Source organism: Papaver somniferum, chromosome 5, assembly GCF_003573695.1.
Source record: "Papaver somniferum cultivar HN1 chromosome 5, ASM357369v1, whole genome shotgun sequence".
Taxonomy (NCBI): domain Eukaryota; kingdom Viridiplantae; phylum Streptophyta; class Magnoliopsida; order Ranunculales; family Papaveraceae; genus Papaver; species Papaver somniferum.
In genome coordinates this window covers 142,926,885-142,998,973 of record NC_039362.1, presented here as the reverse complement: position 1 = coordinate 142,998,973, position 72,089 = coordinate 142,926,885, and the positions used below count along the sequence as shown (strand labels likewise).

The window sequence follows — 72,089 nt, the reverse complement described above, 5'->3', positions numbered from 1 at the left end:
CAAACTTCTGAGTTTTTTATTAAAACATGCTAAGGTTTTGAGCAATGTTCGTCTGTCATTCCGTGCTAGTACTTGCTCGCCGGATGGAGTGAGACAAATGGAACTATTTTTAGAGAAGGTTAGAGCATTTCCAAAAACATCTTCAAGTGTGAAAATAGTATGTCTTCCTAGCCTTCACAGTACGTGACGATGTACTTGAATAATCAAAAGACAAGAATTTCATTGCTAGATCTAGTAGTTTGAGGTTTATTCCTTTTTTTTTCCTTCTTCTATGAAACAGAACGATTGAAATAAATGGGCTAAATTGTGTTTGGAAGGCACATTTAGGGGTATATTTTTAGGGGTGTGCATAAAATCTGGAACCGCGGATTTCATCCGCAACCATCCACAAAATTGCGGGTGAAAACCAATCCGCAAGAGTCTATGGGCCGGACACGGATGAGTTTTCAAATCCGCAAGGTTTAGCGGTTTGGTTGCGGTTGGTTTTGTGAATCCGCGGATTCACCCGCACCGAAGGATAATAAGGGAACTTAATAAAACTACTAAGTATAAAGTCCAGTTAAATAAAGCCCGGCAAAAATTCCTAGCATAGTATGTCCAAAGATTCTTCCTCGGAATGAATTTGAGGTTTTTTTGATTGTTTTGTATGAAAGCTGATTTGTTAGAGGAGTAAGACATATTCAAGGATTGCCTTGCAGAGGACAATGTACAAAGAACAATTGCAGGACTCTAAAGGGTAAAAGAGTTGCAATTGCTGGAAAGAAGAAGGCACCACGTTAGTTGTTTGAATTTGGTTTTGTTGTTTACATGTTATAATTCTAGCTTTTCCCAACTGTGTAAGAAAAAAACATGGTTTGCAATGGATGAGGTCTTTTTGATTGTTTTGTATGAAAGCCCAGATGCCTTGTGTATTTCAAGAGATCCATCATCAACTTTTCTTGCAGGGTCTGGAAGATACCATCTCTATATATCCTATGCCTGTCCTTGGGCTAGTAGATGCCTTGCGTATTTGATGATTATATTGACATATGTGTATGGGTTTGTGGTCAGTCAGTTAAACCTGTATGGGGAAGAACAAAGGACACGGATGAACATATGGGTTGGGTGTTACTTGCTCTGTACTTTTATGATTTTGCTAGCATGTCCAAAAATTTCCTCACCGGTTTTGTTTGTTTATTTTTTTTTTCTTTTGATTAAATCCGCGGTTAATCCGCATCCGGTCCGTATTACCCGCTGATCCGCGGATGTGAAATCCGTGGGTGATTGGGCCGGTCACGGTTTAATTTTCCAAATCCGTAATTTTGACGATTTGGTTGCGGGTGACCCCTAATCCGCAACCGTCCGTCCGTTGCACACCCCTAGGTATATTATTGCCCACTACCACGGATTGCAAATAGTTCACGAAACATACCACGAGCTTTCCAATATACCCGAACCGGATACTATCTAATTAACCAATGACGGATGTATCCCAAATATTGTCGCACTTATGTTGTGTTTGGATGTGCCATATAAATAGGAAAAGCATACTCCGGATACCATACAATTTCTCTCTCTTGAGAAATGCAGCGAGTATCTCCCTGCGTAGCCTTCAAACCCTATTTCATTTGGTGCAAAATATACCCATAATAGTGCTTTCTCCATCAAATCATTAAACGTGAGCTAAATTCAATCCCGTCCTTCACCGTTACTCGGATGATTTCAATGAATTTGAGTGTTTTCCTAACTTTTGCTTTTATTGTGTCCAGGGTTTTGGGCTTTCGGCGCTGGTAAAAGCTTCATAACTGGTAAATTCTTCTTCATTAAACTTATTGATACTCCGTAAAGTGGTTCCATGGGTTTCTGATAGTTATTTCAATTCTGAAAATAATAAATAACTACATAGTCATGTTGGTGATATTCAAAATCATATGCATCGTGCTTATACTTAATTATTAGTTTATTTTACAATGGAGACCCAATTAGGACAGGTAATTAAGGTTTTATCGCTGAATTTAATTTGTAAAGACATGGTTTAGTTGAACATCTTGAAAAAGATAACTGTTTCTCCTTTCAGATACTGACCTTATAAAACCATATATCTTAAATACATATTTTTAGTCCTTTGACACCTTTGGGATTAAGAATCAGTGGATGTAGAATTCTTTGCAAACTTAAGTATGTGTAGTTCTTCTTTCTCGAAACCCACTGAAATTATAAACCTGATTTGTTATATATCGGCAGTTGAGTGAATTTCTGTGATGGTAAATTGATTGTTTGTCCATGGTGTTAGGGAAAGATGTCTGCTACCACAACTGGGGGTTCAGCGGATACTGACCTCCAAGATGATGTCAATTCCAAAGAATCTTTAGAGACGGCTTTTGCATATGTTGAATCGTCGGAATGTAATTCATCAGGAACTGAACCATAGTATGTTTGTTCCATTCGTTCCCATAAAGTCTTTTCTTTCAGAGTGTTGTTTAGAGATAAGTTTTCAAGAGAGAAGATCCGTTAGTTGGTAATATGTTCTCCCCATAGTGCTCTATGATACTACCAAAGGCAACCGGTAATGAATTACCTAATAACACCACCATCTATCACTTGGTAAATTTTGTAGATGGTGAGGTTTTCCATTTGGAGATGCAGTAATTTTTAATAGTAATGTAGATGATTGTAAGATGAACATATTACCAAAATTTAGTTTTAGTCTTTTAGATTCATTAGTGATGAGTGCCAAATATTGTATATATTTATCCCTTTTTGTTGGCATTTAACTCATCTTTTGCGCATTAATTCTACATTTTATCCCATATTCTGTATTTTCATTGTTTTCAAGAATAAATATTTTTCTTACTTAATTTGCATTTTTAGGTAATAAATAAAGTTTGGATGAATTGCGGAGCGGAAAAGAGCAGAAAAGTAGTGAAAAGCCGGAAGAAATTACGCAAGGAAGCCGCAAAGAATGGTGCGCACAAGACCAAAAAGCTAGGAATGGGCTCAAGAAGGAAGAATTGTTCTTAAAGAAGATATGGGCTTGGCATACCCAAGGCCCAAAACCCTCACCCAAACCCATTTTCTATATCCAAGCCCGTCTCGGATTTCAGCCGTCAGATCGAAGCATTTCAGCATCCTACGGTCGCTCCTATGCCTGTGCATCAAATCCCGATGATTCCGCTAAACACTACAACACCTAACCTAATCTCGCACCGTAGACTTCGTTGTATTTTACATCCTACGGTCGCTACAAGCTGCTTCTTCCTTATCCGTCCGATCCACCTACCATCTCCATATCCAGCGGCTTCAGCTCGTGGTACACACATCTTGATACACCCGCCTAACACACTAATACTCGAACCCTATGACCTAGCCAAACAGTTCCCTACCCTAACCCATATCGACCTCCACCTTCGTCTTCCTCTCCCCCTCTCTGCAACAGAAACACCCATTCCACCACCATCACCTCCACCTGCTACTTCCATCATCCATCACTCCTGTCACCACCATCACCTCCACCATCTCCATCATTACCCGACACGACCCATCCCCCTAATTTGAAGCGCTTTAACCTCTCTCACCAACTGACCTAGGTGAGGGTTGATAAAACACCTCAAATTAGGGAGCAATTGCATCAATAGGCGCATGGATAAGAACCGAGAGAGGCAGAGAAGACATGGGGCGACGTCAATTCAAAGTTTTGGTGAGTGAATTTTGATTTCTATTTCACAACAGAAAACCCTAATTTTATAAATTGAAGATTTTTGGGAATTGTTGATTGTAACTAGAAATAGCAGAGTGGGTGAAGATAATTGAGTAAAATCAGAGCTGTTAGGTGAGTCAATTTTGTATTTTCACCAAACCCTAATTGGACTGATGTGGTCCTGATTTTTGGGGATTTTGTTTAGTGATATAAATAGGGGGTGATGTAGAGGGTTAGAGGGGGATGATCTCTGGACTAGCCAGAAAAACATTTTGTTCTGTTTTATGTCACAATTAAAATTTCAGTTCATCTCATGACAGTTGATAGTGAATGTTATATGATGTTTTGATTTTTATCTTGAATGTTGATTATTGTGTTTAATTTATCATATATTATGAATGTTATTGTTATTATCATGTGTAGTATGAGCTAATTAGCAACAAGCTAAGGCTTTGATAAAGCCTTGGTGCACTGTCAAATGGTAAATTGCTAGGATAGGATGCCATATGCTTGTTTTTCTTGTGCATTGGGAAGAAAGCAGTGCTATGATTGCTTGTGATTGATTGTGCTGTCAAAAGACAGTCAATACTAGGGGTATTTCTGTTAGCAAGCTGTTTTTCTTTCCTTTCTATTGTATGCATAGGACTCAACTCAACCTAGGAATATGCTATTTGATTAGAACACAAGGTGGAATCTAAGCCTTAGCTTAGCCACAATTCCTTTCTTCAGTTACATTCCTTTACTGTTTTTATTCACTGCTTAGTTATTCACTGCTTTTATTCACTGCTTTTATTCACTGCTTAGTTACATTCCTTTACTGTTTTGCTTAGTTCTTGTATTTTGAAGCCTATTGTGCACTGAAGTCAGTGCACAAACTCACCTCTGCCCTTGGCTTCCAAGCCTTGGTTCTTAGCTGTTTTCTTTGCTGCTTTGCTTTACCTTGCTGCTTTGGTTCTTTACTTCTGCCACTTTGTATGCCATATTGCTTTATCTTGCTCACTGTCTTCATTGTAGCTTAGGTTTCTCTTATAGTGCTCCCACTCCCTGTGGACTTTCCCCTGCTTTCCTTCTATTCTATAAACTTGGCCTTGTATACTTGCAAGTTTCTGTGTGTTTTCCATTTCCACACCAAGTTTTTGGCGCCGCTGCCGGGGAGTGGTGTTGCCACTGCTGAGTTCCATTAGCATCTCTGCCTTGCAATCATTGCAGGCCTGCTTCACTATCATTGCAACCCTCTGCTTGCAATCATTGCAGCAGATCATTGCATACTTGCCTGCAATCATTGCACTGCAATGATTGCACTGTGATCATTGCAGGGTTGGCCTGATTATCTTTGCACTCTGTGATCATTGCAGGTACCACCTTGGCTGTGTTGCTGCTGCTGGTGCCTTCTCTGCCAAGCTGTGTTGTGCTGTTGCTGCCAAGCCAAAGCCTGCTGCTGCCAAAGCCTGCTGCTGCCAACTGGGCTGCCAACTGAAGCTGTCAACTGGGCTCGCCTATTTCTGTTTCTGCCGGGCTTGTGCACGCTCTGCTGCTGGGCTCTGTTCCAACCTTTGTTGCTGGGCTTGAACCAACTGAGCTGGGCTTATTAACCTCAATTTCGCTGGGCTTGCAACTTCTGCTCCTGGGCTTGCCTTTTCTGCTGGGCTTCGCTGCAGATTCTGCTGGGCCTGTTTTGCTGAGTCACTTCAACTGTTGCTGGGCTTGAGCGTGAGCTGCTTAGGACGATCCTAAAGCCCAACTGGGCTGTGCAACTAAAAGGGGACTAAAAACCTATTTTTGGGCTTCCCTCCAAAAACCAAGTAAGCCTAACCCATGAGTTAACCCACTTGGGCCTCATTTAAATTCAAATTCGGGCTTGTAATAATTAATTTAATTATTTATTTGGGATTGTAATAATTTTTATTTATTTTCTTTTTCTTTTTTTTTATATTTGGGACTGTAATTATTTTTTTTGTTTTTTTTTTTGTTTTTTTTTTTTTTTTTTTTTTTTTTTTTTTATGGGCTTGTAATTATTATTATTGTTTTTATTTTCTTTTATGAGTTGTGCTAATTTATGCTAGGTTTAGTTCAAAATTTTCCAAAGCCCAATTTTAAACCAAAAACAAAATCCCTTGTTAGTCCAACACCCATTCAAAACCAAATCTTCATAACCCTTGTGGGCCAAATTGTTTCCGATTGCTCTGTCTGACCAACATGTTAGTTAAGGTACCTACTAGGACATGATTGTGACCTACAGAGACCAACAAACAGACTTGTTAGAATTAACCCAGACGAACCTATCGAAATTCTAAGTTCTGAGGGAGACAGTCCAGATCAACCAGAAACAATGGGAGAACCCCGTACCCTCAAGGATTATATGTACCCAACTAGAGCCAGTCAACCTTCTTGTATTGTGCTACCCGAGGCTAATGGCCATTATGAGCTGAAATCAAGCACAATACAGATGCTTCCTATTTTTAGAGGTGTTGAGAATGAAAACCCGTACCACCACGTGAGAGAATTCGAGGAAATTTGTGGAACTCTGCGTTTCACTCAAATGTCCGACGAAACCCTAAAGTTAAGGCTTTTTCCTTTCTCCCTGAAAGATAAGGCAAAGGCCTGGCTCTATGCTTTACAGCCTCAATCCATCATGACATGGGATGACCTCATAAAGGAGTTTTTCAAAAAGTTTTTCCCGAACCACAAGACTGCGACAATTCGTCAAAGTCTGAATAGCTTTGTGCAATTAGAAGGTGAGACCTTAGCTAGATACTGGAGAGATTCAATGAATTATTGCTCCAATGTCCCCATCATGGTTTTGAAAAATGGAGACTTGTGCAAATTTTGTATGAAGGTCTAGATGTGTCCACCCGAACAACGGTTGAGTCGATGTGTAATGGTCTATTCGTAGACAAAACTGCTGATGCGTCTTGGGACTTCTTGATTGAAGTAGCTGAAAAGACGCAACAGTGGGAATCCATCCGTGAACCAGAAAGACTACATCCGAAGCAAAGGCTTTTAGGATTGAAGCGGATTTCGAGGGAAGAGCAAACATGGCATCAATAGTTAGGAGATTAGAAGAGTTAGAACTACATAAAAATTCAAAACCTTCCACCACTACTCTCCGAGAACATGTCGCTTCGTCTGTTTGTGCTGCTTGTAACGACCCCAACCATCAATTCCAAAATTGTCCCGATTTGCTTGCAGTCCAGGAATCTAGGCTTGAACAGGCACATGCCATGTTTCAAAAACCAGAGCATAACCCTTATTCACAGACCTACAATCCAGGATGGAGAAACCACCCTAACTTTTCATGGTCAAAAGGACCCACTCAGGGAGGACCATCTCAACCCAATCAGAGCTATCAAAACAATCAGGGATATCAGAACAATCAAGGTTATCAACACCCGAGAAACCCTCAACAACAATCAAACTCTCAACAACAATCATATCCTCAACACAATACCGACAAGAGATTATCCACCCTAGAGGAAATGTTCCAGAGTTTGATGCAAAGTCAGAAAAATCTAGATCAAAAGATGGATCAAATGTGTGAGAGAGAAAAGGGTAAACTTCCGAGCCAACCCCAACAAAATCCAAAGAGGATATTTCAAACAGGCACAACATCCTGCACTGAAACCTCACCCGATCAATCCATGCCATTACCACCCTCCGAAGTGGTAAAGTCATCGAGAACAACGTGGGCGAACCTAATGAATCTGATACAAATTCCACGCTGTCTCCACAACCCCAGAAAACCAAAGAACTGAGCAAGTTGGAAAATCTGACAATTCTACTGCTGTGAATGTCCCTTTGCCAACTCATTCTCCTGTTGCCCCATTTCCTCAAAGATTGATCTATCAACAGAAAAGTACCCATTACAATGAGATGTTAGATCTGTTCAAGAGAGTCAACATCAACATTCCTTTTCTTGAAGCAATCAAGCAAATCCCTGCTTATGCCAAATTCCTCAAAGACTTGTGTACTCAAAAGCGCAAGCTCAATGTGCAAAAACGTGCTTTCTTAGCTGAGCAGGTGAGTTCCATCATTCTGAACAAAACTCCACCCAAGTTTAGGGATCCAGGATGTCCAACAATTTCTTGCACTATAGGAGAACACACGGTCAATAAAGCGTTATTAGACCTAGGTGCAAGTGTTAACCTACTGCCATATTCTGTTTATGAGCAGTTAGGTCTTGGGGAGTTGAAACCAACATCTATCACTCTACAACTGGCAGACCGATCTGTCAAGATTCCTCGTGGAGTGGTCGAAGACGTTTTGATCAAGGTTGACAAATTCTATTTTCCCGTAGACTTCATTGTCTTAGACACTCAACCTGTACAAAACCCAGACTGTCACATTCCTGTCATCTTAGGACGTCCTTTCTTGGCTACGTCCAACGCGATCATTAATTGTCGAATGGAGTGTTAAACTGTCTTTTGGTAACATGACGGTAGAATTGAATGTGTTCGATATTAGTCAACAACCTGTGAATCTTGATGATGATGATGTGCATGAAGTTAATATGATTGAAGGATTAATGCAAGATTCGTTGACTAACATTCTATCCGTCGACCCCTTTCAAGCATGTATGGAGAACTTTAACCCAGATTCCTATGATGATGCATACTGTAGTGACGTCCTATCTCTGCTCGAATCTGTACCTCAAATGGACGTCACTGAAAGGAAATATGAAGTGGAACCACCCTTACTCTCTGATTCCAAGCTATTCCATCCATTGTTGAGCCACCCAAGCTTGAATTGAAAACATTGCCTAGTACGTTGAAGTACGCATTCCTAGGTTCTTCTGATACTTTACCCGTCATTATTTCATCATGTTTAGACACGGAACAGGAAAGTAAGCTTTTAGAAGTACTTAAGGAACACAAAGAGGCCTTAGGATGGACCATCTCAGATCTCAAAGGAATTAGTCCCACCATTTGCATGCACCACATTAACCTTGAAGAGAATGCCAAACCATCGAGGGAAATGCAAAGGAGACTTAATCCTAACATGAGAGATGTAGTCAAAGGAGAGATCCTGAAACTACTTGATGCGGGTATCATATACCCAATTCCCGATAGCAAATGGGTTAGTCCCATTCAAGTTGTGCCTAAGAAGTCAGGCATTACTGTAGTTCAGAACGACAAGAATGAATTAGTCCCTACTCGTACAACCACAGGATGGCGAGTATGCATCGACTACAGGAAGTTGAACACAGTAACAAGGAAGGATCACTTCCCGCTCCCTTTCATTGACCAAATGCTAGAACGTGTGTCTGGACACAGTCACTACTGTTTTCTAGATGGCTTTTCCGGTTATAACCAAATTCACATTGCTCCAGAAGATCAGGAAAAAACTACATTCACGTGTCCATTTGGGACGTTTGCTTATAGACGTATGCCCTTCGGGTTGTGTAATGCACCTGCTACTTTTCAGCGTTGCATGATGAGCATTTTTTCTGACATGATAGATAGTTTTCTCGAGATCTTTATGGATGATTTCTCTGTTTTTGGTTCCTCGTTTGACGAATGTTTGAAGCATCTTGCCCTCGTGATATCCAGATGTAAAGAAAAGAACCTTGTTCTAAATTGGGAAAAATGCCATTTTATGGTGAATTCAGGAATAGTTCTAGGACACATCATCTCAGAAAAAGGAATTGAAAGTGGATAAAGCTAAAGTTGACCTCATTCAACATCTACCACAACCTGCTCTGTGAAGGAGATCAGATCATTTCTAGGTCATGCTGGTTTTTACCGGCGATTCATCAAAGATTTCAGCAAAATCTCCAGACCTCTGTGCAGTCTTCTCTCCAAAGATGTTGCCTTCAATTTCGATGCTGCTTGTGTGAAGGCATGGGAGGAATTAAAAACCCTTCTCACCACCGCTCCTATAGTCCGACCACCCGATTGGAAGCTTCCGTTCGAACTTATGTGTGATGCCTCTGATTATGCTGTTGGTGCTGTTTTAGGACAGCGAGTTGATAGACTACCATATGTGATATACTATGCTAAAAACCCTTAATGATGCCCAACTCAATTATTCAACTACCGAGAAGGAATTGCTTGCCGTCGTTTTCGCATTAGACAAGTTTAGATCTTATCTGATAGGGTCTAAGATCATCATATACACAGACCATGCGGCTTTGAAGTATCTTCTTTCCAAGAAGGATGCTAAAGCTCGCCTTATTCGATGGATACTCTTATTACAGGAATTCGATCTCGAAATCCGTGATAAGAAAGGTTGTGAGAATGTGGTTGCTGATCATTTGTCTAGATTAACTTTAGAGTCTATTGATGAATTGAGCTGATTAGAGAATCATTCCCAGATGAACAGCTGATGTCTATCTCAGACCTTCCTTGGTTTGCTGATATTGTTAACTACCTCGCTACAGGTAGGATGCCCTCACGTTGGTCGAGACAAGACCGCTCTAAATTCCTGGCTGAAGTTAAACATTTCCTTTGGGATGACCCATATTTGTTTAAGTACTGCCCAGACCAAATCATTAGGAGATGTGTCCCCAACACTGAACAGAAAGATGTGATATCTTTCTGTCATGACCAAGCATGTGGAGGCCATTTCAGTGCCAAGAAAACCGCTGCAAAGATCTTGCAGTGTGGATTCTATTGGCCATCATTGTTCAAGGATTGCCATGATTATTGTGTTGCTTGTGAACGCTGTCAAAAGCTAGGAAGCATTTCGAGGAGAAACATGATGCCATTGAACCCCATTTTGATTGTGGAGATTTTTGATGTTTGGGGGATAGACTTCATGGGTCCATTTCCCATGTCTGACAGCAAGTTGTACATCCTAGTCGCAGTTGATTACGTTTCTAAGTGGGTAGAAGCCATAGCAACCAGAACAAATGACCACAAGGTGGTACTTTCATTTCTAAAGGAAAACATATTTGCACGTTTTGGTACCCCTAGAGCTATCATCAGTGACGGCGGTTCACATTTTCGTAACAAGTACTTTGAGTCTTTAGTACGCAAGTATGGCATAACTCACAAGGTTGCTACTCCGTACCACCCTCAGAGAGTGGACAAGTAGAAGTTCTAATAGGGAAATTAAGCACATTCTGAGAAGACGGTAACCCGTCCAGGAAAGATTGGTCATTGAGATTGAATGATGCTTTGTGGGCCTATAGAACAGCTTATAAGACACCAATTGGCATGTCCCCCTATCGTCTAGTGTATGGAAAGCCGTGCCATCTACCTGTGGAATTAGAACATCGTGCTACTGGGCAATCAAAGAGCTGAACTTTTCTCTGGACGAAGCTGGAATTCAAAGGAAACTTCAACTCAACGAGTTGGAAGAATTGAGAAATGAGGCTTATGATAGTGCCAAGTTATAAGCAGAAGATGAAGTTTCATGACAAGCGTATTCTACGCAAATCCTTCACTCCTGGTCAGAAAGTCTTGCTGTATGACTCCCGATTACATCTTTTTCCAGGAAAACTGCGTTCCAGATGGAAGGGTCCGTACCTAGTACGCACAGTTTTTCCTCATGGAGCTGTAGAGCTGGAGGATGTCTCCAACAAGAACGTTTTCAAAGTCAACGGGCAGAGATTAAAGCCATTCCTTGAGCCATTTCCACCCGACATTGAAACAACCAACCTGGAGGACCCAGTCTATGTGGACTAAACTGGTCCACTCTTTCCCTAAATAACCAAAAAGTTTTCCAAATCTTTCCCTAAAAACCAAAATTTTCTTTTCCCATCAAAACCAAATGTCTCCCAACAAAACCAAATTTTTCCAAAAAGTCCAATCCCATTAAAAACCAAATTTTCTTGTAGATAATGTGTTAGTTAAATTTCCTTTTGTATATATTTGTGCTCATCCATTGTGACTCCTAATATGATGGATTTTTGCCTTGAATAACGGAGCTTTCGCCGTACAATCGGGTATTCTCTCTCCTTTTACTCTACTCAGCATGTTCCTCTTCATATATTGTTTTATAATTCTTTCCATATTTTGAAACATTGAGGACAATGTTTAGTTTAGGTTTGGGGGTATAGAGTAGATACCATGATAATATGCTATAATTGAAAACGAACTCCTTCTTCTTTTGAAAAAATTGAAAAATTAAAAAAAAAAATTAAAAAAAAATGAAAAATCATAAAAATGGAGCTCATTTACCTTGAAATGTTGACTCTTGTGCAAATATGTAATTATTAGGAGTCTTAGTCTAGATATTTAGGCACCCTGATTCTAGCACAATTCACATAGTGATAAGAAATTTGCACGCGCACGATCTACCAATACATGTATGGCCTCGATCTTCAAGGTGTTTGATAGGAAGTTACGATTGCCAATCACTTTAGAATACTGAACGAAACTTGACTAGCTTGTTCTTTGGTTGGTTGGGATAGAAGGTGGAGGTTACATTAAGAAAGACAACCATCGAATTTAACTGGGTGCATCAAAAAGGGCTACCTCTTGCAAAGTGTCATGTAATTTTTGTTTCTTTTGTTATGTATCAAAAGTGTTTCCTTTCAAAAAAAAAAAAAAAAAAAAAAAAAAAAAAAAAAAATCAAGTATTTATCAATTCCATCTCTCTTGTTCCAAAAATAAAAGAGAGTAGTCAATGTAAATAAGAGTCATGTAAATAGTCATTTTGTTGTTTCATTGTAATAAGCAAGGAGGGTGTATGCCATTGATGTACAACGCGAGTAATTGTGAAATACCTCCAACTCATTCACAATTCTCGTAAAGTCCGGACAGCTAGCTAGATTTCGACCTTGGTTCTTAGCCTGAGAAACTATCTCTTGGTGATTAGTAGTCATAACTTCAGATCTTTCTTTACACATGTGTAGATACACTTTACACTCTTATCACATGTTTTTTTGTTATCAGTGCTAGGATTGTGCCTTGATAGCTAGATTGACATCTCCATTTTGCTGTGAGCTTAAACTGTTTGCACATGTCACATTTGATGGAATCTGAGCTTATATTTTGACCTAGAACTTTGTAGGTACGTTCTAAGCAAACCTTCACGAGACTTCAACTCGTCCACTAGGGACACTTAGTGGTTTAAAAGGCTTAGTGCATACGCTAAATGCATTCGAGAGACCAGCGACAGTGGTATAGTTAGGATTTCCTTAGTTTTGTTTTACTTGAGGACAAGTAAAATTCAGGTTTGGGGGTATTTGATGAGTGCCAAATATTGTATATATTATCCCTTTTTGTTGGCATTTAACTCATCTTTTGCGCATTAATTCTACATTTTATCCCATATTCTGTATTTTCATTGTTTTCAAGAATAAATATTTTTCTTACTTAATTTTGCATTTTTAGGTAATAAATAAAGTTTGGATGAATTGCGGAGCGGAAAAGAGCAGAAAAGTAGTGAAAAGCCGGAGAAATTACGCAAGGAAGCCGCAAAGAATGGTGCACAAGACCAAAAGCTAGAATGGGCAAGAAGGAAGAATTGTTCTTAAAAAGATATGGGCTTGGCATACCCAAGGCCCAAAACCCTCACCCAAACCCATTTTCTATATCCAAGCCCGTCTCGGATTTCAGCCGTCAGATCGAAGCATTTCAGCATCCTACGGTCGCTCCTATGCATGTGCATCAAATCCCGATGATTCCGCTAAACACTACAACACCTAACCTAATCTCGCACCGTAGACTTCGTTGTATTTTACATCCTACGGTCGCTACAAGCTGCTTCTTCCTTATCCGTCCGATCCACCTACCATCTCCATATCCAGCGGCTTCAGCTCGTGGTACACACATCTTGATACACCCGCCTAACACACTAATACTCGAACCCTATGACCTAGCCAAACAGCTCCCTACCCTAACCCATATCGACATCCACCTTCGTCTTCCTCTCCCCCTCTCTGCAACAGAAACACCCATTCCACCACCATCACCTCCACCTGCTACTTCCATCATCCATCACTCCTGTCACCACCATCACCTCCACCATCTCCATCATTACCCGACACGACCCATCCCCCTAATTTGAAGCGCTTTAACCTCTCTCACCAACTGACCTAGGTGAGGGTTGATAAAACACCTCAAATTAGGGAGCAATTGCATCAATAGGCGCATGGATAAGAACCGAGAGAGGCAGAGAAGACATGGGGCGACGTCAATTCAAAGTTTTGGTGAGTGAATTTTGATTTCTATTTCACAACAGAAAACCCTAATTTTATAAATTGAAGATTTTTGGGAATTGTTGATTGTAACTAGAAATAGCAGAGTGGGTGAAGATAATTGAGTAAAATCAGAGCTGTTAGGTGAGTCAATTTTGTATTTTCACCAAACCCTAATTGGACTGATGTGGTCCTGATTTTTGGGGATTTTGTTTAGTGATATAAATAGGGGGTGATGTAGAGGGTTAGAGGGGGATGATCTCTGGACTAGCCAGAAAAACATTTTGTTCTGTTTTATGTCACAATTAAAATTTCAGTTCATCTCATGACAGTTGATAGTGAATGTTATATGATGTTTTGATTTTTATCTTGAATGTTGATTATTGTGTTTAATTTATCATATATTATGAATGTTATTGTTATTATCATGTGTAGTATGAGCTAATTAGCAACAAGCTAAGGCTTTGATAAAGCCTTGGTGCACTGTCAAATGGTAAATTGCTAGGATATGATGCCATATGCTTGTTTTTCTTGTGCATTGGGAAGAAAGCAGTGCTATGATTGCTTGTGATTGATTGTGCTGTCAAAAGACAGTCAATACTAGGGGTATTTCTGTTAGCAAGATGTTTTTCTTTCCTTTCTATTGTATGCATAGGACTCAACTCAACCTAGGAATATGCTATTTGATTAGAACACAAGGTGGAATCTAAGCCTTAGCTTAGCCACAATTCCTTTCTTCAGTTACATTCCTTTACTGTTTTTATTCACTGCTTAGTTATTCACTGCTTTTATTCACTGCTTAGTTACATTCCTTTACTGTTTTGCTTAGTTCTTGTATTTTGAAGCCTATTGTGCACTGAAGTCAGTGCACAAACTCACCTCTGCCCTTGGCTTCCAAGCCTTGGTTCTTAGATGTTTTCTTTGCTGCTTTGCTTTACCTTGCTGCTTTGGTTCTTTACTTCTGCCACTTTGTATGCCATATTGCTTTATCTTGCTCACTGTCTTCATTGTAGCTTAGGTTTCTCTTATAGTGCTCCCACTCCCTGTGGACTTTCCCCTGCTTTCCTTCTATTCTATAAACTTGGCCTTGTATACTTGCAAGTTTCTGTGTGTTTTCCATTTCCACACCAATTAGCATTTGCGTTTTATGTCTACATTGGTGTTGAAATTGTTAAATGGTTTGAGAATAACCTTGTCAGAGAATCCTCCTCCCTTCAAAATATTGTAGTTGCTGCATATCCTTGGAAGAAACTGACTTGTAGCATGTCATGTGTATAGCAAGTTTGTTCATCCACAGAAGTATCGGGATAACTACCTGAATCTTATGTCCACGATCAAGGGTCGTTTGAGCGAAAAGGCTTACACAGTCTTTGCTTCAAAGGACTTAACCTTGATATGTATGAAAATCATTTTTTATTTTCTAATCGAGTTATTATTTTATATAGTTGTTGGGATATAATAATGTGTAAGATAAATTTTTGGAATATACTATTTTATAATATTAATATTATCCAATTTATTATTTAAGCACTAAGGACCCGAGTCGGGAGTCGGAAGCAGAAAATTCTATTATTTTAGCGAGAGAATTATATTAAAATAGAAAATTCGGGTCCGACACTCCAACTTATATGGGCGGAAAAGGAAAGTATCTTATTAAGCAAATACCTCTTTTCTTATGTTACCCCTTACTTTTTGAGAAAAACTACTATATAAATTTTAATAATTATCTAAACCTGTGGATTAATATGAAAATGTTGTGCTAACTAGGTGTTGCACTTGCGAATTTCATTCATAACAGGTGCAAACAAGATATTGCATCTACACAGACAGTGCAAAAAGTGCATTTCACCATAAAGGCGAAAATAATCACTAGTTTATGTACCCACTATGGGTATGCCAAACTGCCAAACTCATTCATATGCGTAGTGATAGAGATTCCATCGATCGATGGTCTTTCCATCCAGCGATGGTCAGACTATCTCCGAGTAATTATATATATATATATATCATTTTCTCCTACCTTTTCAGTTTTCTAATACTAGATTTTTATATATTTTTATGGAACTTTCTAGACACACCAAAGTATTGTAATTCGTTTTGTCCCGAAGGGAATCACACGGACCTAACCTTGCGTGCTTAGCATAGAGATATGGAAAGGGTGGCTGTGGGCCCTATCATCCTCTCACAAGGTACAGAAGCTTGGTGCTTTGTTTCGGTGTGTGTCAATCATTTCCGTATTTTCATATCTAAAAAGGGTCTCACTTAATAAATTATAATACTCCACACAGATACAAATATATATTCGAGACTAGAGAGTAAAAACTTTTATTAGCCAAGAAGCAGAAAAACTTTTATTATCACATAACACAGGTCGAGATTCGAGACTAGACAGTAAAAACTAGGGGAAGACAAACTTTTTTTCTTAATTATGGACCAGTATAAGCATGTGGTAGAGTGAGACAAGATAGAAAAACATATGTCTCGTTTGGTCTTGTCACGTTATCGTCTTGTCTTATCGTCTTGTCTAGAGAGTATAGATTCTGTAGACCAGCTAAACTCTAGATACCTAACCAAAGGTAATGAGACGTAATCACTAAACTCAGCAGCTACGACTGAAATCACTGACCTTACTAGGTTACTATTTATCAGAAAAGAAGTTATCTCTTAGGGAAATGTTTTCCTTTTTTTTTTTACTCTCTCCGTCTCTCGTTCCTATCTACCCTATGTTATCTCCATGCCTACGATTACAATCACTAGCAATTATTATTTCTTGCTCGGTAATTACTGAACAGTTTAAATTATTGGCATTATTAAAAATTGTTTCAGAGTTGGTGTAAACTCTAGACTTTCTGAAGCTCTATAGGAAATAGAGGCTCAATTTTCCTCCAACGATTATACACCCACCGAAGAATTGCACCGCATAGTGTACTTCGGGGGAATTCTACGGTCTCGGGAGGCGGGAGTGACTCTAAACACTGGGAGTGGGGCATAAGAGGGACCCACCCCTCTCTCACACGGTGCACCCTGCGGTACAAAATCACGGTAGGTTAATCATTATTGATTTTCCTTAGCATGTGAGCAACAAAGTAAAAACCCATTTTCCAGTCTCCCCCCACTCCTTCTTACAAATCCATTTGAAAAGACGTTTGCTTATCACTCAGCCCTTTTTTAATAACTAGTCTCGAGTCTCAAACCTATCTACTTCAGGAGTAGAGTTCAGGAAAGAAAAGCAGACATCTCTTCTTGTCTCGAGAGTATACACCATACACCCACTAAACTCTAGAGTTAGGCGTTAATGATATGTAACTAGGGCCAGGCAGACATCAGAGATTTACGATCTACGATTCTACATTTTTCCTGTCTAATTCTATAGATCTGATTCCCAGTCCGATCAGTGTTTTACCTAAAATACATGTGAGAAATAGAATTCTTCCCTCGCACTAGAAGTGCAAGATACAACCTAACACTGATGAAAGTGAAAGATAAGTGAAAACACAAAATTTTCAAGTGAGCACTGACGTGAAAGGAATAACTTCCACTTATCCCAAGTGTATTTACCATCACATAATATAAAATAAGGTATGATAATAATAATAATAAAAATCTCAGCCCGGAGACCCTCCCCCAATCCGCTTCTGATCCCTTGGCTAGGTTACCCATGAGCCTCGCTGGTAGGCTAGCACATCAACCTGTTCAATTAATGTAGTGGTATGTCGTTGGAGAGCTTAGCTTGTTAGGCTTCCAACTAGTTAATGTAATACTCTTTATCCAATAATTATAAAAATATATAATAATAATAATAATGAAAAATTAGTAAAACAGTTATTATACTTCCCTGGGTATCATCAAGAGTAGTTTAATTAATTAATGTAACTTATTACTGGGAGTAGGTTAAGGCTCTTAAGGGTAGTTAGTGGAGGTGAAAACATAACGTTTCACTCCAAATACATGTCAGAAAAGTAATTATATACTCAAAATTTATTCAATATAAAGTAGGTGAAAATATAGTTTTGCAACTGAAACATTGGTGTGTATGATAGAAACCACGCATAGGGCACATGGCAAAAGCTTAAAAGGGATTGTTTCTCTCGTAGTACATATATATAGTACACAATGTCTAAAACTGGCATGCCAAACAGAGCCTTACAGTTCTGCATCTTGCAAAAAGTATGTTTTCCAAAAAATTGAGGAGGAAGGTGGAGAAAAAGGAAAAACCTAGAGTATGTTTGTTATTATATTTTGTTTCAAGCTTCTTATCAACTTTGATTCACGTTATTGTTGTGATATTGGATTGTTATCATACTTGGGTTTCTTTGCCTTCTTCTTTTTAGTAACGGCAATGATATACTAGGATTTTTTTCTTTACCTTGTTTTGTCATTTGCTCCTAAGTCCTACCTTTATAAGAATCAAAGAAAAAGAAGAGAGAATGGGAAAAAGAGGTAGAGTACAGCTGAAGAGGATAGAAAACAAGATCGATAGACAAGTTACTTTCTCAAAGAGAAAGCCTGGTTTGATTAAGAAAGCTAATAAAATTTCTGTTTTACATGATGCTGAAGTTGCTCCGATTTTTTTTTCACCGAAAGGAGAACTATTTGAATACCCTACCGATGCTTGTTACCTACTCGGTACTCTATCTACTTATTTCCTCGATCTATCCTATTTATCCCAAGTATGCAATGTTAATAGATAGAGAAAAGTAGTACTGTAATGTTATGTTTTCTTCATGATCTAATGCGATAATTTAAATTATGTATCGAAATTTTGTATAAATAATTGATCAGTTAAACGATATAAAGATTACCACACATGGCTTTAACTTTTAAGCTGATCATCACAAAACAAAAAGAAGATGAGTCTTTATTTGAGTGTTTATATTGTTACTGGGTTTATGTTTGGAGATCTAGTGATAATTCATTCTCGAGTTGCTCATTCCAGTGATACTGATGAGGATCTCCCTGAAGAGTCCAAAGATGATGAGGATTCGTCATCAGGAGATAGTGAAACATCCCCTGCGTCGTCAGGCAGCAGCTGCAGCGAACGATATGAAGAAGATGAAGAAGACTGGAGTTACAATGAGGAAGACTAATTAGGTTCTCCTTTGGGGTATGGAGGGAAGCCGAATTTTCATACTTTGCACAAAGTTTGAATATGATTAGAAAGTTTTTCCCCAAATGGATACCTCTATGCTTACTCCTTCTCTTTTGAATCTTGCTGTTGATGTTGGTAAACAGTTTCTTGGTGGTGTTCTCTTTTCGGCCGGCTTTGGTAAGTGAACTTTTTGTTTCTTTTTGTGGGTAGCAGGTGTTGGAATTGTTTTTTGTGAAGATGATAGTGGTAGGTATATGTTTATTTTGGTCAGTGATAGTTTGGTCTTGAGATCTTTGATTGTAAGTATGGTTTCTGTGTGAAATGGTAGTATTTGTGGAGACAATGTTGAGGTTGTTGTTTTGGGAATCCAGTGGTGTCTGTAAATGTGGTTTTCTGGGGATGGAGATGAGAATGAGTCCTGGTACTTTGGTTTGTAAAAATGATGAACAAGGTGTTGTTGTGTGTTGAACTTTCTTTGTTTTGATTAGTGTTGTTAATGTTCTTTCTTTCCTGAGAGTAATTGGTACCGAAATATTGGATGAAATTGCACAATTTGATATTGATATTGATGAGAAAAATTAGAAAGTTGGTGATAGTAAGGCGATTGCTAGGATGAAATTGAAAATGCATCAGAGAATTAGACTTGAATGACGTCACGATGATGAAGCAGAGCTCTCTCCAACAGCAGAATTCAGTTTTAGATATGATGTTGTTGTTCTACAAGTTTTCCACACATAATTTACTCCAATGTTAAGAAAAGGTTATATAACTGAATCGTATCAGGAGAAAATAGAATCGAGGAAGAAGTAAATAAAATCGAAAAAGAATTATCAGCACATTTTCTATATTCCATAATCAGATATCAGTTCTTGGATTATAATTGCAAGGTCACATCATTGGTTCGTCCATTTCCATGTCTCCTTGCTCGGATCATTCCAGAAGTGGTTTAAGAGGATGTTTTTTAAAATACTAATGGAAATATTACCAGATGAAAAAAATATTTGAGTTTCTGGATGCGTATGGTTGTTGCACGAGCCGCGAAAAATAATAACAAGAAGCTCCACAAGAAATCTACATATAACATAGATATTTTACAACAATATGCAACTTACTACATTAAGTCGCCCATCCAACTGGTGTTAGCATGAACCAGCCCGCGAGTATGTGCCGAGTTCTTCCTTTGCTTTGAGAGATCAGAACTTGAGTCAAGATGCAAGAAAAGACGACAGGTGATTAATATTCCAATATAGAAAAATTAGCCAGCATGAGTGACGCATTTTTAGAACAGACGTGGGTTGCATATGTTAAGTTAATAATCCTTCATTGTTAACCAGCTGACTCTTTCTTATCAATTACATTAGTTTTCGGATTTTAGACGTTGTTCGAATTCATAAGCTTGCAATGGATACACACAATCAACAAGCTACAGTCAGGAGGGGCCCAGAGAAATAAAATTATCAGTATGCATATCGAGGGATTGGCAGGACGGCAGGTCAGTATAAATGGAAGAAAAAGAAACTCTTAATCGTGCTCATCACGATTGCATGTAGAAAAAATTAAATTACGACATCCATTATGAGACTAGCCCGTGCATTAATGCATGGGCATAAAAATCCGTGTTTCAATTATATAACAAAATATAATGCGGAAAAGAAATAACACAGACATCAGAATTTTGTTAACGAGAAAATCGCAAATGCAGAGAAATCCCGGGACCTAGTCCAGATCTAACATCAAACTGTATTAAGTCGCAACAGACACTAGCCTACTACCAATTAACTTCGGACTAGATTATAGTTGAACCCTAATCAATCTCACACTGATTCAAGGTACAGTTACGATCCTTACGTCTCTGATCCCAGCAGGATACTATGCACTTGATTCCCTTAGTTGATCTCACCCACAACCAAGAGTTGCTACGACCCAAAGTCGAAGACTTGATAGACAAATTTGTCTCATACAGAAAAGTATATAGGATTGAATAAATCTATCTCCCACAGAAATACGCAAGAGTTTTTGTTCCGTCTTTTAATAAATCAAAGTGAACAGGAACCAATTGATAAACCGGACTTATATTCCTGAAGAACATCCTAGTATTATCAATCACCTCATAATAAACTTAATCGACTAGCAAAACAAGTTATTGTGGAATCACAAACGATGAGACGAAGGTGTTTGTGGTTACTTTTCTATCTTGGCTATCAGAAATATAAAATCTCGAGCCAAATATTTCAATTGTACTCAACACGATAGAAACAGCAAGATCAAATCACGCAACTACAAAGATAATAGTTGGGTCTGGCTTCACAATCCCAATGAAGTCTTCAAGTCGTTAACCTACAGGGTCTCGAAAAGAAACCTAAGGTTAAAGGAGAATCGACTCTAGTTATGCAACTAGTAACACACATGAGGTGTGGGGATTAGGTTTCCCAGTTGCTAGAGTTCTTCTTTATATAGTTTTCAAATCAGGGTTTGCAATCCAAGTTACCTTGGTAACAAAGCATTCAATAATCACCGTTAGATGAAAAACCTGATTCAACCAAGCTAATATCTTTCAACCGTTAGATCGAACTTAGCTTGTTACACACAATGAAATTTACTCTCATTTAGGTCTACGTAACCATACCTAATCGTGTACACCATGTTGGTTCACAAATAGTTAACCGAGGTTAGCCATATGATTACTCTCATATCAACCTTATTCATCTCAATCATAACTAGTTCAAATGACTCAAATAAAATTAGTTAAAGAGTTGTTCAATTGTTATAGAAAACACAATTGAAATCAAATCGGTTTGATTCACTTGAATCAATCATGAACATTATATCCATGGTTTGCAAAGATTGCATTCCTTATGATTTAAATTTTTAAGTTCATGAACTGACCGATTTGACAAAGTAACCAGCTTAAATATGCGTAGTTAAGCAACCAGATTTGAGTTTGTTAAGTTTCCAAACTCAGCAGAAATTTTCGGTTCGAAAACTTCCGCTGGTATGCGTACGGGTGCGCATACTTAAGGTGACTAGTTTAGGAGTTTGTAATTCCCAAACTCAACATATATTTTCGGTTCGAAAACTTCCGCCAGTATGCGTACAAGTACGCATACTTATCTTTTCTCCTTCACCAATTTGGTATACATTCTCAACTCTTTATTTCAATCATTGAAACATTCTTCTATAATGACAATATCCGTTTTCACACAATATTAGCCTAAAGAAATTTTCAAGATATTGAAATAGTAATTATCGAAACATTAAAATCCTACATCAAATGATTGTATCACACAAACCATGTAAGATGTTACTCGGAAATTTTCTCATGATATAAGATGAACTTGGTCGAAGCGAAAGCTTACATAACACATATTTCGAGAAATATGTAAGCGAGATATACTCATCTCGAAATATCAAATGTGTATAGAGAAAACTATATTGCAATACGACTTATGTCTCAATATATGAGATAGTAGAAATAGACTTTCCAAGTGATAGATGAGATCAAGTATCCACATACCTTTTTCCAAAGAAGTTCCACAAGCTCCCCTTAGTAGTTCTTCGTCTTCAAATGATAAACTCTGTGAAATCTAATCTCAACTACACTATCTATGTTCTAGTCCGAGACATCTATAAATAGGTTAGAAATCAAGACTTATAGTTTTGATCACTAACATTGACAAACATGCTTGAGATAGCAACGCATGCGAGTTCGACCGAGCAGTGCTCTAACAATTTGCATGCGGAATTGATAATATGAATGTTTTGTTATGTATGGGTAAGTAAATTAGTGAGTTTAGGTATACGTTGGGAGGAGAATTAGAGGGATGGGAAGTATGATCAGTTGCAGAAAATCGGTGTTTTTCCTTATTTCGGTCATAAATAGAGGACGATATTTATTTCTGGTCTAATTAAAACAGGAAAACAGTGAGATGTATACCTTAATCACGCAGTGCATATCCTCAATTTTCTCCTTAATTATGATGGTCGTTTTTGTAACGTTTCTTTGTCTAGAAACGGACCACCGGGAGGACAGAAAATCTAAACCAACGTTGAATTAGGTGAGCTCGGTAATAGTACCTTAGTAGAAAGATACCTGATCAAGATTTTTAACTCTTCGTGCTTACATTTAATATTAAACACGGTCAAGAACGCTACTTTCTGTGCTTACATTTCCAAGGCTAAACCGCTGCTCCATCCATTAATATCTCATCTTTCACAGCAAAGAGTCCCAATTTACAGGGAAAGCAAAGTTTTTGATTATACTATTCATGACATCAATGAGTGAATAAGATCTGATGTCCCCATAAAATTCAAGCCACCACGATTATCGATCATATTTATATGGACGAAAAGATAGTCTTGATCTGGATCAAGAGTTCTCAAATGTTCCCAAGAATGCTAAATTTGTTATGGATGAAAACATGGTTCATTTTTCATGGGGACATGAAGGTACGACTATTAAGATAATTTTAAATTATGGGAATTATTCTTTGTATTACTCGAAAAAGGACCTAAATATGTTTGTTCGTTGGGGTTTACACATTGTAACCTCAAATGCTCTAATGTTACTTGTGTTTTGCAGGTTGATGAGGGTTGGATTATTCGAATTAATTTTCGGTGAGTCATTTATTTATTTATTTATTTTCGATTGTTCCCTCTACGATGAGTATAATGGAAAGTTCTTTGTTGTTTGGGTTTTACACATTGTAACGACAAATGTTATAATGTTACTTATGTATTGTAGGTTGATGAAGGTTGGGTAATTTGATTTTTGTAAAGATGTGGTGCAAATAATTTCCTTTATTTTTCTTACAAATAAAAGATGAGTGTAAATGTAAGAGTTATAACAAGGTTTTAACATTTAATTGTCCACATTTTTTTTGGTGGGACATTATTTGTTTTAAATTAATGTGGAACTAATTACGAGAGTTATAAATGCATATATCCATAATGGAAGTTGGTTACAACTCTTACATCTGTTAGATGTAAATGGTTGGGATGAAACTGAGATGGTCGGATCAACCGTTTGTCTTTGAAAATGTTATTCGTCCGTCGGTTGCTCAAAAACCCCTTCTGTTTTAATTACATGGATAATAACCATACTACAATCCTTCCATAATTCCCCTTTGAGTTGTACCACATTTATCACTATCAGTTAAGAGGATGATCTCATCACGTTCTCACACTATCTCAAACTTTCAACATCATTTTTGTGAATTAAGACCAAATCATATCGAATTTGTAACTAATGTTTTGGGGATATGATCATATTATGAAACTCTATTATATTCCTACCAAAAAAAGAAAGTATTTTGAGACGTATAACACCACAATCCACTACTTTGAAAGAGGGTCGTCGAAGACCAACGAATTTTTATCCATTGTAATGAAGATCGGTAGATTGTGAAGTTTATCATTTCAGAGTGCAATGTTTTTGTGTAGGTATGTAGAACTTTGTAGGAAAAACATAAACCCTAAATATTAGTTTCAAATTCGATACCATTTGTCTTTCATTTACAAAAAAGCGTCCAAAAGTGTAAGATAGTGCGAGAATAAAAGTACGAGGGCATCTTCCTCATCGGGTTGAATCAAAATGGCTTTTACTGTATTTGCTGGAGCTGGAAGTGGAATCATAGCCGCTGCTCGGTGATCTCGGTCTTGATTATTAGGCAGGACACTGTATTTGTATGGAAAATAGATGGAACCGGCCACCCCTTAAAGCTTATAGGTTTTTTTTTCTTCTTTTGAACGGGCACCTAACTCAGCTAGTCATCCCAAGTTTCTTGCGCTCCAGGAGGTCCCACGTTCGAGTCCCCAATGGCGTAATATTGCAGGAATTAACATGGAAGGTAGAGTTAGCTTTCCCCCCTTGTGACACAATTTCAGCCCCCATCCGCTTCGGCTTCCTTGGCTAGGTTACCCATGAGGCTCGCTGGTACGCTAGCACAACAACCTGTTCAATTAATGTAGTAGCATGTTGCTGGAGCTTCGCTTGTTAGGCTTCCAACTAGTTCATGTAACACTCTTTATCTAATCCAACAAGATGATAATTTAAACCAGATACTCAATTATCCTTTATTTTTGCCCCACTTTTTGATGATGTGGACTAATCTGGTGTGAGTATTAAAGAATAGAGCTCTCTCATTGATTCTGGCCCCACACAAGTAACAAAGTGAAAAATCTTTACACTTTTCTTAGACCTCCCAATAGGCTAACTTCTCCCACTTTTCGACAAGTTTTCCCACTTCTATATTCAACATCCAACTCAGGAAACATGTTCGAGAACTGCCCAACCCACGTCCATTCCACGTCTACAGGTAACTCAATCTATCTAAAACTTCTTCTTCAAATAATTTCTTCATGTCAATCTCTCCGCTCAATATCAATTCTCACTAAATCTTTCACCAACTAGATCCTGTCAACAACTGTTTGTTCCTGGTCGAAGGCATTCCTACATATTAATGTTCAACAATCTTCAAAGTGTTGGGGCTCGATTAGGTTGGTAAGGTTCCTTGATAATACTTTAAATTTTATTAAAATTAATGGCTTCATTTATTATTTGGTAAGCGATTTCGTTTTGAAACGTATTCCGAGTGACTGCCGTTAAAATTTCATCGGTTACAGGGCTTTATGTACGAAACGGGTTCGGGAATAAACATTATGTTCATTCTATGGATCTCCAATGTAAGTTTATCAGTGTTATGAAGTTGAGGAATAGATAAAAGGAGTAGTTGTTAAGTGTTATTTGGTGTTTAATTAGAAATTTCTTATTTGATATTTTTCTAAGTTTTTCTTTTGGATATACACGAATTGATTGAGATGCCTTATATCAAAACATTTTATTTTTGAAGAACCAATTATATAAGGAGGAGACATTCCATTGATGGTTTTAAAGATTTCCTAGACCAGGCTAACTGTCTATGAAGATATGGTGCTATTATCGAGGTCCCCATTTATTTATAGTTCTTACTTTAGGTTTCTGTCTATCATCCAAGCCAAGTAAGAAAGGTTTAAACTTTATATTCACAACTTGAAATTTTAGTTAGTAGTGGCGATCACAGCATTATATCTCGGGTTTGATAACGATGCCAATGTCATTTTTCAGATGTATCAGTTTACATTTTCAGATTATTGTATAATTGATGAAGGTTGATCACTTACACAAGCAAGCTACGTAGTTTCAAGTTTCCTCAAAACCATACTCCACTATAACTATAATCAATATTAGGTAATCATCATTAAACTCTCCATTGATTTATCAAGACTTAAGTCGGTTTACAAGATGGATACAAGTATTACAACAATCTTACTTGCTCCTAGATTTACTTTCTCTCTCCTGATTTCTTATCTAACACTCACCAAGATAACCCCCCCACAAGTAATAACCTCTCCTCTTTATATAAGACCTTACATAGTGGATGACATCTAAGAGATCCTTTATTTTCGGAATCTCTATGTGATACACTCGCTCATGTACAATCATTCGTTCTCGCACACACCATACTTCGCACAGATCTTCACACTTTACGCGTGACTTTGCTGATATCATCCATTACGTCATCTCAACCTTGATGTGTGCAATCTCCCTTGTTTAAGTTATATAGCCTTCACTTCGCATACTTACTAACTTGTGCGATATCTCACTCGTACATTCTGCCTCTTCTCATTTCGCTTATTCTACAGGGTGAGCGATATGAGAAACTCTCACCCTATATTATCGCATATGCTTGTCTTTTTACATTTTGCTTTGCCGACAATTTTCCGGAATTCAAGTTTATTTGTTTACACATGTTGATTTTCTTCTTTTTTACTGGTTCAACCGTTTGCAACCGGTCATATTCTTTTACCTATTTATTGATTCTTCGTGGAAAATAATCCTTTCCTCTTTCTTTCATCGACTGCAACTACACTTTTCTTTTATTCTCTCTCTTAATATCTACGTTATTTGGGCATTCCTTTTTCCCGCTGTTGTTCCTTTTTGCTGCTGCTACTGTTTTATCATCATGAATCCCGAATCAAAGTTTGTTTTCTTCTATCATGATTTATTGATTACAACTGTTACTTTTGGCTAACCCAATTCCCATACTGTTGCAGGAAAAGTTCTTCTCTAATTGCTCTTAGAATAACTTTTAAATCTTCTTCTGGTGTCGAGAGTAAAGAATCGCATAAGAGGAAGGCTTCGCATAACAAAGAAGTAAGAAATACCCAATTTTTTGTTAAAACAATATTGTTGCCTCTATTTCTTATCTATTTTGTTTTCGCAGACTTCGAATTCTGAGATGGGTGATGCCAAAAGACCTAAAACTAAGAAATCTCGCAAGCTTACTGTGATTAAGTCGAACCTCTTTATTCTTGATTTTTAATGTCGGAGATGTCACCCCTATAACAACAATTCAGCCTTTGCACACAAATTCTCTTGTTACTCCTGTAACAACTCAAACTCCTGAGGCAAATATTTCTATTTCTCCAGTTCAAGCTTCTGATGCGAATGCCTCTGTTACTTTTGAAGAACTTTTTTCTGAAAATGAACCTGCTGCTGATCAAGGATTAAAAGGTGCTTCCACTATTGCCTCTGCGAATGTATTGAATATGGATCAAACTTCCTCTTCGTTCATCAATACCGATTCTCAACCAATCCCTGCTGATTTGTCTATCCCTACATATTTCTCCATGCCTTCCCCTTTTATGTCTATTCCTTCTTCTTCATCTTCTCCTTTTTTACTAAATTCCCTTTCTCTGAGTAAGAAAGCTTTGGATAGTGTGAAGTCTGCTTCTCAAACTATATCTGATATTATAATTCTGCTCAATCTTTAACCAATGATCCTTGCAAACTTCACATATGTTCAGCTTTGAGTAAGCTTATGTGCGAATTCCCTTCTGATAGAGCTACAAGGAATGAGATCCTCTCTCAAATTGATCCTAGTTTCCACGTTGCTCTAGATGTCTTGGTAACTATCTCTTATATATTAACTTTATCTTCGTTCATGTTATTTTAATTATGACCTCTTAATCTCTTAACTTTATCTTCTTTCTTCTTTAGGACTCTCATCGTCGCATGATTTTAGCTGAAGAGAATTTTGAATATAGTTGTTCCTAGCTGGAACTTTCGCAACAGAATGCTTCTTTAGAAAAGGAAGTCAGTAGACTAAAAGGGGAACTCCAGGAAGTGCAAAAGTTGAGAGGAGAACTCGAAGTTGCGAATTTTGATGCCGAGAATCTTCGTAGTGAAAATCGAAATCTTAGAGGTATTTATCATCATATCCAAGTTGCTTGTTGTACTCTATTATACATTTCTTCCCCTTTCCACATTTTTGTAAATTTCTCCGTGCATTTATTAAGATTTAAACCAGAAGCGAATATGGGAAAGATATTGCAGACTCAACTAGATCAATTGTCTAACCATCATTCCTATTCACTTGATCAGATTAACAATATAACCCATGAAAATAATCTTCTCATTTAAGAAATAGAAGAATTAAATAATCAAATATCCCAATTTTCTAAATTGTCATGCGAAGCTGATCTGGTACACGAAACTTTATCAGAAGAAAATCGTATTCTTTCTAAGGAGAAGCGTTCTTTCTTGAAGAAGGATGCGATGTTTTCGCACCAATATTCAATTCTTCATGAAATAAAAGAGAACCAAGCGCGAACTCTTCGCTCGTTAAAGGAGTAATATGAGACATCGTTTAAGGAGTTAAAGTCCCAGAATGAAAAAATTATCCAAAGAAAAATAAATCTGACTGTGAATAAGAATCATCTTCAAGAACAATATGATCATCTAAAGCATTCCCACGATGTCCTTAAGAAAAAGAATAAGTCTCTCTCTGCTGAAGAAAATAAGATTCGATCCCGTTTTCGTGATTCAGTTGGTGATGAGTTTGACAAGACTATAGAAAATATGAAGGATAATACCCTTGCTCTTTCTAACTTCTGCGAAGGTAGTCAGCTATAGTTGACTGCCTCATTATTATTTAGTCATTTCTTCGCATCTTATTGATGTAGATTTTTTATTTAATATCATTTATTACTCTTCGCAGATTCTGAAAGATTGCATCAATCCACTGTTACCCAATTGAGATCTGATTTATCCAAGGCTCGCAAAGAATGTACGAACCTGGAGCTTTCTCTTTATGCTTCTCGTGGCAGAGCGCGAAGAAGACTCGCATATCAACAAAAAAAATTGGAGATCAATGCTAGAAACCTTGAAAGAGGAGTTATTCGCAAGGCTCATGCCAATTATCAATCTGTAATCAATGGAATTCTTCTAAGCAACTCTCTTCCTGCAGTAAAGCTCCCTTCTCTTACCATAGGCGAAGATGAAGAATATTCCGAAGCAGACAGTGATTATGACTTTGTGAGTGACGATGAAAGAGAGAAAGAGGGTGAAGAAGATCATCTTGAGAAGGACAAGCATGTGAGCGAAACCAATGCTGAAATTGAGGATCCTAGGCCCAGTATGGATGCTGAAAAATCCTTGGTTGAGAAAAATGTCGTTGTTGAGCATTCTTAATTTTCTTTTCATCCAGATTTCCCTTCTTTGTTTCAATGTACTTATGTTTTAAACTTGTTTGTTACAAGAAAGATAATATTTCGCTACTTCAATTCCCATACTTGCCTCTTATTATATTTCTTGTATGAAACAAGTGTACGATATTATGTCTTTGAATTACCTGCAAAATGATAATTAGCTTATATAATTTTTCTTGTGAGGTCTTATTTTTCCTTCCTATGTAAAGGTCTTAGCTTGCCTTATTTATGTGCGATCGCAGGCAGTCTTTACACTGTAGTGTATCGATCCATTGATCTGGTCTTACCTTTTTCTTGTATTATTACCTCTTCAGGTTTTATCGCATAAATATGACAAGTCTTAATACTCCAGTGAGTAAAAAGTCTCATGACATTTACGTCTTTTGACACAATTCAGCTCCCTAATGGAGGGTGTCGTCCTTACCTTCGCCTCTGATTTCCCCTTCAAGGAAGCTTACCTCTACTGGGTTAAGGTTATGGATCTTTCCATCCGGTAATTCAACAACCAGTTGATTTCACAATCTCGCATACACTACCGACAAGGTTTATGGTTGCGAGACTGCACCCTAGGTGGGGTATCTTCGAACCGAGTGCATCATAGTCAGGACTTTTCAAGAGTGGCAAGGTACGCTCCAGACGCCCCGGGAAATCTTGACTCAACCGGGTACCTCGGCGCCCTGATCGAGTTTCTACACTCCTTGAGAGAGACTTTCTCACCTTAGGCTCTCAATCTAAGATTATTATCTTAGACTGAAAATTTAAGGTATCTCTCCCGGATGGGCATTTTCGTTTATTCTCACCCCAAATCTCCACAACTCAAGTTCCATGGTCGGTGTTTCTTTCCCTTGAGGCATGCTTTCTAGGTTTCTCCAACTATGACGTGCGATAGGTCTTATTTTTATATATTCTTTTGCCTCTTGCATGTATGCGAACTAGGTTGCACGCCACATTCGGATTCCTAGTCTATCTGATAATAAATATCATTTCTGTTGCCTTATATCAAGGTCTTATTTTGCTTTTAAGAAAAATTTCTTAATTTTGAATGAAATATGCGCATTCATTTATTAGATTCGATGTTACATCCTTGCTTAACTTTGTATCTGTCCGATTTATCTCGCAATCTCCTATGGATAATACTTCTTTAAGTATAGCCTATTCCAAGGTCGGTCTAATTTACGACCTGTATCTCTTCCCTCTGGATCCATTAACTGATAATCTCCATTTCCAACTACCCGTTTTATCATGTAAGGTCCATCCCACTTCTTTTCTAACTTCCCATCTCCTCCTTTCTGGTAAATTGGAATTTCGCGTAATACTAATTCACCTGGCTGAAACTCTCTTATTTTAACACGCTTATTGTATTCTCGGGCTAGTCTTCTTTGATAATTTTCCATATGTTGTAAAGCGACTTCTCTTGTTTCTTCTAGATCATCCAGTTTTGTTAAAATTAGATCTGTGTTTATATTCTTCTCCCAGGCTTCTTTCTTTGTGGTAGGAATAATGACTTCTGTTGGTAACACTTCCTCTACCCCATATGTCAAACAGAAAGGTGACATTCATGTTGCTTCCCTCCTTGTTGTTCTGTAAGCCCATGCTACATTATGCACTTCTTTGCACCACCCTTTATTATGCCCCTCTAATTTATTCTTCAAAGTCTCTGCGATCGTTTTGTTTGTTGCCTCTACTTGTCTGTTGCTTTGTGGGTATAAAGGAGTAGATTTTCCACTTTGAATTTTGAACGCATTAAGCAACATTTCTATATTTTCTCCCTCAAACTGTTTCCCGTTATCAGATAACAGCTGTGCAGGAATGCAAAATCTGCATATAATATTTTCAAATATGAATGTGAATATGTCCTTGTCTCGAATATGTTGAACCGCCTTTACCTCTACCCACTTTGTGAAGTACTCTGTTGTGACAATTAAGTATCTCTTTTGTCCTGTTCCTGGTATGAACGGTCCAACAATGTCTATTCCCCATTTTCCAAAGGGCCATACGTCTGTTAATGTACTTAACATTGCTCCGGGTGCATGTATCTTTTTTCCATGACGCTGACATTCTTCGCATCGTCTTGAGACTTGTTTTGCGTCTTCATGCATGTACGTCCAATAGTATCCTTGAATCTTTGCTCTGTATGCGAGTGACCTTCCTCCACTATGATTGCCAGCATCTCTATAGTGTAATTCCTTTAAGATTTCCATGCTTCTTTTCACGTAAGACATCCGATAGAAGGTCCAAGAAATGATCTTCTATAAATCACACCATCTCTTAATTCGTAATTTGTCGCACGACTTTTTAATTTATGAGCTTCTAACCTTTTTCTTGGTACTTCTCTTTTTTCTAAATACAAATGGATCTCAGTTCTCCAATCCTTATCTTCACTCACATTTTCCTCCTCCGTATCTTCTACTAGCATCACATCTGTTTGTTTTTCTTCACCTTTTTCTATAGATGGTAAAAGAAGTGTTTGTATTTTGATGTCCCTTGCAACCGGATCTACTAACATGGATGGTATGTAAGCCAATGCATCTGCGAGTCTATTGTCCTTTCTGCCTATATGTCTCCATCTTATTTTTGGAATTCGCACTGCTAACTCCATAACCAGCTTCCTGTATGTTTGTAAAGATAGTTCATTTGTACTATATGTACCTTCTATCTGACGAATTACCAACTGGGAATCACTAGTTATTCGCGCATCTTCTATCTTCATTTCAATGGCTAGTTTTAGTGCATGCACCACTGCTTCTTATTCAGTTTCATTATTTGTGGATGCGAATTCCAACCTGAATGAGTAAGCCATTCGTGCTCCTGTTGATGAAATGAATACAATACCAATTCCATTCCTTTCTCCATTGTATGATCCATCGACTAATATCTCCCATCTATTTGGATTTCGATCAGTTAATAAGTCTTTAGGATTCCCATGTTCTTCATCCACTTCCATCATATCTTCTACATATTCATCTTTTCCTATTGGAACTCTGTGAGAACTTGAGATTTTGATGAAGATAAAATTTCATAACCAATTTCATAGTTTCCTAATTGTGTATTCCACCTTTCAACTCTCCCTGATCTTTTTGAATTCTTCATTGTGGCTTTAATTGGTACTCTTGTTAATACCTTTATCTTATGAGCTTGGAAATAAATGCGAAGCTTGAATGATGCATACACTAGTGCGAGAATTAATTTTTCAATTTTTGAATATTTTTTCTCTACTGAGTTGTATGTTTTACTTATATAATATATTGGTTTTTCTATTCCTTCATTCGAACGTAACAATACTTCACTTAATGCATGTGATTTTGATGCTAAATAGAGTAACAGTTCCTCTCCTGGCTTCGTCTTTCGCATAATGGATAAATTCACCAAGTAATTTTTTATGCTTTGTAATGATTTATCACATTCTTCTGTCCACTTAAATTTGGTTCCTTTCTTTAATATGTTGAAAAAGTGTTTACACTTATCCGAAGAACACGAGATAAACCTTCCCAACGATGCTATCAACCCATTTAGTTTTTGAACATCTTTCTCCGTTGCAGGGGGTGGCATATCTCTAACTGCCTGTACGTTTTCTGGATCAACTTCTATTCCTTTTTTGGATACTATGTAACCCAAAAATTTTCCTAATGATACACCAAAGACACATTTTTCTGGATTCACTTTGATATTGAACTGTCGCATCTGTTCAAATTTTTCTCGAAAATCGTCAACATGATCCTTCATATCTTTGCTCTTAATTAGCATGTCATCTACATAGACCTCTAATGTTTCATGTATCCACTTTTCAAATACTTTCTCTACCATTCTTTGATACGTCGCACCCGCATTCTTCAATCCAAACGGCTTTTTTCGTATAGCAGTATAAACCTCTTGGTGCGAAGAAAGCAGTATGTTCTTGATCTTCTTCAGCCAAAGGGATTTGATTATAGCCTTTATACCCATCCAGCATCGAGACTCTACCATTTCCCGATGCCGATTCTACCATTTTAGGGATATGTGGTAAAGGAAAACTGTCTTTAGGACACACTTTATTTAAATCTGTGAAGTCTATGCAGATCCTCATCCCCTTATTCTTTTTTGGTACAATTATCATGTTTGCTATCCATTCTGGATATTTTGCTGGCCTTATAATTCCTGCATCCAGCATTTTCTACAACTTCGCTTCTATTTGAGGATGATAATCAATTGCAATATTCTGTATTCTTTGTTTGAACGGATTTACATTCTTATTAATGTCCAATTTATGGTATGCGACAGACGGATCTATTCCTGGCATTTCTTCCATACTCCATGCGAAGATATCGTTATATTCTCGCAAGATATTTATCGTTTTTTCTTCTTCTTCTTTATCCATTTTAGTTCCTACTCGTAATATCTTTGGCTTGTCTTCGGATCCAACGTTTATCTCTTTCGTTGGTTCAACTGCAGTGAAGTTTTCTTTTTGTTCTCCCATTGGTGTTGGTCCTTTAATTCCTTTAATCTGTTCACCTTCCTTCACTGGTATTTCACTTGGTATTCCTTTTCCCTCATTCGCTCTGATCATATATATCCGAAGCCCATCCTCCCTTTTTAGTTCTTTTGCTTTTCTCCATCGTTCTTTTTGCTTTTTTGCTCTTCCTTCATAATTTCGTACATCTATGCGATTGCAAATCTTCCCACTCATAACATCTCCTTTGATTTCACCTATACCATTTGGAATTAGGAAACTAATGCATTGATGCAATGTTGATGCTACAGCCATTATCACATGCACCCATGGCCTTCCTAATAACATGTTGTATGGTGATTCTATGTCAATCACACATAGTGTTATCTTTGTTTCTATTTCTCCCAGTAATATTCTCATCACAATTTCTCCTTTTGGTTTTGTGACTGCTTTATTGAATACATGTATATTATATGTTGGACGTGTCATCTCTGCATTTTGGTATCCCATTGCTTTGAATGTGCGATAAAATAAGATATCAACTCCGCTTCCTGTATCTATCAGCGTTCTATCAATCATCCATTCCTCTGATTTATTTTTGATCGCAAATTTTTTTCCTCGTTCAGCTGTAACTGTGATTACCAATGGATTAATTTGGTTTAGATTTTCTTCTGGGATTTCATCTGCGGCAAATGTAATCTCCACTTTTTCTCATTCTTTTAATGGAGACTCATTTTCTACCGTTTCCACCTTCTTTCCTTCGTGATTTCGCTTATGAATCCTTCCAGTTATTCCCGCTTGAAAATCCGCATCAGAGATTGATTCTTTGGTTATAGAATTACATTGCATATCCCTACCTCTTCTTTGTATTGTTACGACTCTTGCTTTTTTCATAGATTCTTTATTGTTCTTTCTTAGTTTTCCTTAAATCTTCAGATCTATCTTCTTTTTCAAGATTTTGTAAACTTTCTAACGGGATTTATCACCCGTCCCTGTTTCTAGCGCCAAAAATGTAGTTGCAAGTTTCCTCACAACCACACTCCACTATAACTATAATCAATATTAGATAATCATCATTAAACTCTTCATTGATTTATCAAGACTTAAGTAGGTTTACAAGATGGATACAAGTATTACAACAATCTTACTTGCTCCTAGATTTACTTTCTCTCTCCTGATTTCTTATCTAACACTCACCAAAAGAACCCCTCACAACTAATAACCTCTCCTCTTTATATAAGACCTTACATAGTGGATGACAGTTAAGAGATCCTTTATTTTCGGAATCTCTATGCGATACACTCGCTCATGTACAATCACTCGTTCTCGCACAGACCATACTTCGCACCGATCTTCACACTTTACTCGTGACTTTGTTGATATCATCCATTACGTCATCTCAATCTTGGCGTGTGCGATCTCCCTCGTTTAAGTTATATAGCCTTCACTTCGCATACTTACTAACATGTGCGATATATCACTCCTACAAGCTACACAACTGCACGGCTCGGAACATTTAGGTAATGTTATATTTCCACTTAGTTTTGGAAATATTCTTCGTAATGGTGCATAAATTTCCAAATTCATTAATTAACAGGATATGGATTGATAATGGCGGGGAGCTACTGCATCTCTGTTATTAGAATCTTGCTTTTCTTTAGAGTTGTAGAATCGGTGCGTGCAGGTTGGTTATCCAGTTGCTTTAGCTCTTAAACCTTCTTATAAGGGACTTGATATGTTTCTAGCTCAAGTTAGTGTTAGAAATAATGCTCAAATGGATGCTGCATCTGTGACGGAGTTTGCGAGATCAATCTTTGCTTAAAAGGGTTATTTGCCGGGCAAGGCTTTCAACAAAGATTCGATTACAATAGGTTTATGTATTTCACCGTGGGACACTTTGTCTCATTGAGATTTATTAAGACTTTCAAGTTTCATTTTTAGTTGTTCTTATTTCCTTCTTTCTTTCCGGAGTCTTGGTAGCGGCTCAGTGCTCAATTGCGTCAATTCAATCTCGCCGAACTCCCGATGTGAAGTACGGGTTGCTATCTAGAATAATCTTACTTTAATAAAGAAAAGATTTCTTTTTGGTGGTCATGTCCACTTGATAAGATTAAAGTACCCCTCCATGTTTTACATATCACTTATCTCACCATGTAAACTCTAACCTAAGAAAAACGAATCTCTCTTCCTTCCACAACATACAACCAGCACCGTCATCATCGTACCCAGCACCAAGACTATCACCACCACCGCCGAAGCAGCACCAACCGCTGCTCTAATCCCCTCGGTGTTCTATAATTTTCCCGCTGCAAAATTTCGATCTCTACTCCAAGCTTCGACGCCATTAATCATTCCTTCACCACAACACCGTCACCACCACCGTAACCAGCAATGTCAACCACCACCCGCACCAGCATTAAGTACCGTCAAATACTTAACAAGCAACATCAACCACCGTCAAATACCGTCATTCATCTCTAACCTAATCATTACACACCATCAGCACCACCACCATAACCAGGTACATGCATCTCTTTTTTAGTTTCAGTTCCGATTCCAAATGCAATTTCGATTTCAAACCCAATGTAGATTTAATTGTTTTATGAAAAGGAAGTTTCAATTAAACTGATTGTAAAGTTTGGGGTTAACTTGAACTGTGTAAAATATAACTTCTTTTTCATGAACTTCAACTATTTGACAAAATACCCAAGTGAAAATTTTTTAACTAAAACTACTCATTTGGGGATTGAATGTTCAATTCAATATATTCCACCGGTTAATTAGTATATCATACTGGTGGGTTTAAGTAATCTTGCGATTCTTTAGTATAAGGTTTTTACTCTGCTTCACACAAATAAGAGGTAGTCTTTCAAGATTTTTGATGAAACTGTCACTTAAGTACACTAACAAGCTTCATATTGGTTACCAACTGAATGATTTCAGTTCCTTTTTTAATTTGTTACTTAATTAGTTAGCCTTGATGTAACTGTATGTGTTTTATGACGCTGTATCTTTGTGTATTATAACAGCAACACCATTAGCACCACTTTAACCAGCACTACCATCATAACCCCCACCACCATTACCAAAACCGGCAAAGCCATCAACACCACCAAGCCACCACCTTAACCAGGTACATTAATTTCTTTTTCAATTTCAAATTCAAATCCAATTTTATCAAATTCCAAATAAAAGAATAATTTAGATTGGCATCACCGTTTTGGGTTTTGTATTATTTATTGATTTGAATGTTCCGTTTGGTAAATGTCTAAACCAACAAGGTTGGGCAAAAGGTGTTATTTTTCTCTTCCAAAGGAATGTAAAGCAAGCCAAGAACTGAATCATTACTGAGTCATCAAAGTTCTATTGTTTTTGTTTGGATTTTGTTACTAACTCGGTTCAGTGTTGGTGTAACTCGGGTTAGATCTAGGACTCCAAGACAAAAACTAAATGTCAACTTTGATTATTGTCCAGCTTAACTAAATGTCCTAGATCGTGTGGCACCATATAACATTAATGCATTCACATCGGCAGTCAGCGACACCACTGCCCCTGCTGTGACTATTTCGGCAGATATAAGACTTCACCATTTTAGTAAGAAAGCAGATGATATTTTTGTTCAATTGAGAACAAAGAGAACAAAACCAACACGAATCGCACCCACACCATGGACGATAACACACACAGTTTGGCTGTCTTTTCCAGGATCCAAGATGTTTTGTTAGGATATTTTTCAGGGCTTCTCAAGGCTTTGGTAAGCTCCATGTATTGTGTTTTTTTTCATGTCAATGCAATTTTAAAGTAAGAAATCATTGCCATCTGAAAATTCATAAATTCTCTTGCGATTTTTAAGATTAGGTTTTTTATGCATACATCAATTAATTTTCTAGCAAAAACAAATTATATGGTCCAAAAAGTGATATTCATTTTACTGGATATTTGTTTTTACTGACTAATTTTTATGCTTTTGCATTCGTTCGTTCTTAACCCTCCATGCTACAGAGGGAGAAAATACCGCTTCTAACTGAACTTGGTTACCATTTGTACATATAGAGTTCACTCTGTTGAAAAGCATATCCTGTTAGAGTGTTAGATTAATATTGTTTTTGCTAAACCCTACCTTTAGCATTATTCCGTTGTTTCTGGTCCGGATCTTCAGAAATCAAAAGGCGGGATTTTAGAGTGTCAGATGTATATATACTCTTTACGGTTTGAAGTTATTTGTGTATCTATCTATGTTGAAATACAGGTGAAGCAATAAACTATTCTCAGAGAATGAAGTTGTACCCAAATATTCATGTTAAATCAGCACTTACATTTAATCTCACTGTCGACTTATATTTATTTCACTATTCCTGGATTTAAGTTTTGAATCAAAGGCACATTATCTGAGACATCGGACATTAGGGAGTTGCGTCGCTCATGTGTTTTTGCTAAACAGATGGAAACCCATAGCGCAAGTGATTTGTATTTGTGCAAAAGCACATGGGAACCCATTGCGCAAAGCCGTAAACCTCAAGTATTCCTTATTCTTCGAGGAATAACACATCATGTTGTAAAATGAAACCTTTTATATTTAAGGTAAGTGACCATCGCTGCCGCCACCACCATCATCACCGGCTGCCGTTGCCAATATCATGCCATTATGGCAGAAATTATCTACTAGAGCAAAAATCATGGATTGAATACTCTTATGTTGAATTGGCACGACAAGTATCATGCATGCGCATAGCCATGACTGCAGACTACATCTAAGCCTCTAAATCGTGTAAAGAAAGTAAGCAACAAACTCTCCAAATACTTGATATCCCGCCCACATCATGTGCTTCCGGTTTTTAAAAACCAGTAGGCAAGTGCATTGCTCATGCGTTTGATCCAGTTACAGTTCCATTTGATGAGAATCTTCGTGGATTTGCTGTTGATTTACCTGATACAGATCGTGTGCAACGAAATGTTACGGGTTTTGGACCTGAACAGATCTCGGTCTCTCTATCTGTCTCTTACGATTCTGTCTCCATTTCCTGGATTACAGGTATCAATTTTCATTTTGGGTTCCATTATTGCAAATTCGTATACTTGTATGAAAATTCTGCTTATAAAGCTGAAATTGGGCTGGTTATTGTTACATGTTTGTGTTGTGTGTTTAAGCTTATCTGTGTGTTTCTTGAATGAAAATTATAGGGGAATATCAAATTGGGGATAATGTAACGCCGTTGGATCTGCAAACTGTTGGGAGTTTAGTTCGTTATAGTTATGGAACGTTAAACTCTACATGGGTGCGGGAAGTTACTGGTTATTCTCTTGTTTACAATCAATTTTATCCTTTCGAAGGTATTAAGAACTACACTTCCGGAATTATACACCATGTTCGTCTCACAGGTATGTGTGTTGCAGCGTTCAAGGGAGGTTAGTTTTAAGGTGTTATTTTCATGTATCTCCTCCTTATTATGCCCTTTTACAGGCTTGAATGCTAGCACACAATATTTTTATCAATGTGGAGATCCTTCTATACCAGCTTTGAGTCCTGTGCTCTCTTTCAAGACCATGCCAATTTCTTCTCCTACGAGTTACTCTGACAGGATTGCAATTGTTGGAGATTTGGGTCTGACATACAACACAACATCGACCATCGACCACCTGATAAGTAACAACCCTGATCTTGTGTTATTGGTTGGTGATGTTTGTTACGTGAATCTGTACCTTACAAATGGTACTGGGTCTGACTGCTATTCTTGTTCGTTTGGAGATACTCCTATCCATGGAACCTACCAGCCTCGTTGGGATTACTGGGGAAGGTAAATTCGGAACGCATTCTTACATTATTCTTGAACTATGCCTTGTTGAGAAATATTTATATCTGGCTTTTCATAAGCTTCATTCTGTTGTGTTCTCTGTATGTGACGTCTGATATGCATGTTCAGGTACATGCAGCCTCTGATATCTAAACTTCCGATAATGGTGGTAGAAGGCAATCATGAATTAGAAGCCCAAGCTGATAACAAGACATTTGTAGCTTATAGTTCTCGCTTTGCATTCCCTAATGAAGAAAGTGGATCTTCCTCCACATTCTATTATTCATTCAATGTAGGTGGCATACATTTCGTTATGCTTGGTGCCTACATCGACTATAACAAGACAGGTAAATTATGTTTTTCGCTGCCGTCTTCTTTCAGCTATAACTCACGTTGATCCAAAGAGAATCACGGATGAATGCTTTACTTCATTTTTAAGTAGTAAATACTGCTGAACTATAAAATGGCCTAATCTTTATTCCATCACAGGGGAACAATACAACTGGTTGGAAAAGGATTTGGCTAATGTGGACAGATCAGTAACTCCATGGTTGGTAGCTACATGGCACGCACCGTGGTACAGTTCCTACCAAGCTCATTACAGAGAAGTTGAGTGTATGAGGGTGGCAATGGAAGACTTACTCTACTCATATGGTGTTGACTTGGTTTTCAATGGACATGTAAGTCGGAAAAGTTTTATTCTTTTACGTTAATTACTCTCTATATCATTTTTTTTCTACCAAGTATACTGAAGTTCGTATATCATAATCGAAACTAGATTTTGACTGGATTGTCTGAGTCGCCGCCATTCACATTTCTGTCTGAATGGTCTCTTCTAGATCAACATGCTAATTTATTTTATTTTCAAGAAAAATTAGGTCCATGCCTATGAAAGGTCAAATCGTGTCTATAACTACACATTGGATCCATGCGGTCCTGTTTAATTACATCACTATTGGAGATGGAGGCAATAGAGAGAAGATGGCTGTCAAACATGCCGATGAACCTGGTAACTGTCCAGACCTATCAACAACACCAGATGATATGGGTGGCTTCTGCGCATTTAATTTCACCTCAGGCCCTGCTGCGGGTAAATTTTGCTGGGATCAGCAACCAGATTTCAGTGCATACCGAGAAAGTAGCTACGGTCATGGCATCCTAGAGGTACTCCCTCCTTCCTTTCATTGTTTTGGCTCTGTTCTGGATAAACGCGCAGTTTTGTGCCAGGAATCCTAAATGTTATAGAGTTTTGCACGCACAAGCTGGGATCTGTCGATACCACCTTTATATTACACCAGCCCGTGGGCTCACATGAATATGATTTATCGGCCAGTATATTGTAAGGATGCTTTCCTCATTGTGATGTTCCTTGCAAGTTTCCACCTTTAGAGGATCTCAATTTTTTGCCATTGGCAGCTTCAAAAAACTAAATAAGAGCACAAACTGACAATGCCTTATCATGTGTGTTGCAGATGAAGAATGACACACATGCATTATGGACATGGCACCGGAATCAGGATTTGTACAACAGTTCTGGGGATCAGATATATATTGTAACGCAACCTGATAGGTGCCCCGTCCATCCTTAGTGATCAAATCTCGGGCTGTATATCATTTGTTTCCCAGCAGATGAGTAGCATACAGTTGGCTTCAGATGAAACCCCGGACTTCCAGAGGGGATTATAGTTCAATACTAAGTCCCGTATAGTCTACGTTGCGGCTTTTAATTTTTCTTTGTTGCATGGGCTCGTGGATAGTTGTAATAAGCATATGATGCAAATGAGTGTATCCATTTCAATATAAATGTACGAAGGGGAAATTAGGCTCAGACCCAACCCATGGATAACCCATAATATGAGGCCCTTAATTAAAAAAAGTTTAAATCTAGGCCCCGAGTTTTTAAAAGACCTTGATACCCTTATGCATATTGTCAAGCCCATAATTAAATAAAATTTAAATCTAGGCCCAAAATTATAATGTAGGCCCGAAATTAATAAAATACAGTGTGAAGGGTAAACAAAACAATGCATATGGCAGGTGAACAGAAGTTACACATCTTGATATGGTAATGCAAAGTACACTTGTATATATATGCAAAAATAGACATCAAAAAAAAAAAAGGTTATTACTTTAATATATTCATTTACAATAATTTCTTAGCATGTGTAACTAGAAGTTACACACGCATCTGTTTAGTGTAATTGGAGAGTTACATATGTGTCTATCTAGTGTAACTGAGAGTTACACATGCAGCTAACTTGTGTATTCAACGTCAACTCCAGTTCCAGCGAGACCATTACCCACGTTTAAGCAAAAGCTTATGAAGTATCTAAACCTGAAATACACAAACAATCGGTATTTATACGATTAAAAGAACGGACATAAAACAATGTATATTCAGTTTCACAAGCATCTGACTAGTGTAGATAGCGGTTACACATGCAGAATTGTGTAACTGAGAGTTACACATGCATATAAATGTGTAACTAGGAGATACACATTCATCTGGCTAGTGTAGACTAGCAGTTACACAGCATATGACTAGGTAACTAGAGTTACACAGCATAGGTAGTGTACCCAATCAGTATGTGTAAGTAAAAGTTACACATCTAATAGCATGTGTAACTGCAGATACACATGCATCTGAATATGTAACTAGGAGTTACACATGCATCAGACTTAGATATGTCAACATAAAATCAGCAAATCCATCTCTAAATGAATAACACTAGCAAAAACGAGAGGTGACTATCAAGCAATTACCAGCATAAAATAAACAGTTAACCTTGCAAGTGAATGAAAAGCTCTTAATTAAGATATCACTGCTTCAGCAGAAATACGTTGTTAGCACTGTATAACAGAAAAACGTTTTATTGCGCTAGTCTAGATGTACCTAAGCAATTTTCATATTATCGATGACGACGGACATTTTAAGCAACAGAAAGTAAAGCTTCAGACAGTAATTATACTGGCAGAATAATACAAACACCTGGGAACCTTGTGCTAGCACATTAATATCGCAAAAAATGATCACACAACTGATTTAGCAGGGTATAGATATGAACCCAGGAAAAAAAAAATGCATGTGTAATCAGTAGTTACACATGTAAACAATAGTTACACATGCATATTAGCATAAGTTACACATACAATCATCATGTATAACTAGAAATTACACATCTAATTAACATGTGTAACTATAAGTATAACCTGCATCTAATTAGTCTAATCTGCATCCACTACTACTCCGTACTACTAGGACTTGATGTTCTTTCCTCAATTTCATAAATATAACCACTATAACAGATATAAGTTTCATAATTCGGTTACATATGCATATCCCATCAAATTAGCATGTGTAACTATAAGTTACACATCTAATTTGCATGTGTAACTAGTAGATACACATTCATTTGGCTTGTGTACCTAGAAGTTACATATTTAATTAGCATGTGTAACTACTAGTTACACATCCATAGTCTGCCAATGCTAGTTAAACGTGCAAACTGTCATGCATATGGCTTGTGTGATGTGCAGTTATACAGATGTATGAGTTAAGTGAAACCATTCCAGACCTATATCCATATACTACCTTTCAATAAAAATAAGTATCTAGTCGTAAGTAATCAAGAAGGCTTACTTGATAACGGTGTTCACTTTATCTGTCTGGATGTTGTACATCTTCTTGAAAGCATCCTTGTTTTCTTCTTGTTGTTGTCTTCAATCTTCTTCATTGCGGACTCGGTGGTGAGTGGGTATTTCAGGATTTGGTAATGGTCAAGCTTGTTCCTTGGTAGTGCACTAATACATTGGTACTTGTGATTCCTTGCCTTCTGCAATGTCTTTGGCCTGTGAAATGTGACTGATGTGCAGATGTTCTTAGCCTTCTTCTTAATGGTTGATGCTCCATCTTTGACAGCCTTGGAAGCTTTGTTAGCCAGCACCTTGGGGTCAGCCTTCTTAGTAACTACATGACAAGCAAATGATATCAGTACCATAGCAGCTAGAACACTTCTCATACAAATGAACAAAACAGGACATCCAAAAATAAAAAACCAATGGCCACAGAATAGTCAAATCTATCTCATAACTGAATAAACTAGAGCAAGTATACAAAACTTAATAGTTCACCCTTACAGAGTTACAGATTCTACAAAAAGAAGGTAAAATTAAAAATGTTACAGTTAAATAGAAGTTTCATGTTAGGTTACATATGCATATCCCATCAAATTAACATGTTTAACTATAAGTTACACATCTAATTTGCATGTGTAACTAGTAGATACACATTCATTTAGCTTGCGTACCTAGAAGTTACACATTTGATTAGATGTGTAACTACTAGTTACACATATATAGTCTGCCAATGCTAGTTAAATGTGCAAACTGTCATGCATATGGCTTGTATAATGTGCAGTTGAACAGATGTAATGTGTAGACCTATATCCATATACTACCTTTTGATATACATTCATTCAACTGAAAGCATTGACCCCTTTGATGTAAATTACAAAATCCATATACTACCTTTACAAGGATGCATAAGTCAACAGTAAAAACCAATCATTGATAGGGATGATACCGTAGTAAATTTATCAGAACAAGTTAACCTTGATCACAACAAAAACATAAACATTTAAAAAAGAAGAGAACCTTGTGAAATCAGCTAATTACCTGTCACCACTAGCACCAGTAGTAGAAACTTAAAATAGTTCATCATTTATCTTCTCATCATCTCCTTCAATTCATCAATTCTGAAAAACACCACCACTGACTTCAAAATACTCCTTCAAACCTGCTCCAATACCACCACCTCTACCACCACATCCTCCTCATACTCCTCCAGAACCTGCATCTCCACCATCAACACCACCATAGATTCGTTAACCAAACTCAACATATGTAGTCAAGATAAGCAACATAAAAACACTAGCTGAAATATTCTTGTTCCTCCATAAGAAAACATCAGCAGCTGCAGCAGCAGAAAATTCACAACACATTAATCATAACGAAAAATCTAAGCATTCATAAATCAACCAATCAATTTTACTAAAATAATTTTGGGCCAGATCGTAACAAAATAATTTCTCAACTCTCAAATTCAAAAAGACATGTAGGTGGACTGTAAAGTAAACAAATTGATATATGAAGTAATGGTGATCTTTAACTTGTCTTATCAATTATTTGCAGAGGGAAGTTCACTGGCATCGGAAATGTGTTTGTTGGATAAGCTACATGTTATGTTTTGTTAGCTATTGCGGTAATTCTATTCTCTTACGATGATTGAAAAGGAATACACAGATGCATATCTTGAAGTTTACCTTCAACAAACTCGACGGTTTCAAATTTCAGTAACAATCTTGCTCAAACAAATAAGCTACATGTTCTGTGATTCTCATTACCTTAAGTCAATCTATACTTATGTACCTTCGCAAAAGATAGTTTAATTCAATATAATCTTATAATGCTTGTCCATGAATGCAAGTTTCTGATTTTCAATTGCTAAGACATGAAGCAAAGTATATCTTTAGTGTTTCTGTTTTCAATTACTAGGACAACATTGACCAAATGAATTTTCAGAAAAATAAGGCTCTTAATAACTATATACATTGTTTACGTGTATGTGTGGATTGCAGGGAGTGGTGGTGTTGATAATGATACCAAAAAAGTGGTTAAGCAGATGAGGATGGTGTTGTCTAGTGAGCTTCAGGTAAACATGACTCCATAAAATTTGATTGTGATTGCCACATTTCTAGGTATCTATATATGTTGGCATATGGATGTCTAACTGCTAGTTATCCGAAACCTGTAACTAGCAGGATGTGTAACTAGCAGTTACACATTCTGGGATATAAAGTTTATGTTATGTATATTGCAAGTTCTTATGAAAAGGTATATCATGCATATTAGAATGACTAGATAACATTGTTCGGCAGTTGCTTTATGGCCAGCTTGTTCTCAGTAAAGGACCATCATTCAGTTTGGATGAGGATCTAGCAGTAACTACCAGGATGTGTAACTGCTAGTTACACATCCTGGGATATAAAGTTTATGTTATATATATTGCAAGTTATTATAAATACAACTATAACAAGCTTGGTAATACCCAAATTCCACCTTCGTAAATCTAATCAGATCCACGAAATCAATCAGTTCAGCTACAAAGTGAGATACCGATCAATATAACTTCAATTTTCACATGTTTAATATTTAATTGATTCATACATCCTAATCTAAGTATACAAAAACACAGAAATCACATCCACTCAAACCTCGATAAGATCACAGACAAGCAAAACAAACTAAACATCTAGGAATTGACATCAACTTTACATACAAACCCCAATCAAGTGCATCGATCATGAAATTAACGGTAAAACAAATCATTATCCACCTCCAATAACATGCAACTAAGTCCACTAAAACCAGATCAGAAATTATTTCAAATCCAAACAAAATCAAACCAAATCTAGAACTTCAAGCTCAAAATTCAACCTCAAAAAACCTAGATCAACCACCAAACTACCAAACAAATCTACAAAAAATCACAAAAAATCAGTAGTGAGATTCTTACGCTTTTCACCACCAAAGACATGATTAACAGGTTTCTTCCTTCCCAAGAGGCGATTAATAGCAGAATGAACACCTTTTGCTGATGAAGATTTAGGTACTGACTGATGTTTAACTTCCTTTTCATTATCAAAATCAGATGAAGACGATGATGATTAATCATGTGAATGAATCTTCTCTGATATCTTCTCCATCAACGATGAATGATTTTTACGAAATCTCCATTGAATCAAATCAATTCGCAAGGTGGAAAATGAATCTCAGAAAACCCTAGAAATGGTTTCTCCACAGATGAGAGAAAGGAAAGAGAGAGAAAGAAAATTTAGAAATGAAAATATCTACTGATTTTATTCTTGTTTAGATAGAAAAGGGTAAAGTTGTCATAGCGAAAAAAACATTTTCGTTATGAAGCCCTAAAAATGAAAGTATTGGGCCTGGAAATATCAAAATATGAAAGTATGGAGTTGATAGTGGATGATCCATTTTGTGGGGCTTCTAAATATTGAACCCATATAGTAGGGTGGTTCTAGTATTTTTCACATGTACGAAACAGTGATCCGTAGCGGTCATGAGATTGTGTGTACTAGTGATTGTTAGTCAAAAGAAATGTTCAGATTCCAGTATCAAGAAAGCTAATGGTATATGCATCATGCGTAACCGAATAAGCAATTGTCAAAACCTTGATGTGCAATTTAGTGTGGTTGCTTTGCAAAATGTAGGATTCTCAGCATCAGTGTAGATACCAAAATACCATACTCGACATGTGACGCCAAATGAAGGCCGGAGTAGTATAACATTCCTAGGATAGTCAACATACTATCTTAACTTAGTTTCCTTAATTTGTAAGTAAATGACATTTTTGTAAATTCATTTCTACTCTCTGTACTTAAGAAAATATCTAAGAGATAGAAGGGGATCAGATTATATTTTTCTCTAACTCCATCTTCTTCTCCAAAACTAGATCTAAAAGAGCTCCAAAAACTCATTAATGGAGTCTTACCTTGTAAATCAAGTAATCATAGTGAACAACCATGGATGTAGATCGATTATGATCGAACCATGTAAAAATCAAGTGTCGTCTTTACATCATAGTACATTTATTATTATTTTTGTGAGTAATAAGTTCAGATCTAGAAATTGTTTTTGGGGTTTGAAGTTGAAATGAGTCAAGAACAAGAGATTCAACACTTGGGTGAAGCTATGGATTTTCCGTAGTTACATTTTGGCGCTAGAAGGAGGGGGGACTGAGCTCAAAGGATAAATCTCTTCCTTAATCTATTTAATATTATGTTCAACTATTCAGATCTGGAAGTTTTGAGCAAAACTTTGGGAAAGTTTCATACACACTAAAACGAAGAACAACGAGAACCCCTTCTCGCCAGTAACACGAAGGAAGAGCTCAGTTAGCTGGTCGGACAAATACGCCGAAGAATCGAATTTGTGTGATACAAAATTCATGTAAAAACTGGTTAATCCAGTAGCACGAAGTGAAGTTGCACGCAAGCAGCAAACTCTTATCTCGTCACAATGATTGAGTTCATGGCAAGGCCACTTCGTGGAATGTTGAGAACATACTCCGTGGAATGCTGAGAACTTCGTGGAATGCTGAGAACATACTTCGTGGAATGTTGAGAACTTCGTGGAATGTTGAGAACATACTTCGTGGATGCTGAGAACATATTTCGAACGATTAAAGCTACTTCGTGGAATTAAAGCTACCTCGTGGAACTTAAAGCTACCTCGTGGGATGAAAGCTACTTCGCGGAACTAAAGCTACCTCGTGGGATGAAAGCTACTTCGCGGAACTAAAGCTACCTCGTGGGATGAAAGCTACTTCGTGGAGCTAAAGATATTCCATGAAACTTAAAGCTACTTCGTGGAACTTAAAGCTATTTCGTGGGACTTAAAGCTATTTCGTGGGATTTAAGTGAGACTTAAAGTTACTTCGTGGGAGGCCAAAGACAACTAACGGTGCCAAAGCCAAAGCTAACGAAGAAGGAAGGCTAAATCCAACGAATTAACGCAATCAACGGTTCACTTCGTCAACCCCAGTGACCCAGGCATCTCGTGATTACTGCATATAACGAGTAATCAGGAAGTAAAGGAAGGCATACTCCGTTAGTAACAAGAATATAACGAAGCCAAAGCTTGATTCGCCAGAATATCATTAGAAAAGGACAAGTTTGCAAGACTAAGGAAACATTCGGCCACACCAGGAGCAAGCAACGGAGAATGATGACTCACGGAAGCAATCGACCAAAGAAGAAGGTGGTAAGATGAGAGGCGAAAGAAGGGCTAGGGCAAGCATATGGGTCGATGACGGAAGCTACGCCATGTGGAACGTCAAGGTTTTAATTCACGATGATTGATAACGAGCATCCAAGGACGAAACAAGGCAATCACCCCTGCGAAGTTGATAGTTCCAGCGAAGCTAAGACCAACCTAAAAGGGAGAATATGATGGAAGGGAAGACGACTGAAAGGGGCGAAATCAATCGGTTCACAAAACGAGAGATAGGGAAAATGGAAGGGAAGACGACGGAAAGGGGAGAAATCAATCGAAAGATAGAGAAAGAAAATGAGGTACAAGACAGACCATTGCGTAAAAAGGAGGTATGAATTTCTACCCTTTACTTGAAGGGAAGGAAGTACAATCGATCCAGCGATGCAGAAAAAACGGAGGAAGAGTTGCTTCGTGCAGAAACTCCAAGGAAGGAATAAAGTCGAAGTTGCACACTTACATCGCCAGTGACGAGCTAAGTGAACCAATAGCAAGGAAGAAAAGTTATAGCCGAGAGCCGATGATGAGCAGTGGAGAACGCCATAATTCCAAAGGTTCAAAAGAAACTGATTGCAAGCCTTAACCACCTAGCCAGTAAAAGAAGCGTGTACTATTGCAAACGGGGGAGCAACCATGGTTGGAAGAGCATTAATGGACAACGGAAAGGCGGAAGGGATGAACAAGCGTAGGACTCAACGGCTGAAGCTATGTCGTGAGGGGCATCAACGCTCATCTTAAGGATGATTGAAACGGAGGATCGGCGACATCAAGGAGTCATGCAATTCACCTTGTCCCCACAACCAATCCGGAACCGGCAAAGTAAAGCAGCTTGCGAAGTAAAGAAAATCATGACCTACGAAGGGAATTTATGGATATTCTAAGGAGAGGTAAAACGGAAAGAGGAGAAACGTCTGTTACGGGAGAAAGGCACAACGAGAACCAGTGGCAGGGCGGCGGTAATAACAAGAATAACTTCAGAGAAAGATCACTGAGACTATCGTAAAAGAGGAATCAACTCACCAAGAGATGAGAGAGAATGACGATAAGGACGACGGAATCCACTCACGAAGAGATGGGAGAGAATGTCGATGAAGACGGCGGAATCAACTAAAGAGGAAGATCCGTGCAAACAAAGAAAGATGAGATAGTAATTACACTTCATCGAATAGCTCCAGTGTGACCCGAAGAAGACAAGTAAGAGAACAAGGAAGGATGCGACGATGTGGAGGTAAGGATGATTGCAGTACCAAAGAGGAAACGCGCAAAGCCGTAGATATGATAAATTATCGACGGAGAGGAGGAAAGGGTGATTGCGGTTCCAAAGAGGAAACACGCAAAGCCATCGATGTGATAAATCATCGACGAAGAAATAAATCAACTCCAACACAGCGAACATACTAACTCATACTCGGGGGAGTATCTCACTTGGATATTATACGAACTAAGGTGCAACGAGGATCCGGTTCGGATAAAGCCGCAAAAACAACGAAGGAAAATACAAGTACGAGAATAAGTAATTCGAGTTCAGCGAAGCAAAGTGAGCGAGAGGTAGAGAACGAATGAGCACGAGTGACACGAACTGAACTTGGAAGTCGCTTACACACGAATGACATCTCATGTACCAGCAGCGAACTCCCATCGTAGAGAGATAAGCTTTTGCTCAATAAATCATAACAGCAACATCAGTGGAGGAACTGGAAATTTCACTTAGGGGTGGCTTAAGCTTATTAATTGGGCTTATTTTTATCATCCCAAGTAAAATAGGTAGTGTAAAAAAAGGTTTTTGGGCTTTTAGGGCTTGCTTAAGCCAGCCCTAGTCTGGGCATAGATCCGCCCCTGAGCAACATAAATCTACAAGCGTTAATGATATGCAAAGATTAAGAGAAGAAAGCTACGAGTCAGTAAGAGCAAAGAAAAGGGGTAAAATAAGGCACATATAAACAAAGAGAAATATTTAGGCGAAATAAGACCTCAAAACAGGCGAGTAAGACCTCATATTAGGAGGCTGATAAGACCCACGAAGTAAAACAGTTTCTAGGGAAACTTAAAACCTTCGCCTAAGAAGGCTGAGAATCCACGACATGCACCCTAGTTCGCATGAAAGTGCAAGAGGCAAGACCTAACGCATGTCGTGAATAACTCTCAGAGAGATAAGCTAGGGGCAATGATAAGACATATCCGTTGAGGGTCCCTTGTTATGATGGCCTTCAGTAAGGGGTGCAGAAATATGACCAAGGCGCCGATGTATACGGTTGAGCTGCGGGTGCCTGGGACGTCTGGAGCGTTACCGGCCATGTTCGTACGGCAGGTATTGGATATGATGCACTCGATCCCAAAGAAACCTCACTTAGGGTGTGGCTTCGTAACCCCAAGCCATATCGGCGAAGGTGATAAGAAGTCACGAAAACAACTGACTGTCGTAATAACTGGATGGGAGGAGACCAACATGCATGTTAGGGTTAACCTCCTTGAAGGGGCAATCAGGGGAAATATAAAGGGATGGAACCCTCTATATTAGGGAGTTGTTTGACCAAAAAAAACGGCAATGTCATGGGGCTAATGTTCATGGGAACAACTAGGCCTGTCGCATTTTCGCGGAGAAAAATAAAATAAATGTTAAAGCGAGGTAGATGGATTATTATTCGAATTAAGATCCTTCAAAAAGGATGAGGCAAAATAATACCTTAATTAGGAGGCGCAATAAGACCTCGTATAGCCACATACAAGTAGAAGATGAGGGCACGTTAAGTCCTACTCAACAGGCTGGTAAGACCCAATAGATACAAGTAGAAGCCAACAAAACCTAACCCATAACAATTTACAACCCCAAAATATGTACAAGAGGGAAGAGAAAGAAAGCAAACAAAAGCAAAAATAAAAGAAAGGGGCAAAGCGAAGAAGAAGGTAACAAAGCGAAGATAATCCTGAAGAGGAGACGTAGCCATATTACTTTGCATGAAGACGTAAGGCATCAAACAAAACGAGGGCAAAGGCAACAAAGGAGTATTATATTACTTTCGCTTTGGATAGCTTAAGTTCCTTCATCCATCAAAGCAAAAGGAGGCACACATATAGCGGACAAAGGAGGTATGCTCACGACAAGGGAGATATGCTCACGAGGACGACGGAGGAGGGCAAAGAAGGAGGAAACGAAGAAAGGGATCTGAAGGGCATTGGAAATAACAACGAAATAAATCGGACACACGAGGAAGAGCTTCGACAAGAAGAAGGAAGGCCTGACGAAGTGAGAGGCAACCGTCGTGCAGAAAATGGAAGAAACTTGAACCAGGAGGTCTTGGACGAACTGCGAGATATGAGGACGTTGATAAACAAATCGTGAAGAGGTGGTAGGGTGCAGCTGGCGGAGACAGTAGAAGAGGCGTACAAATATCCATTCACCCACGAGATAATGTACGCGAACATCCCTGAGAAATGTGTGCTACCAACGCTCGCGAGTATACTCAGCGGGTCAGAAAGTGTTGTGCGACATTTGAAACGGTACACTCTTTCATTGATGCAATGGGGACGAAATGATGCGGTATTTTGACAATACTTTCCTGCGAGCTTACCCGGGGAAGCATTGGCATAGTTTGATGGGATACCTGAAAGGTCAAGTTCATCGTTCAAAGACTTACATAGGATATTCCTGACAATTTATATAAGTAACAACATGTTGAGGCCAGAGATGGAGACTCTATTCAACTTAAGAAGGAGACCCATGGAAAGTCTGCGAGGGTTAGTAACGAGGTGGAGAATGGTATGCAGCTAGCTAGCAGGGAGAGTTGACGAGAGAAATTTCATCTTAGCCTTCGTGAATGCGTTGATCCCGACTGACCTGTTGTGCATTCAAATATTCATCATCCGAAACTCGTTAACAATGAATAAATTGAGTGAGTATCATGAGGAATACGTAGCCCTGGAGGAAAAGATGAGGCAAGTTAGCGAGGTTATGCCGATCCCGACAATAGAAGGAGCTTCTCGGCTCTTACCAAGAATGATACACGTTGAGGAAGACGACTTAAAATACGAGAAAGATGAGCCGTCGAACGTAATCTCTGCGTAGTGGGTAGCTGTGTCGAGTGGATAACAGGAATGTATTGATCAAAATCTTAGGCATGAGGAGTCAAGACGAAGGAATCATGATTCACGGAATAATAACGCGGTATACCAGCAAAGACATAACCAAGGACCAAGGTTTGGAGAAGGCGAATCAGTGCGAGATAAAGCCGAATGGAAAAACGACGAAGGAAAAGGAAATGACAGTAATCGAAGAGGAAACACCTGTTATCAAAAGAAGTGAACCCCACGAGGACGATTAAGTAACGTCAAAGGAAAGGAAGCGCGAAGTTCGAGCAGCAAGAAAAAAGATGCTCACGAAGAAGGAAAAGATATGAAGCGTTTAAAAGAAGGGTTGTATCAAGGAAAGAACTTGGAGCAAGGGCAAAATTGATGAGGCAAAGAAAGTAACCATGCAAAGAGCCATGAACGAGCGAAGATCAATGCATGAACGAAGAACCAAAACCATGCGATAAGGAATCGAAACCACACGAAGCGAGATCAACACTCTCAGGACTAAATGAGTTAAGTAACACACACCTACTCTGTACATTTCATTTTATCAACTTTAGGTAAGCATATTACTCGTGTTCGTCCATCGTATAAGCATTGCATAAACGTTTTCGCCACATTCATTATATATATTCATTGCACACGCTACATAATACGTCTACTCCAAAGAATGACTCTTTTTACTTCGCGAGAAGACAAGGGCAAATGATCAAAAAGGGTTACTTCGCATACTTCGGAATTCTTACTATTTATACTTCTTGAAGACTATATTTGTCGCCACGAATACTTCTTGAAGACTATATTTGTCGCCACGAATACTTCTTGAAGATAATTAATGAAAAATACTTCTTAAAAGATACTTCGTGTACCTCATACTTCGTACTTCTTATACTTCATGCCTCGTATTTCGGGAATGATACTTCCGCGCGACATCAAAGTTTCGGAACTTCGCAAAAAAATAAGAGGCAAGTATATACTTTTCAAGTTATTATTCTTTCTCTCGTTCCTTCATCAGCAAAGGTCAAAGTCATCCACTCAAGCACCACACGTCTCGCTCCAAGAACTATACCAAAACGGATTTCTCTTTAAGGATCGCTCTTCAAGCAATACTCAAGGATAAAAGGGCAAAATGTAGATGCCAAAATACCATACTCGACATGTGGCGCCAAATGAAAGCCGAAGTAGTATAACATCCCTAGGATAGTCAACATAGTATCTTAATTTGTAAGTAAATGACATTTTTATAAATTCATTTCTACTCTCTAGTAAAAAATCTAAGAGAGAGAAGGAGATTATTTTTCTCTAACTTCATCTTCTTCTCCAAAACTAGACCTAGAAGAGCTCCAAAAGCTCATTAATGGAGTCTTATCTTGTAAATCAATTGATCATAGTGAACAACCATGGATGTAGATCGATTATGATCGAACCATGTAAAAATCAAGTGTCTCCTTTACATCATAACACTTTTATTATCATTTTTGTGAGTAATAAACTCAGATCTAGAAATTGTTTTTGGGGTTTGAAGTTGAAATGAGTCGAGAACAAGAGATTCAACACTTGGGTGAAGCTATAGATTTTCCGCAGTTACAATGAGTATTTTCTTTTCCGTGAAAAGTGAAGTCTTCAGTTCCCTCAAACCCACAGAACTCAGCACTTGCACTTCAGCATATCACAGGATAAGCATTTTCCTGTTGGTCACCACATCAACTCATTTGTTTCCACAAAAATAGATTTCCAACTCGTGCATAGCTTCTTTTTCCACCAGGCTTCTCCAATTCCAGTAATAATTTTGGAACCATGGCAACCACAGGCCTCCACAATCCATGTCAATTCATGCAATCCTTCCCTGCTTTTCGACTTCTATGATTCTATTTAGACGTAATTCTGAAGTTGTATCTAAACACAATAATAATCACTACCTTTCTCTGCAATTGATATATACAAACAACAAATCATTGCCTTAACTTTCTAAGTCATCCGAATATCCAACTTAAACTAAAAGATCCAATAACTAGCAGATAAGAAACCCCCCAATGATTCCACCATGAACGTCAAAAGAAAATGATGTGCAACAAGATAGATACATAGAGAATTTGTTTGTACATAGTGTTTCATTATTGCTTAAATCAGTTGAAAACAAAGAGAAAGACAAAGAAAAGAGAGAGTAACAACAAAACCAATTCATGATTCTGTTTTCATTCTATCACAAATTGTTATTTCTTTTTATTTAATCTTTTTTTTTATCTTTTACTAAATGGATAACACTATTCATTTTGATTATGATGATTGTTTTTCAGAAGATATCAAGAATTTCCAAAATGAAACTATTGCAAAGAGGACAGTTACCCCTGTTAACCCATAGCTTTCTTGAACAGAGTCTGCAAAATGTATGTCCACATGGTATGAATGCTGCTCCTTTGGGTCTTATCATACACACACAGCACTTGTATTCTTCAATAGTCATTCCTGCTGATCCTTTTTCTTTATCACTGTGGAGGACTTTATCTACCACAATTGCCTGATCTTGATCATAACCTTCTTCATCTTCAATATCCATCAAATCCTGTCTATTGTAATCCACTGTCTCTTCTAACAAAGCCATCAATGAAACCCTTAATGGCTGATTTTCATTAACTACAACAACCCCTCTTTGATTTTGATTCTGAATTGGGGTTTGGGTTTGATTTTGATTCTGAATTGGGGTTTGGGTTTGGGTTTGATTAGTTGGACTTCCTTGTTGATCATCTCCTTCTACTGCAACTTGAAGAACAGTACTAGTAGTATCTGTAGTACTGTTTTCTTGTAATTGGGCATCTACTGGTGATGATGATGATGACAAAACTGATTGTTGTCTCTGTTCTTCTCTCTCAGCAGCTAATGCAGCTGCTAATCTCATGATCACAACTGGTTCAGAAGATGATGAAGCTAGACTAGAAGAAACTGTATTTCCTTGTTGCTCATTAGAATCATTTTGGAAATGATCAGTAACAACAGTTGGGGAAACTATTGAAGTTGTTGTTTGTGAAACCACTGAGAAAGAACTTCTTCTTCTGATTCCACTGTTATTAGGACTTGAAGAATATTCCCCCACCATCCCACCACAATCATCATCAGAAACAACAATCGGATTACTTGATGATGATGTTAACCCAGCTGCTGCTGCTGCTTTTCGGAGAAGAAGACGATCTTTGAATGATTTCCAACTCTTCTGCTGTTTATTACTATTGCTGTTGCTGCTGTTATCTTCTTCAAGGCTGAGCCCTCTGTATGATGTTCCTGATTCTTCATCTTTAATGATATCCATAAGAGTTCTACTTGGAGTTCTAATTGGTGGTTGTGGAAGCTGAAATTGATTATGATTATGATTTGATTCATCACTGCTGCCATTGTTAAGAACATTAATATCTTCACAACCCAGAACTGCACCTAGTGTTAATCCAGCAAGTGAATTTCTACCACCACCACCAACATTAATACTACTACTACTATTATCTTGATGATGATCATCTCTTACTCTTAATAGATCTCTGAGATTTAAAGATGTATCAAGAATTGACATTTGATCAGATAATGTAAATCTCCTTCTAAAACCCTCAATACAACTCATTTTCTCCTAGAAAAAATGAAATCAAAATGGAAATGAAAAATTATAACATCTCAAAAAGAAAAAATTGAATCTTTTTACTGTGTAGCATCGGATTCTTTCCGTTCTTGAAACGAAAACCCAGATCTAAAATTTCATTTTTTCAATTTCCTCTCTTTATTTTGTCAGTAAAAAAGAAGAAATGTCAGAGAAACAACAAACCCGGAATAAGAATTAAAGAGAAAGACAAAACGAGAGAAAGAAGAAATAAAAAGGAGATGAAATGAATACTTGGAAATCACCCACCACAAGCACAAAAAGCTAGAACAAATCTCAATATTTCATTCATTCATCCCCAGAAAAATCTTCAAAAAAATCTCACAGTTTTTTTTTTTTATCACTGCCTTACAGCGGACGTTAAGGATCTCTCTCAGACTTTGAGATTTTTCTCTCTTGTTGTTCCTCCTTTCTCAGCTTCTTCTTCTTCTTGTAATCATTTCAGAAAATTTTCTTGTCTCTGGTTTTGGTTTCTCTGCTTCTCATCTCAAGCAAAACAAAATTTTGTGTGAGAGAGAGATATTTTTGAGGTTTTAGTTTTTTGAAAGAAGCCGACAATGTAGCTTAGATTTCTGTAAAAAGATAGGTCTTGGGGCAACCCCTTTATATCGGGATATGTGTATAATTTTATTGTTAATTTACGTATTTACCCATGAGATGAGATTAGTTAAGAAGACTTTTTGGGAAGGAGTCGGTTAATTTGGTTAGATTCGAACCTATACCATGTTGTTGCTAATTGGATGGTGGGATACCCCGAAAACTGTCCACCTCTGATTGTTGTTAAGGTGGTACCATTTTGACTATTTGTCACGTAGGGATGGAGGGTCTACATTTGTGGATATTAAGGCCGTGGTCCATGGAGGGGATACCAAACATGTGCATCGGGAAGATTGTAGGTGCAGCGTGCAGGGTCTATAACTGAGATGGGACGGCTAGTGTTGCAGAAAATAGAATTGTTATTGGGAATTTGGACTGGAAGGTGCCTAAAGAAGAGCGAGTTTCGGAAAGAGACTAGTCCACTCACTAAAATGAGTCAGTACTGTGAAACAGTGGGAGATGGATCTCGTCCGACTAAGTTCCATGGGTTAGATTTAGCTGCTAGACAAATCAAAAATGTTGTAGTTCAAAAAAGAAAAAGAAAAATATTGTCTATTTGTTAATTCCAGTTTTCTCCATATGAACTATACTAACGAATAGTTGCGCTGAATGGTTCAACATAATCAAAATCACCTTTTCGTGGAATGATTTAGCACGTCTAGATTTATTTTTTGATTTGACGGCTGAGATTCGTTGCGCTGAACCATTCAGCGCAGTTTTCTGAATCTACTTTTCGCTGAATTATTCGGTGTAACTTTCTAAATCTACTTTTCGTTGAATGACTCAGCGTACCTAATATGCTAGATTAGAACTACCACGGGACTTGAGAGGTTATTTTAGCTGGCGTGGACTTCCAATCTAAATGCTAGATTAGAAGATCATAGGACTAAGTCTGACTCAAATCTTGAGTATTATCAAAAACAACCCCACTTCCTTGTAGCGGTTCACAAAACCATCACATTAACTTCTATCAAAATGGTCGCCATACCGTTGATTAGGGAGTTATGTCAGAGTTAAATCAGGCCATGGAAATACCTAGTTGTCCCTCGATAAAGTGGGATAAAGAGTGTTGGTGGTGTTATTGTTGTTGTTTTTGCTGCCGAAGAAATTAAACGCGTTCAAGATCGTTATATGACACCAGAACTTCAGCCCGCATTCAAGATCGTTACATCATATTTCCTATAAGGGTTTACCGCTTCCTCTTTAGGTTATAGCCAATATCATCACCATCACTTCAACAAGGGAAAAAGGGTATTTAGGACCAAAACATGACTGTTTTTTCAAAACAGTTAACCCGGATGGAAAAAAATTCTTTTGTTAATCGTAATTAAAGGTGTGATGATTTTGTGAAACCAATTAGAGGACACTGGCCAGTCTGAAAAACACCAAAAAAATCTTTTTTGACAAATTGAAGTGTGAGTTAGTTTGCTGACAATCAATTTACAGATAATTGCAATGGCCCGAACAAGCTTTTTCCGTCAAGGGAGTGAGTTTTTTGCCGTTGAGATGCCGAGATTTGTATTAAAACTTAGGGAATTAGGTAGATTAGTTCTTGCAAAGACAGATCGCATAAAAATCTGATGAGGCCGAATCATGTTGCTTAAAAGTAATACAATCGTTGCTTGCATTTGTTAAATGATTTTTAGAGAGGCATCCGTTTTAAATACTGAGGCAGCTTTATACATGAGCATTGAACAAAGCCAGCTTCCATTACTTTCTCTTTTTCATAGTAGAAAAGAGATCCTTCTGATCGGGGACCCCGTTTGTCATCGTTAACACTTTGATTTTTGGATATACAGATCCAACCTAATTTAATCGCCACAAAATGGTCCTTCAATCTCGCATTGTAATGATGATTCAAGGCCTATTAATAAGACTCATGAGTCATAACCAGAATTGCCGAACTCCACGTCTCCACCGATATGCATAATTGTTTAAAGCCGAATATAAATCACATGGTAGAATCATCACTAGTGTACTAATATTTGTTGCCCGGTGTCATTGTTGTACAATGATAATATTTGTAGCCGGATATCATTGTATTACAATGATAAAATTATCGTGACCTGAATTTGAAAGTCGCTAGCCCAAATTCTTTAGCGATCGAAATAATATATAAAAACATTTTATAGCGGCAAACAAATAATATAATGACAAATGTTGAGTATCAATCAAGTAGACGGGAGTGTAGCTGAACTGTTCTTTGGAGACCGGAGTTGAACTGCCCTTTGGATAAAGAATTAGGTCAACAAACCTATAGCTAAGGATCATTTCATTATCATACAAAACAATTTGGAAGCAATCCTTAAAGAATTTAATTTAATTTAAATCTGATCACTCTTGACTTGACCTTAAACTAACCTTGTGAAATTGGGGTCTATGGATTTTTTCAACCACCCCATAATGAATGTTAAGGGATGTCTAAATTTGATGAAACTACCATTTTACCCTCTATCAAATATTAATACTACTAATTTGTCCCCATCAAATCCTAATCATAAAATTAAAAACTAATATCAAAATCATAAAACTAAAATCATAAAATTTAAAAACTAATATCCAAATCAAAATCTAAAAACTAAAATCATAAAATGTAAAACTAAAATCAAAATCAAATTCATTTCCATCTCCACTTCAACTGATTCTTCATCTTTTCTTCTCAACCCAATCATATAAACTAGGTTTTACTAACATAAAATCGCTCAAAAATTGAAAATTTTGAAATCAAATTTTTCCTGGTTTATCATAATCGGTTAACGTTAATGTATATGTGATCCGATTGCAAATAGAAACGGTTTATGTTCACGTCCACAAAGACCGATTGTCCTTGATATGTTTTCTGGTTCGAGAAATTTGAACCAGAATCGGATTACATTAGCACTTATAAAAACCGATTGTTGATGTATAATGTTAGAATCAGATTTTATATGTGTGTCGAGTAAACCGATTGTTGTTCTCAATTTTTCTGTATCTTTTTTTTTGTTAGAATCGGATTACATGAGCATTCTTATAAACCGATTCCTGTTGTGCAATGTCAGGAATCGGTTTTTACATATGTATCGTGTAAACCGATTCTGGTTAACCCATTTTTTTCCAGTTAATATTCGATCATAAAATGAGTATGAAATCATACTCGATTTCATTTCATTAACTCGGGTATAGAATGAATTTTAATTTTATTTGATGTTTAACAACACATAATTCACAGATAAAAAAAAGAAAATTTACCCACAATCGGTTTACGTTCATGCCAATATAAACCGATATGGATAATCGGTTGATTTTCATGTCCATATAAACCGAATCTGGGTAGAAGCTAGTTTCAAAAAATCTCTACCTGTTTTTGACAACATATACCGATTCTGTGTTGGTGTTCTTCAAAAAAATTCAAATTTTTTCATGTTCAGATGATTAATTGACACAAGTTAATTTCACATCCAACGCTATATCTTACCACTAATCACCCGAATTAACGCTAATCAATTATGGGTAAATTAGCCATTAAGAAAATAGTTGGTTAAGTGGTTTGTATGAATTAGTTCTTAATGACCCTATTTTATCATGTAGCTATAGATCCCAATTTAGCTAGATAAACTAATCGTGCCGGATGACAGATGAACAAAAGACAGCAAAATATAGGACCAACTATTAATAAGGAGGTAGGGTCTTGCCGGATCTCCGAGGACCATTTGGGTTTAAAAAAATCCGCCACGGGTTCTCAATCGTTCACCACCTCCGAAACGAGACTAGTTATCCAACTCAACAGTGTTCTAATTCATTACTAGCCGGTTGGACAAATTTTCTATTCTTGGTGTTATCCTCTGGATGATTTTGGTCCGAAAATGTCTTGCTCACGAAAATAAAATTAGTCAGAAAAATGCAAAGAGTGCCACGAGAAATCGTAGATTAGAGTTCAATGTCTAAATAAATTAATAACTCGTTGCCATAGTTCATGTCGGACGTTACTTACGTATGTAGTGTACATGTGGAGTAGTTTAAGTTTAGTCAACATGTTTAATCCCTTTCAGATGATGTAAGCGCTCAATAATTGAAGGAGAAGTATAATCTGAACTGCAATATTCAGATGGCTTTGCTATTTTGTTATAAAACTGGTATGTGGCGCGCTAGCCACCGACTCCTTTTGTACCTGCCAATTTAGTTTATCAAATTAATTACATGGTCCATCGACATGATTTAAGCTTCTTTAAAGGCAAGTTTGAGTCAAAATAAAACTTGGATGGTACATAATTTAACCAAGATGACATTGATCAGTTTAACATGTTCTGGTAATGTAACCATTGAATGATCCAAAACATGTTGACTTGTGGTAATGTGACGTATTTTCTAACCAGCAAAGTTTAAATATCTGTTATGGCTTCATATACAAATTTGTTGACCAACGTGAAGTATGCCCAACGGGGCAAACCAAAATTGGAATTTGGCGGTGGGATGGAACCAAACACTACAGAAAAAGAAGAAGAAAAAATGCTAACGTGACCCAGAAGGTGATCCGATCTAACCACCATCTCCCTGCAATTACAAAGAAGTTTATAAAATGTATATAAGATCTCAATTTTGGTCAACCGAATAAATACACGGATGCTATTTTTGATGGGCTCGACTCACCTGCAATAAATTATAACGCTGGCGTTCAGATTCCGAAGTCAAGCTCGGTGACCTATAACAATAAAAAAAATACCAAACTCCATGATTGTAGTTGTACTATGTAATCAAGTCGACACGCAAAATATAGTGTAATCAAACTCGAGATATCTAGTCGAGATTTGAAACTAATGAGCGGATTCAGCTTAAGTACAATATAGTTGTACGTGCACAGCAGCGCGCACCACCGTTCTACCCTATTTAGGGATGCACATGGTACGGTTGCGCTGGCATAGTTATTTTATGTGAAAACTACAGGGAGACCCATTTTTCGGATCTTTCTCACTGTGAAACCCACGCCTATAATTTTAAAGGCGCGCACCCATTTTTTAGGAAAAAATTATTCTCTAACCCATATTTTATAAAATTTTGTTTCGTTCATCTTCAATTCCTTTTCTTCAACAGCGCCACCAACCCATCATCCATCTTCTAATTTTGGATCAATTCGATTCAACACTCAGCAACTCATTCATCTTGTTAACCTCCACCTGTTCGCAGATTCAACCATTTGATCTTCAGAGCAGATCTATCTTCTTCTTTTGAGTTCAACATGAAACCCATAATCATCTTCATATTCAAACCACCGACCCTTTATCAACAATGTCATCTTTATCTCTCAAGAACACCGAAACCCTAACTTCAATTCCTTAATCCCATCTATTGAGCGGCGACACAAAAATTTCCTTTTCAATTGTGAACACTCAAATCACGAAGGCATCCGAATGCTCACAACCAATCATCGTAATATAGAGTGATTTGTGATGATGATATCTTAGTGTTGATTCCTTGGCTCAAAACCTTCGGGTTTATCACAGCCTCATCTAACAACTCCATGCGGGGCGTTTGCGCACGGGATATGACGACGGAGCAAAGAAAACAATACTTACAAGTAAAGATCCATGGGGTTAGGCAAATATAAAGTGCTGAAATATAAACAAGACCGAGGTTTACGTGGTTCAGCACTAAGGCCTACGTCCACGGGGTTTGTTGTTTCACTATGTTCTTCACGGTTACAAGAGTAGTCGAATGACTTTTGGGCTTACATGTATTTTCTCTTCTAAAGGATTAACTTACACTCGAAATCTCTCTCTCCTTCCCTTCCTGATTTTTCCGATCCCCTTTCCTCTTGGTGGGGAGGGGGTATTTATAAGGTTAGAACTTGGGACCCATCTCTGAAGACCGTTGGAACCTTATCTTCTTGTGTCCTTGCGTCCATCGCGCGGAGGTCTGCGTTTCCCCCTTGATCCCGCAGAGGCATCCTCGCTCGTTCCACAGGTTGGTCGACACGTACACTGCTCGGAGTGTTTAATGTGGGTAGTTGAGGGGTCTGCTCGTGTCAGACAAGTGTCTTCTTCCCCTGTCAGCCCGTGTCAGCTAACTTTCTCTCCACCGTTGATCTTGTCTTCTCTTTTGGGGATGAGATAAAGTAACTCCTCGGACTTTATTTGGTGTTTCGTGACCCATCATGTCTTGATGTTTTTGGCCTGCATGCTTTCCACGTACCTCTTTATATACACGTGTCTGATAGTGAGATATATGTGTACACAATTTGCCCCTTTTCTTCGGGCTTGAATGACTAATGGGTGCCTTGAAGAAAAACTATCGTCGCATATTCTTCTCACTCCTAATAACTTCTCCTAGATATTTGGGCACGTCTTTTATTCGTGCATTAACTGCTTATGTAACGGGCACGTTTTCCCATTCCTCCCTTAATTTCCTTCTCTTTCTTTCGGGTATTTCAAGGATAGAAAGAGAATTTAATTTCATTCTTCCTAAACACTCTCTCAGTTTTCATTCTTCCTTTAAGTTTTCTGTCTGTCTTCATTGAACCTGTGACCTTAAATTCTCTGTCAGTCTTCATTGCACTTGTGATTTTGAATTTTTTGTCAGTCTTCATTGCACCTGTGATCTTAAATTCTCTCCACCTTAGCATTAACCACGCCCGCTTCTCCTGTTTGTTTCTTCTACTGCTGTTTTTGCCGGTAAGTTTTCCTTTTCTTTATTTCCACCGTTTTATGCTGTGTTGACTTGTGAATTTTCTGCTACTGTTGTTCCTTGTTTGTGATGAAGAACTTCTTCTGATGCTTGCATACTAGTTTGCCCCTGTTCTTCGTCTTAAATTAAGGAAGCCATTACTTCGAGGGTGAAATATTGAGCATGTATACTACTTTTAGGGTTGCTACGTTATCGTGGTTGTATTGCTATGGATGTGTTTTTTGATTTTGGTGATAACTTGTTCTTGATTTTATTCTTTCCGCAGCCATGTCTGACCGTCCGCGGCCTACTTATCAGACTCCTGATTCTGGGTTATCGAGATCTCCTCCGCGTCGAGATTCTCAAGATGATGTTCGTCGGAGTCGAGTTTCTTCTGGAGCGAAAGCCTCGTCCTCTAGGGAAGATATTCCCCCGATAAATCCGTCTGGTTCTCGAAGAGTCTTTGATCGCTCAGTTGCTTGTCCTCGTGATGATACTAGGAGTACGCAGGCTCCGCCCCGCGCTGTTGCTTTTGACATTCCTCCTCTACGTTCGTTAGTGCCCGAGCATCATCTACGGTCTTCTCCAACTTTTAAAGGGAAGAATACGAAGAGCGTAGCTCCTAGGGTTGAATCTTCAAAGAATACCCCCGTGAAGAGAAAAGCTTCGGAAGCGTTCGTTAGTTCATCCGGCCCCGCCGAGGAGGATGAGGCTGCTCCCTTGATACGCAGTGTCTCTGTTAGCAGGAAAAAAGTAACCTTCAAGCATATCGATCTTGAAATATTCAAGGAAAAGCATGAGCTTCAAGCCTTCGGGGTTCGTTTTTATGCCCTTGAGGATGATATTACGTATTAGCTTATCTCCAAGTACGAATTCGATGAGTTTCATTTGTTAACGACGGTTGGGGCATTCGAGGCTGGTCTGATGCTGCCGTTGTACAAATCCGGTGATTCCTTCTACTACGACGTGCTCGCTAGTCGTGAGGGTTCTTCCACCAATACTCATAGCCGTTACGTATCCCAACTATCGGGGAATTATCTCCGCGCCCTGAAGAAATGCTATCTGCGGAGTAAGGGGGAAACGTCGATGACTTGTTACGTTCCTAATCCCATGGAGAAGGAATGGTATACTCCTGAGAATTTCAATAACTCCTTTGGGGATTACGTCAATAGTAGGAATCGCAAGCCGTGGAGTGTCAGCCTTCGGAATCTCCTTGCTCCTCGAGGCGAGATTCGTCTGTTAAATGAGGTCAGCGATGCCAAGCTGAAGTATGTTCCTGGCACGGAGGCGTCCAGTCGTCGGAAACTCTTCCCCGCGCGAGAGAGGATCAAGCGCGATCATGATTACGAGTGGCACGCCACCGTTATCGAGATAGTGGGTCCGTGGGCTTACGGTTGGATTCCCGGTCCCCGCGGTTGGCGGCCTACCGAGAATAGTAAGCCGCGCGAATCTCCTCCTGTTCGCTATGGAGATTTCTGCCCCTGGCGTCTGAACTTCGCGGGCATGAATTTTCCTTATGCCCTGGAAGTCATAGAGGGAGACGAGGAGGATGGTTCCGGTGCTATACTCCCACCGAAGAATATCTCAGCTGCTCAGGTACGCAGATTCTAGCTGCGCTTCTTTTTTAGAACTTCCATCAGACGGGAAAAATAATTCTTTTTGTGGTGTTGGTTTCAGGTATTGAAGAAGAAAAAGATTAGGCCGAAGCAGTCTTCTACTACGGTGATGGGCGAGGTTGAGGCCCAAGAAGAGGTTACTAGTCCAGTGAACGAAGAGTTTGCTGAAGACGAGATTACAGATGGGGAGGAACGTACTGGTACCTCCCCTATCAATGTCGGAGAAGAGGTCTTCGCTGGTCACGCTGGTGATGAAGGAAGGAATAAAGTTGTGATGGCCGATGACGTTGTCATCGGGGATGTTTCCGTCCCTGCGGGTGATGTCGCGGATACCCTTCCCACTTCTCAAGAATTTTCTTTTGATCGGATGTATTCCACGGGGGAGTTCTTTGACGAAGCCCTCGATTTTCCCGAGGACTTCTCTTTACTTTCCCCCAATGATGATTGGGATGTTCTTGGTGGTGATGGTAATAGGGATGCTACTGTAGAAGACGTTGGTGCGGAGGAGCCTGCTGTGCATGTAGGCGCGGAGGAGCATGCTGAGGGGGTCGAGTCAGAGAAAGGAAAATCTGTCGTTGACGCGCCCGCCGATAGTCTTCCTCAGTCGCCGACGTCGGAGGGTGAGGACGCCATCATGGATTGGTTCAAGGAAAAGAATCTTCTGTTTGTCTCTCATCCCGCTCCCGTGGTCGCTGGGGAAAAGGAATCCACCGCGTATACCCGTCGCATGATGGAGATGTCTTCAAAGGCGCAGGTGTCTGAAGCCTGGGGAAAAAGGTTGACTGTTCCCGAAGCTACTCTCGTGTCGGAGCCTCCTACTTCCGTTGCCGATATGATGGCTATCGCCGACGGGTATCAATATGGCTTTCCGCAGCAGCGTGTGCTTGAGGTAAATTTTCGTACACACTTGTACGTGACGATCAGATGCTTCGGTGAAATAATGTTTGTCATCTTGATGTGTAGATGATGAGGAGCGAGCATTGTAACCACGTGCTGTATCAGTTTTTCAAAGCGAAATCTCTGAAGCTCGAGGCTAAGCTTCGTCATCGGGAAAAGGAATTATCTGCGGCTGAAGTGGAAATTGAAGAGCTAAAGAAAAGCCTTAAGGAGAAAGAAAAGCTGGGTGAAGCAGAGGCTGATCTTCGGTCAGAACTTGTTGCAGTGCGCGCGGAGTTAGAGCAAACTCGTAGCCAAGTTTCCACTTTCACAGGTTTGGTTCTTTTCCCTCGCCGTATGTCGTCATTCTTTTATTTCTTAGTTGTTCTGTCTGAGTCTCCCCACCCTATCTCCAGTGGGTGGCGTCCCCGAGCTGATATGGCTTCGAAATGAAAGAGTTCGGCAAAAATCTCGTATTAGAGATTTGGTTGAGAAAATTAAGAGTGAAGCTAAGAAATGGGATGCTCGGGCTGAGGTATGGCGCACGCGGCATGTTCAGATGGTCGACATGCAAAATCTGTACAACCATGATCGTGCTTTATTTAATGGCACACTGCTTTGGACCCGTGATAGTCTGCGGGAAGCCCGTGAGCGTACTTCCTTGTTGGAGTCTAGGATTCAGCGGTTGGAAGAAGAATTACAGACGGCTCGATCCATTCCTCTTTCAGGGGTCCAGGATAGTATGCTCTGTCTTGCCAGAGAAAGGGATGATGCTCGTGCTGAAGTCTACGCTCTCAGCAATGCTCTTTCCGCGTCTCGTTCCGACGTAGCTCGTCATGCTGAGTCTGAGAGGAATCTAGAAGTGTGCATGTACAGACTCAGCAAAGGGGTTTCAGAGATAAATAAAGAGGTCGACCACCTTCGTCATATGGACTCGATGAAGCAGGTAGAATTAGATGCCTGTCAATTTACTCTCACCAACCTTCAACTAGACTATAAGAAATTATCCGCGGAATATGATCATCTTGATGAAGCGCGAGATGCGGTTGTTAATGAGTATGAAGAGGCTTCGGCTTGTGTCGAAGGTATAATCCCATTTCATCGAGTGTGACCTTGTCTTTTTTCTACGCTAACTCCGTGGTGTTGTCTTTTTCAGAGCTCGAGGGACGCCTTCGCGTCACAAATGAAAAACTTGAAAAGGCTCAATCGTCCTTAGCGCAGCAGGAAGAACAGACCAATCACTTCAAGAATTTAGCAGCAACCCGCGAGGAGGCCGTTGGTGCTGCTTCTGGAGAAGTGAATCGGCTATCTTCGTTATTATCCCAAGCCCACCAGCGGACAACAGTTATTAAACACAAGGCTCGTTGTCAATTGGCTGAGGAGACGAACAAGATGCTGGAGAGGATATAACTTGGCCTAAGGAATGAACATGGTCTCGTGAAGAACTATCCTCGTCGTCCCGTTCCTTCTGCCTTGCCCAGCTCCTCGGGCCCTTCTTCTGGTGGGAGCGTCCCGTCAAGTCTTCGGAATAATCCTGCCGATGGGGCCGCCACTTAGGTAGAGATCGCAGCGTTTTGTAGGATCCACGGCATCATTATACTTTTTGTAATCATGTAACAAGGATATTTTTTGCTGATGATCCTGTAAAAGGAATATTTTTTGATTGTGTATCCTTGACTTTGGCCTTTCACTACTTGTAATCACGCTTTATGAAATGAATCCTCTTCCTGATATACCTACAATGTTGTTTTGTTTTTATTTTAAGTATTTGTGAAAAATCAAAACAAAAGTTTTCAAGTGTTTTTGAGTGCGATACTGAAGGAAGGTACCTTCGTGATCGTCTTGAGACCTGTCACCCCGCTGGCGAATCCTGGGCCAGAGGATTCCCAGACGGTGGGGGCCGGGGAAACGTTCTAGGATATGGGATTAAAATATTTACGCACCCATTCCGTCGACCCGCTGCCTTAAGATTGGTTGGGTATCTCTTTCTGCTGGGTGCCTTCCCCCTGGTCCTACACTTATGGACACTGATGGGGGAGCCCTGAGAGATTGTAGATTAACTACTTTCCCCAATATTGTAGGTAGATTCCACTGACTTGATAACTTGAAAGCTTGTTTGATTGATAAGTTGAGGTCTGCAATTCCTCTTCCAGAGATAGAAACATGTGGAACGGTCAGGCTCCCTTCTTCTTCTGGTACACTCCAAGCAGATTCAAATCTGCGTTGCTTCTATGGGAAGTATGGTTTGAGCCATTTAGCATTCCAAGGATGCCGGAGGACCTCGCCTTTTAGATTACGAAGGTAGTAGGAACCGTTACCCGCAATGTCGTGGATCATAAAAGGTCCTCCCCATGTAGGTGCTAACTTTCCCCATTTCTTTTCTTGCTGATACCGTGGGATTGTTCTCAACACATACTGTCCCTCTACAAAATTCCGTAGCTTTACCTTTTTGTTGTACTCCCTTGCTAGTCTTCGTTGATAATTTTCCATCTTTTGCAATGCTACTTCCCTTCTTCCTTCCAAGTCGTCCAACCTTTCTAACATCATATCTGTTGTGAGGTTTTTCTCCCAAGCTTCGGTCTTCGTGGTTGGCATGAGGATTTCCGTAGGTATGACTGCTTCAGCTCCATAAGTTAGAAGAAACGGGGATTCCCCGGTAGCGGATCTTCGTGTTGTCCTGTATGCCCATAAGACATTGTGCAGTTGTTCGCACCATCTTCCCTTATGCTCGTCTAATTGTTTTTTGAGTATAAGGGCGAGGGTCTTGTTGGTAGCTTCCGCTTGTCCGTTGCTTTGAGGGTATAAGGGGGTGGACTTGTTCTTTCTTATTTTGAAGGTGTTGAAGAGCATGTCTATATTTTTTCCCTGTAATTGCTTTCCGTTATCAGATACAATTTCCGCAGGTATACCAAATCTGCAAATGATGTTCTGGAATATGAAAGTGAACACATCCGCGTCTCTGATCCTGGCCAAGGCCTTAGCCTCCACCCATTTACTGAAGTAGTCCGTGGCTACTATCAAAAATCATCTCTTCCCTGATCCTTCGATGAAAGGCCCGACGATGTCTACGCCCCATTTTGCAAATGGCCACGGGCTATCGATAGAGTTTAACCTTGTTGCCGGCGCGTGGATTTTTTTCGCGAAGCGCTGACATTCTTCACATCGTCGGGACATCCTCGCAGCATCTTGTATCATGGTCGGCCAGTAATATCCTTGCGTTTTTGCCTTGTCAGCCAGTGATCTCATGCCGCTATGATTCCCCGCGTCACCATAGTGGATATCATTTAGAATTCGATGCCCCTCTTTCCGGGACAAGCAGCGTAGTAATGGTCCAAGGAAGGATTTTTTATACAGGACCCCCTCCCGAAGATCATATCTTCCCACTTTGGAGAGCATCTTCCTAGCTAGTTTCCGATCCGCAGGTAAGCTTCCTTTTTCGAGAAAGGCCTGTATTGTTACCCTCCAGTCATCTTCGTTGCTGAAGTCTTCGTCTTGATTTGCTCTTGACAGGATGTCTTCTTCATCAAAGTCATTATGGATGTCTTCTCCTACCTGGTCTTCGATATTTTCTTCCATCACATCTTGATTGGTAGCGAAGGAGAATTGAGATGCAATCGAAGGCTCGTATACCCTCGCTATTTTAATACCTTCGGCATTTTTATCCCTCAGCATGGATGATATATATGCTAGGGCATCCGCGTGCCTGAGGTCTCTTCTGCATAAGTGCCGGAACTTAATGTTCGGGATTTGTGATGCCAATGTTTGGACCAAGGCCATGTAAGCTGAAAGAGTGTCATCGTACACATTATACTCGAGCCCAATTTGCCGTATGACAAGTTGCGAATCACTTGTCAGCCTTACATCGGTTACCCCCATCTCTATTATTATACGTAGGGCATGTACGAAAGCTTCGTATTCAACAATGTTATTGGTATGCTCTTTGAATTCCAATCTAAGTGCCTGTATAATCCTTTCTCCAGTTGGGGTGATAATGACAATACCTATTCCTGCTCCTTCCTTATTTTTAGATCCGTCGACAAAGACTTCCCATTGTCTATGACTCGTAGGTTCGAGGATATCCATTGGATCCTTGATTTCTTCCTCGGCTTCTGGTATTCCCTTAATCTCTTCGTCATTGTCTAGGGGGAGGTCTGCTAAGAAATCTGCCAGCACTTGGGACTTCTGAGAATGTTGAATTTCATGAATGATGTTGAATTGGTCCAGATGGGTGTTCCATTTGGCTATTCGGCCCACTTTTCCCGTGCTTTTGAGGACTGCTTCCAATGGTGCTTTGCATGGTACCCTGATAAGGTGAGTTAGGAAGTAGGTTCTCAGTTTTTGGGTAGCCCATACCAGTGCGAGGATGAGTTGTTCAATCTTAGTATAATTTCTTTCCGCGGAATTGAGTGTCTTGCTGACGTAATAGATAGGCTGTTCTACCTTTGTATTAGTCTTGACTAATACCGCGCTGACTGCGTCCTCCGTTGCTGCTATGTACAGTGCCAAAACTTCATCAGGGTCTGGTTTCTGCAGGATTGGGATTGAAGCTAGATGTTCTTTGACTTTTTGGAATGCTTCCTCGCATTCAGCGGTCCATTCGAACCTGCTCCCTTTTTTAAGAATATTGAAGAAATGTTTGCATTTGTCCGAGGACCGTGCAATAAATCTGCCCAACGCTGCTATGGACCCATTGAGCTTCTGCACTTCCTTCAGATTCTTTGGGGACGGCATCTCTACTATGGCTTGAATCTTAGCTGGGTCTACCTCGATGCCCCTCTTCGTCACCAGATACCCGAGGAACTTCCCCGAGGTGACACCGAAAGTACATTTTTCCGGATTCACTTTCATGTGATGCTGTCTCATTGCTTCGAAGATATTCCTCAGGTCCTGGTGGTGATTTTTACGCAACTTGCTTTTGACGAGCATGTCGTCCACGTAGACTTCTAGGGTTCCTCCAATCCATGGCTTGAAGATGGCATCGACCATCCTCTGGTATGTTTCCCCTGCGTTTCGGAGCCCGAAAGGCATCCTGGTATAGCAATAAAGGCCATGTGGGGTATAGAACGCTGTGTGTGGCTGATCTTCTTCTGCCAGGGCTACTTGGTTGTAACCAGAATATCCGTCCATGAATGACAACTCTTCGTACCCTTCAACTGCTTCAACCAGTTGATCTATGCTCGGCAGGGGATAGCTGTCCTTTGGACATGCCTTGTTGAGATTAGTAAAGTCGATGCATATTCTAACCCCTCCATTTTTCTTAGGAACAATGACCATGTTGGAGATCCAGGTAGGGTATTTGACTTCCTTGATAAATCATGCATCTAGTAGCTTCCGAAGTTCCGTTTCTACCGCCTCATGATATTCTGGAGCCACTTTTCGTATTTTCTGCCTGAACGGTGGTGTGCCCGGTTTGATGCGTAGTTCATGTTGGATTACTTTTGGGTCAATCCCTGGCATATCTCCTAGCTTCCAGGCGAACACATCCGCGTATTCCTTGAGTAATTTGGTTAAGGAATGTTCCCTTCCTTCGTCCATTATGGTCCCGATTTTGATCATCTTCGGGTTTTCTTCCGTTCCTATGTTGATTTCCTTTACGGGCTCCACTGGTGTGAACACAGGCTTCGGATTTCCGAGGACTGGGACGTTCTTTAATTGCTATTTAGCGTGTTTCTGTTCTTCGCTGGTTGTTGAAGTACTTGTTTCTGTTCTCAGGACATTATCATCTTTCGTCAAGCCCTTCCCTGTAGTTTCCTTGAGGAACAGGTTTATGGCCTTCTCTTTCGCGGTTTCTTGATTTTTTACTCTTCGGATTTTTCGCTGCTCTTCTTGCTCGTTGTTGATATGAACCTGAGTGGCCTGGCACTCTCGCGTAGTGATCCGATCTCCCTTGATTTCCATTACTCCCTCAGGTGTTGGAAATCTGAGATATTGGTGGTATGTTGCCGCAACTCCTTTGAGCTTGTGCACCCATTGTCGTCCAATAATGGCGTTGTAGGGGGAAGGGGTGTCCACCACACTGAATCGGGTATCCAGTTTCATGGGCCCTGCGTTGACCTGTAACACGATGTCTCCCAAGGGCTTCGTGGCTGCTCCATTGAATCCGTAGATGGTGTGATAAGAGGTCATCAACTGTTCATCCTGGAGCTTCATCCATTTGAATGCATCATAGAATAGGACATTTACAGAGCTTCCCCCGTCTATGAGGATCTTTT

General features: G+C 38.9%; 2 protein-coding genes, 1 long non-coding RNA gene and 1 pseudogene across 3 annotated transcripts in view; 3 read left to right on the top strand and 1 right to left on the bottom strand.

The window, feature by feature from the left end:
* LOC113277913 overlaps positions 1-320 on the top strand; it is a 1,969-nt gene extending 1,649 nt beyond the window's left edge. Inside the window, exon 3 of the long non-coding RNA XR_003325217.1 lies at positions 1-320. This exon is cut by the window's left edge and continues 113 nt beyond it. This is a non-coding gene — a long non-coding RNA (uncharacterized LOC113277913).
* Positions 321-18,187: 17,867 nt separating this feature from the next.
* On the top strand, positions 18,188-18,847 carry LOC113279772 (transcription factor CAULIFLOWER-like). Its single transcript, XM_026528439.1, has 2 exons — positions 18,188-18,386; positions 18,666-18,847. Exons 1-2 carry the CDS (start codon positions 18,188-18,190, stop codon positions 18,845-18,847), a joined length of 381 nt encoding a protein of 126 aa, XP_026384224.1.
* A 16,566-nt stretch (positions 18,848-35,413) lies between these two features.
* On the top strand, positions 35,414-41,422 carry LOC113279771 (annotated as a pseudogene).
* Positions 41,423-54,805: 13,383 nt separating this feature from the next.
* Positions 54,806-56,119, bottom strand: LOC113279770. The gene has a single exon (XM_026528437.1). The coding sequence runs from the start codon at positions 56,117-56,119 to the stop codon at positions 54,806-54,808; it is 1,314 nt and encodes a 437-aa protein (XP_026384222.1).
* Between the last annotated feature and the right edge of the window lie 15,970 nt (positions 56,120-72,089).

Coding starts and splice junctions, on each gene's coding strand:
- LOC113279772 (XM_026528439.1), top strand. CDS start 18,188: ATGGGAAAAAGAGGTAGAGTACAGCTGAAGAGGATAGAAAACAAGATC. Junction 18,387..18,665: donor CGATGCTTGTTACCTACTCG/GTACTCTATCTA, acceptor TTGGAGATCTAG/TGATAATTCATTCTCGAGTT.
- LOC113279770 (XM_026528437.1), bottom strand. CDS start 56,119: ATGAGTTGTATTGAGGGTTTTAGAAGGAGATTTACATTATCTGATCAA.